The sequence below is a fragment of the Cornus florida genome, unplaced genomic scaffold, assembly GCF_030987335.1.
Source record: "Cornus florida cultivar Cherokee Brave unplaced genomic scaffold, ASM3098733v1 CherokeeBrave_3.0.0_Hap2_Chr06, whole genome shotgun sequence".
Lineage (NCBI taxonomy): Eukaryota > Viridiplantae > Streptophyta > Magnoliopsida > Cornales > Cornaceae > Cornus > Cornus florida.
The window spans coordinates 44479303-44551391 of record NW_026775576.1 but is presented as its reverse complement, the minus strand read 5'-3'; the positions used below and the strand labels follow the sequence as shown (position 1 = coordinate 44551391).

At 35.2% G+C, this 72089-nt stretch overlaps 4 protein-coding genes across 7 annotated transcripts in view; 1 reads left to right on the top strand and 3 right to left on the bottom strand.

The window, feature by feature from the left end:
* Positions 1-21670: 21670 nt before the first annotated feature.
* Positions 21671-23537, bottom strand: LOC132311405 (UPF0481 protein At3g47200-like). 2 transcript variants are annotated; one of them, XM_059809304.1, is made up of 2 exons: positions 22343-23537; positions 21671-22225 (listed from the first exon to the last, which is right to left on the bottom strand). In XM_059809304.1, exons 1-2 carry the CDS (start codon positions 23379-23381, stop codon positions 21912-21914), a joined length of 1353 nt encoding a protein of 450 aa, XP_059665287.1. In that variant the 5' UTR covers positions 23382-23537; the 3' UTR covers positions 21671-21911. The 2 variants fall into 2 exon arrangements, with proteins under 2 accessions (XP_059665287.1, XP_059665288.1); XM_059809305.1 differs by having other exon boundaries at positions 21671-22505; positions 22680-23537.
* Positions 23538-26460: 2923 nt separating this feature from the next.
* Positions 26461-33293, bottom strand: LOC132311406 (uncharacterized). 2 transcript variants are annotated; one of them, XM_059809307.1, is made up of 3 exons: positions 32876-33293; positions 26739-26966; positions 26461-26654 (listed from the first exon to the last, which is right to left on the bottom strand). In XM_059809307.1, exons 1-2 carry the CDS (start codon positions 33156-33158, stop codon positions 26758-26760), a joined length of 492 nt encoding a protein of 163 aa, XP_059665290.1. In that variant the 5' UTR covers positions 33159-33293; the 3' UTR covers positions 26461-26654; positions 26739-26757. The 2 variants fall into 2 exon arrangements, with proteins under 2 accessions (XP_059665290.1, XP_059665289.1); XM_059809306.1 differs by having other exon boundaries at positions 26461-26657; positions 32876-33288.
* Positions 33294-35888: 2595 nt separating this feature from the next.
* On the top strand, positions 35889-62021 carry LOC132311404 (uncharacterized). The gene is made up of 5 exons (XM_059809303.1): positions 35889-36104; positions 52400-52714; positions 58691-58892; positions 60174-60402; positions 61589-62021. Exons 1-5 carry the CDS (start codon positions 36006-36008, stop codon positions 61830-61832), a joined length of 1089 nt encoding a protein of 362 aa, XP_059665286.1. The 5' UTR covers positions 35889-36005; the 3' UTR covers positions 61833-62021.
* Positions 62022-63404: 1383 nt separating this feature from the next.
* Positions 63405-72089, bottom strand: part of LOC132311403 (nuclear transcription factor Y subunit A-1) — a 13192-nt gene continuing 4507 nt past the window's right edge. Inside the window, exons 3-6 of one of the 2 annotated variants that reach the window (XM_059809300.1) lie at positions 71166-71281; positions 70960-71031; positions 66015-66182; positions 63405-64265 (exon numbers count right to left, since the gene is read on the bottom strand). In XM_059809300.1, coding sequence (XP_059665283.1) covers positions 63840-64265; positions 66015-66182; positions 70960-71031; positions 71166-71281 — 782 coding nt within the window. In that variant the 3' untranslated portion in view covers positions 63405-63839. The remainder of the gene's footprint in view (positions 64266-66014; positions 66183-70959; positions 71032-71165; positions 71282-72089) is intronic. The other variant, XM_059809301.1, reaches the window with a different exon arrangement.

Sequence of the window (72089 nt, the reverse complement as noted above, 5' to 3'; positions counted from 1 at the left end):
ATCAAGATTTGAAGTTTGATGCCTAAAAGAAAGAAAAAAGAAAAGTTCAGAATTGGGAGAGAGAAGCTTACAGGAGTGAGAGATAATTGTGAGGCTTCAATGGCCTTTTGGCCTCTAAACAGTGATAATGGTGGACCCCACCAAAATTTAATTTATTTTCCTTTTTCTTTTCTTTATTAATTCCCACCAATATATATACATGCACCCAACCAAATAAAACCCACATAAAATACATCAAATAAAATACATAAAATGTAAATGGACCCAACCAAAATCCTAATGCATGACAATACCAGTAACGAGTCCCACACGGGACTGTCCGGCTCGAAAAACGAAAAAATGCGAAAATGTCTAACCTTGCATTTCCAAGAGTCCTGAACTCAATGGAATGCCCCAACCAACCATCCGACACACTCGGCACACCCCACGGTGTCTAGTACGCAAAACGAGAAATGACAAAAATATCCTCGCAGTAACAAAATTCTGGAAAAAATGAAAATTGCCGAAAATCATAAATATCACAATCTACCGTCCTTAAAGAGATTTCGTCCTCAAAATCTACCATCCTAAAAAAAAAAAGGCCCACAGTCACACACTCTCCAAGAACACCTCACAAAACCCGAGACTGTGAACTCGCTGATATTATTGTCTTTGACACTCGACGTCACCAGACAACCACGCACTACTGCCACAGAAGCCCAATGCGGTTACCCATTTCTCACCTTATCATAACACAAGACCAACTAGACCATACGCTTGACTCATAACGGACATCGATCCACTCTACACTGCCACAGAAAGCTACCAAGCCCGAAAAGAATAGTCATCATACCAACACACATGACGACATCCAAACCCAATTCATCCTCAATTGACACACTAAATTTTAGACAAAGAACCTCGTTCATCTCTTAATCAAGTTCAACTCTATCCTATACATCTTTGTCAGACCAAACACTCACTATCCAATACTTAACTACACCATCATATATCTGGACAAGCGACCACCAACCGCACCATTTGGCAATCATTACATTCAACAACCTCAAGATGATTAAACAATGAATCTCCTAACGACTACATAATCATAAGTCACCAAAATAATAAAACGTATTATCCTGTGCCCACGACACAAATTCTCAAAACAAGATCTTCAATAATCAATGATCAGATCGATGATGAGAATGGCCTGGCCAACCATTTCTTCTGAGTCAGTCCATCTTTAGCATGATGCCAGGTCAAAGGTCCATGATTGTTTTGGTTTGTCAGGAATAGTGAGAGTACGGTATCGCAGGTTGAGTTGGTGTGATAGTGTGGATTCAAGTAGTTGTCTCGGTTAATAAGGTATGTTAGATAACAATATTGTAACGACCAATATTGTAACAACCCTAAACTGATACCCTTTTTTTTAAAAAAAAAAAAAGATTTAAAAAAAAATTTGGCATGACCTCCCCTAAAAAGGGGCTTATAACCACCTGTTCAAATAAAAACGCAATGGCCCTTCTTGGCCTTTCAAGACATATCCAGCCTGTCTCAACACACAATACAAATCATATATTACAGCATCCCATTCATCCGTTCATTATACCTCGACATGGTTCATCTCATGGTGGAACATCCACATACCATTTAATCCAAATTATCATAATTATAGTCCCAAAATATATGGTTAAGATCTAAAGTACATATCTTACAACGTTTGGACAACTTATACTAAAGTTACAGTTCATAATTATAATTACAATAACAAGGGTTTACAAACCTCTATACCAAATATAACAAATTAAGGTTTTACAAAAATATGGGACTTAATACAAAAATAGCAAAAAAATCTTCTAAATCCAAATTAGGCTTGTGGTGGAACGTCATCCGTCACTTCTTTCCCGTTTCCTGAAAAAAAATTATTAAATAATAGGGTGAGCAATTTGCTCAGTAGGCGGTGCCTAAGACACACCTTTTGTGTTCCCGTGAATCCAAACAAAGAATAAAACAATAGGGGGTGGGGTCATGCTATGTCGAAAAAAATATACAACATAATAATCAATTTCAACATACACAATGAGATGCTATGAAATGCGATGCATGCCGATGTCGCTCCCCATTTTCAACATCCAAATCCATCACTTTCAAACCGTTAATGTAACCCCCTTCGGTAATTCCTCAGCGCCGAGAGAAGGATTGGCTACTGTCCCTGACTGTTAGTATCTCCGCAGCGTCATTTGGGGCCCAGATAGCTCAACAATGCTAGTTTACATTAATCTCCCTAGTTCCCCCTAGGTTACATTAACCTACCAGCCCTTTGGTGACTCCGCGACGACCGGGTTTTTCATAAAACACTTTAATCAAAGTTTATTTCTCAAAATTTCCCTTTTTCATTTTGAAACACTTTTCCCTATTTTCATACCCAATGACATGCATGAACATGACATATTTTCTCAATGTCATGACAATGAAAGACTTTTATACTCACAAATTAACATGCTTTCATTTAACAATTGCTAATAAATTACTAACACCATACGCATAAAAAGAATTTACACGTAAACATGTTTTCCACATAGTAAATTTTAACAAGTTTACAAACACACAAGCAAATAAAATCAACATTTAAGCATATTTTTCACACAAATCCACATATACACATAATCATGATTTTCATATACAAAACCAAATCATTTTAGAGGCATTCATCTCAAATCAAGCATGTTTAGCTATAATTAACAAAGAAAAATTTACAAGGGAGCAAGAATTTCATGGATTAGAAACCCCTACCTCAAGTGTAATACAAAACCCTTAAATAGGTCTCAAATTTCGAAAATACTAGAGAGCACCAAAACTGAAATTGCTGGTATGGATTCGAAGGCCTCGCCGGGGGTTTCGATTTGCAGCAAACGGCTTCTAAAAACTCCAAGTATTGAAGGAGTAATCAAGATTTGAAGTTTGATGCCTAAAATAAAGAAAAAAGAAAAGTTCAGAATTGGGAGAGAGAGGCTTACAGGAGTGAGAGATAATTGTGAGGCTTCAATGGCCTTTTGGCCTCTAAAAGGTGATAATTGTGGATCCCACCAAAATTTAATTTATTTTTTTTTTCTTTTCTTTATTAATTCCCACCAATTTATATACATGCACCCAATCAAATAAAACCCACATAAAATACATCAAATAAAATGCATAAAATGTAAATGGACCCAACCAAAATCCCAATGCATGACAATACCATTAACGGGTCCCACACGGGACCGTTCGGTTCGAAAAACGAAAAAAATGCGAAAATATTTAACCTTGCATTTCCAAGAGTCCTGAACTCAATGGAATGCCCCAACCAACCATCCAACACATCGCGGCACACCCCACGGTGTCTAGTACGCAAAACGGGAAATGACGAAAATACCCTCGCATTAACAAAATTCTGGAATAAATGAAAAATGCCGAAAATCAGAAATATCACAGAAATTGTAAATGAAAAAAAAGAAAAAAAAAAAAAAAAGAAAAAAAGTTCTTTGAAAATTGCTCTGTGAGTAGGTCCTCTCGTTTATTGAAGAAAGTGACCTAACAATTCACCTAATTTCACTTTGTTTGAAGATTTGCTCATAAAAAATAAAAAAATAAAATAAAAAAAAAAAGAGAAAAAGAAGAAGTGACTCATAAAAAAATAAATGAGATATTAAAAGATGACCTATTAATTAGGTGGTCGTTGGTGGGTTAATAATAGTGTAATTTCAGTATTTGCCCCCCACTAGTCGAACCGTAAAAAGACTTCCACTAATCAAAACGTAAATTTATTAGTAGGTGGTCGAGGGTTCTTGTCATCCTAAATAATGTCTGAAAGAAAGAAAGAGGAAGCTCCAAAGACATTTTTTATTTAAGTAATTTATTAAAAATTTTAGGAATATATTATATAAAAAAGAAGCAATTTTGTATGGTAAATTTTTTTAAAATTGAATATAATAAATTATATTATAAATAGTAAAGTATTAATAATAAATTAATCATTTTAGAAAATAGTACTTACAAATCTATTTATTTTTTCCATTTTTATGATTAATTGATACTAATAATAAAATTAAGGTAAATGGTATAATTAATATTTAGATAGAAGAAAATATAATAAAAATAATTTAATAAGAAATGAAAAATTTTCTAAGATTTGATAAAATAATCTTTTATGATGCATTTGTCCTTAATTATAATAAATTAATAGTTTCGGGGGAAGGGGGGTAATTTGTAGTTCAGGAAATTATTTGCAAAAGAACAATAGTTAAAGGGGATGTTTTGCACATTACCCTAATTTTATGATGTTACCTGGATTTAATTTGTTGAATACGAGATGATCTTACATTTTATTGATTAAGTTTTAGGTATCATGTACTTAAATACTAAACTAAAATATGAAGGGCAAAGAAAACTAACTAATGAGATCTACATATATCAAGTGATATCATGACGTGGTACAATTTATTATTTTGAGCGAAAAGTTATAAATGAAATATTTATAATAATAAAAAAATTAACCGAATTATACACTATTTATTATTAAAAAATGGATTACACAATTAATTTTTTAGAAAAGCTTTCAAACTCCACACCATCGACATATAAATTTTTACATTAAAATTCTAAAAATTTAAATATAATATAATTACATTTTTTTAAACAATTATGGTCATTAAATAATAAACTAAAAATAAGAATAAGAAAAACTAAAGAATTAGATAATGAAATATACCAATTATTTAACCTTATGGAAAAAATATATAACATTTATGAGTTATAATAGAGTCATCTCCTTTTCTTTCTTTCTTCTTTTTTTTTTTTTTTAAAAAAAAAAGAAGGTGATGTGTCAAATATAATAACTCTAAATACGAAAACATTCATAAGCTTTCTAAAAAAAAATATTATAAATATATTTTTTTAAGTGTTCGCTTAAATTATAACTTGTATCAAGTCATTTTTTTAATATGAACATTTTTCATTTGTTTATGATTTAAGTACCGTTTATTTTGTAACCAAAAAAAAAAAAAAAAGTACCATTAACTTCAAAAAAAAAAATAATGTATCATTATATTTTATTAGTTTTTAGGGAAATTAAATCTAATTAGATGGGGGACGTGCAAATTTGACATCAAAAGAAAAGATAAATTCATGCTTTAACATCATTATTTTATGGTTAGTGGCATCAAGTATAAATTTTAAAAATTCAAAGAATTTTTCTTAACCCGCAAAATGTGAGTAGTTATTGTGCAGAATAACTAATATATCATTGTTTCTAGTGGTGAAATAACATCTATATGGCCTATGTGTCTCACTGCGGTAATTGTTGTTTAGTAGTCAAGGTTTGAAAAATGCAAAATAAATTCTTTTCGACGACCCAAAAACAATAACCTATTAATTAGTGGGTGGTTGAAGGTTATTGTTTTCTATCAATGCTGTGGTCCCTTGCTAAGGGTCCTTGTGGAAAATTTTAACTTTTTGAATGAATTATTGCTGGGCAAGAAATTGACAGCACCAGGGGTATTTAGGGTTTTTTCTTTATTTTTTATCTGATGATAATGAATTTATATTTGTACATGAAATTTATTATTATTATTATTTATATATTGTATGGGAATAGTGATAGTGCCAATTGATGGTCTAATTTTTTTTTTTATTTATTTATTTATTTATTTTTTATTTTTTTATCTCATACTTTGAAAGAGAGTATATTGCTAGTCACTTTTAAACTATTTCACAATTTCTTATTTGTTTTTTATTCTTCTACCATTTAGGGAGACAAGTTCAAGGGCATAGGATTGTTTGGAGGAGCTTTGTTTAGGCTACACTACAATAAAATAAGTAGTTAGTTGAAGGTTCTTGTCATTGACTCGTTCTCTTGCTATGGTCATTGTCGAAAAGCAGAACACACATTCATTTCAATTTTATTAGTGTGTGATTTAACGGTTCTTGTCATTGAAGGTCTTTGTGGAAAAAGGGCATAGGGTTGCTGATGTATTCTTTTTGGGAATGAATCGTTGTTGGACAAGAAAATGATAGCGGGTGAGGCTATTTTTTATTTAATTTTATAACAATAAAGTGTGAAAAATTCTCCTTAGACTATTTTCATTAAATGACCATAATACCATTTCTTATTGAATTACACTTAAATTTTTTTTCTTATTAAAATAAATTATGAAAAAAAAAATCGATACTAATTTGAGACATATTCTCCATTAAATTTGTATAAATTTTCTTTTAATTTTTAAAATTAATCATTTGAATAAAAATCTAAGTAGAATTTTATTAAAACAATTCAAGTAGTATCATTGTTATATCTTTAAAAAGAAAATGATAAAAAAGAGTACTTTATAAACATGTATTTGTTGCTTTGATATTTTTCAGATAATCGCAACAAAAATTAAAAATCAAATAAAGTTCTTCGAAATTACAAACGAAAATAAATATAAAAAAATAAGTTCTTTGAAAATTGTTCTGTGAGTAGGTACTCTCGTTCATTGAAGAAAGTGACCTAACAATTCACCTAATTTCACTTAGTTTGAAGATTTGCTCATAAAAAAATAAATGAGATATTAAAAGATGACCTATTAATTAGGTGGTGGTTGGCTTGTTGGTTGGTGGGTGGGTTATAATGGTGTAATTTCTGTATTTGCCCCCACTACTAACAAACAAGAGTTCTTATTAAAAAAAAAAAAAAATAGATGATATATTAGAAGTACAGAAGGCAAAAAGAGGCTGTTCCTCCTATTGAGTAAAAAAAATTTCACTGGTCAAAATGTAAATTTATTAGTAGGTAATTGAAAGTTCTTGTCATTCTAAGGAGAGAGGAAGTTTCAAAGGCAATTTTTTATTTAAGTAATTTATTAAAATTTTTATGAATATATTATATAAAAAAGAAGCTATTTTTGTATGGTAAGAAAATTTTAAATTGAATATAATAAATTATATTATAAATAGTAAAGTTTTAAAAATAAGTTAATTATTTTAGAAAATGATACTTACAAATCTATTTATTTTTTTCCATTTTTATGATTAATTGATACTATTAATAAAATTAAGTTAAATGGTATAATTAATATTTAGATAGTAGAAAATATAATAAAAATAATTTAATAAGAAATGAAATTTTTCTTAGATTTGATAAAATAATCTTTTATGATGCGTTGTCGTTAATTGTAACAAATTAATAATTCCGGGGGAGGAGGGGTTAATTTGTAGTTCAAAAAGTTATTTGCAAAAGAACAATAGTTAAAAAGGATGTTTTGTACTTTACCTTAATTTTATGATGTTACCTTGAGTTGAAGTAATTTATACTTGTCAATAAGCTTTCTTTAACTTTAACATATATTATTCATTTCTTTTTCCTTTTTCTATATCCTCTTGATGGATATGGGGGATAGAGATGATCTTTCATCGAAACAATTTGCTGGGAAATCTTCCATGAAAGTTCACACTTTTACACTTTCTAATTTGTGAGTGCAAAATTACCCGGAGCAATTATGTTACTTCAAAGAATCTCTCCCCTTTTATTATATAAGTGATGGTAAGTGTCATATGATCATATCCAAGCAATTTCCTTGGGAAAAAAAAGTCAATGATAATGTATTCTCTGAGAAACTTCCCAACAAAAATGCCAAGTCACAAAAAGCTTCTCTTATATGTATCCGAACTTTAATTGTCATGTCAAAAAAAAAAAAAAAATCCACTTTAATTGTCTTAGTAATATCATGTTTATGTGACTATTACCAAGCACTCCTCTTCAAATAATGCCAAATATCATCAATATATATATATATATATATATATATTTTATGGGATAATGTAATTGTGTGAGTGAGTTCATGTCTCCACTAAGGCTCGAACCCTGACCTCTCTTTGAGAAATAAGAATTTGGTACCGCTAGGCCACCGCCTGTTGGTATCTCTTTATATATATATATAGTTTTTACTTATAAGGATTAATTGATATATGTTATGATTCTATCAGGTTTCAAGTTGGGCTCCAATCCTTTTTCTCGTTATATCAATAGACTCGTATGGTTGACCCATACATACGGGAATAATACAAGAATGACAATGAAACTTGTTGGAAATTAAGGAAGTTGGCGGTGACTAAGCATGAAACTTCAAACTCATGAGTAGAAAAGAAGAAAAGAAAATGACAGGTGGACCAAAACAAAATACTTGAATTAAATAATGTCTCAAAGAAGGAGAGAAGAAACTCCAAAGGTGTAAAACGAATAAAGGAGTCTCCTCCACCTAGTCCACTTAGTCAAAAGATAAATTTCTTAACGAGTGGTTGAAGGTTCTTGTTTGAATATTTGTTCCATGTAGCCCGTGAATCTCGATGTCGGAAGTGAAACAATAATGTCTCAGCCCTAGGGGTGAAAAAACATCTATCTCTGCCCTGCGTGGTGAAATAATTTTGTTAAAAGAAAACAAAATTTTTACTTCATTGTGTCTATGCCCTGAGTGGTGAAAAGCGTCTCATTGTGGTAATTATTGTTTAGTAGGCTTGGAAAACGCAAAATAAATTATTTGCTGGGACATAAAAAATAAAAAAAATTTAATAGCTACACTTACTAAGTAAAGCTCATGTTATTATAATTTAAGACAAAAATAACACAGGATATTAATTAATCAGCAAATGTGATACTATTATTTTCCAATTATATGCTCTAAGAGTAAATCAGTAGCTAAAACAAATCAAGATGTGCCCATTACGCAGCCAAAATACATTCTCGTCTCAAAGATCCTAAAACAAATCAAGCCAGAAGGAGATTAATGAGCTGACCTTCATCCTTTCTGTGAGATGTTATTTTGTAATTAACAAAATTTGATGTCAAAACGTTTCTGATTGAGTTGTAATTTTTGTTTCATTTTTGAATCTTGATGTCGAAAGCAAAACAATAATGTGCAACCAATATCAATTGGATTTTGATTCGGTTAATAAGCCCATTCTTTATTTACACTGGAGGATAGATGTACATTGAAAGAAGCTGCTGGGAATTTTTCATGAAAGTTCACACTTCTACACTTTCTAATTTGTGAGTGCAAAATTACCCGGAACAATTATGTTACTTCAAAGAATCTCTCTCCTTTTATTATATAAGTGATGGGTACGTAAGTGTCATATCCAGGCATTCCTTGGGGGAAAAATAAAGTCAATGATAATGTATCCTCTGAGAAACTTCCCAACAAAAGCGCCGAATCACAAAAAGCATCTCTTATATGCATCCGAACTTTAATTGTCATGTCAAAAAAAAACAGAAAAGAAAAAGAAAAACGCTTTAATTGTCTTAGTAATATCACGTTTGTGTGATTGTATTACCAAGCACTCCTCTTCAAATAATGCCATATATCATCAATATATTTTTTTATACATTTTATATATTTTTTTATGGGACAATGTAGTTATGTGAGTGAGTTTTTTTAACAAGGTTAAAAAAAATGTTATCATATCTTTATATTTTTGTTTTAAGTTGGGCTCCAATCTTTTTCCTCGTTATATCAATATACTTGAATATGGTTGACCCATACATACGGGAATAATACAAGAATGATGATGAAACCTGTTGGAAATTAAGGAAGTTGGTAGTGACCTGCCATGAAATTTCAAATTGTAGGAAGAAAGTCTTGGTTGTGAAAAGAAGAGAAAATTACAAATGGACCAAAACAAAATAGTTGAATTAAATAATGTCTTGAAAAAAGGAGAGAGGAAGCTTCTGACGACGGCCATTCCAATACGCCAATTTGAATGTAGTGAATGTGTGGTTCAAGAAAAACCTTTTATGTCAAATTTAAATTTATAAAAACCACTACCAACACTACTACTAACGTAGCAAGAGTGAGTAGGGATCGTCCCAAGGGATTATACGTGTTGGAATTTCAACTTCGACTCTAGCGTACCAAATGATTGCAAAAGAGAATTGGGTTGGTTGATTACTTCTAGAAAAGAATTAATTAAAATGCAATAAGATAAAGAGTAAGTAAGAAGGAAAGGTCTGGGGTGTAGAGATCACCACCAAACAATACTATTCCAAACCATAATCAAGTGACTAATGAGGGAAATGAATGTGTTGCAACAATGTTGTGTGTGTAAAAGACATTCAATTGGTAAGAGTGACTCAACAAGTGCAAATTGTCTCAATCAACATGTGTGAGGCCACAATACATCTATTGGTAGAGGAATATATTGTCTAGACATCATGTGAAGAGAACAAAATATCAAATCAAGTCATTGAACCTTTCATTAAGCTCATAGTCCAAGCAATCCATAAGGATGACTTAGTTAAACATGCATTATCTAAATATCATGTGAGAGGCCACAATTTATCTATTGGGAGAGGAATAAATTGTCTAAACACATGTGAAAGATACAACATATCATAACTAGTCATTAATCCTTCATTAAACTCACAATCCACATACAACACAATATTAGAGGAATATGCCATTTGGACTCACAAGCATGGAACATCAAACATCAAGAGTAGATTGTCCTCCCATCTAACATTATACTACCACTACACTAAATCTACACTACTAGCATGAAAATAAAGCTATCTAGACTAGGGGAGAGGCACAAGCCATCAAGAATAGGCATAAACCATCAAATGAACCAAAATAGCATTCATTAAGCATATCATCTTGATAATCTCTAGATCTATAGCATCAATACACATAGACATGCATCAAAAACACTAAATCTAGAGATAAGCACATGAATATCCCATTCTAGCATACATAGACATATGGGTAGAATAGAATAGTCAATTGGAAGTATTAAACCATACAAACCATGAGATAATCAAGATTTATATATACATGAATATCAAGATGTATCATACAACACTAATCCCTCAATAATACACAAGATTATAGTATAGAAAGCATGCTTGGGGCTAACTCTAGCCCCAAGAGGATGTCTAGCCACTCATGGTAGTGATGATCCAACCCTCAAGGGCTAACTCCATGGCTGCTCCTTGTTGGTGAAGATCTCCTCCAATGGTGCTCTAGCTTCCCTCCTTCCTCCTCTCCAAGAAGAGCCTCCAAGATGATTTTCAATGTGTGACAAGAAACTCTAGACTCCTCTCCAAAAAGTGTATCATATTCCTTATATAGGTAGGTCAAATACACCCTATGATGAGCTGTGGTCGTGCAAGGCATATTCTCCAATGATTGGGTGAAGGACGGAATAAATGAGCTGGACTTTAACTTTTTCTCGCTGGAGGAAGTTCGATCGATCGAACCTTAACTTGGATCGATCGAAGATGGGTTCGATCGATCGAGCTGCATCTTGGATCAATCGAAGTGGTCTGACTCCTCCGGATAAGGACAAGGCTGAGATATTTCGAAGATATTTATAGGGAAAAGGACAAAAGTGGTTGGTAGGTGTACAGCTGTGGATAAGATCAATCATTTGAATAGGACAAAATAGGGTTCGATCGATCGAAGGTGATGTTGGATCGATCGAACTTGGAATTTCAGCAAAGGCCAAGGTTGGATCTATCGAGAAGTACTGTGATCGATCATAGATGTTCGATCGATCGAACTCTAAGTTGGATCGATCGAACTTTTCAGCTGCACAACTTTGATTCCTTTTTGCTCCTTGCTTTCTCCACTTTGCTCCCTCCTTTGGTTTATCTCAGGATTGCTTCAATTAAGCTCTTATTTGGCTGAGTTAGCTCAATTTTGGGATTAGTGCCTGAAAATATAAATAACACGTAATAAGTCTAAAACGGCAAAGTAAGATAGATAAAGGTACTAGAATGCTTAAGCTTAACGGGTTTAAATGCGCACTTTTCAGTGCTCATCACACCCCCAAACTTAAATATTGCTAGTCCCTAGCAATGAACTAAGAAGTAAAGGAATGAAATGAACAACTAAACAAGTATAAACTGGAAAGCAAGTAAAATGATAGCGCCACTTTCGTAGGGAACACGATTGCATTTAGCATATGCAACAAGCCTTTTAAACCCCTAGGTTACCCCTAGTGGACAAGTAAAGTCTCGTGAGGGTTTCCAGAAATGGTACCCATAAACATTAAGCTCTTTCTTTTAAAAGAGGCACCAATATTGCAAACAAGCATTGGGAGAAAACTACCTCAAGTATGCAATTTTCAACCGTTTCTAAGCAATCTCCCAAAATTTCAATGTCAAGCAAGCAAGCATGGTCCTCCACACATCAAGAAAATGATCATGAAAATCGAAACAAGTCTAGAATCCATGTGAGAGGTCCGGCATCAAGTGTGTTGCTATCTTAGCCAACTAGAGAAGTAATTACATCCTTACCCTCAAACTAGCACACAAATCTAGTACCGATCATCAAGATAAGAGAGTGGACCTTTTATTAAAGCTTTATTGTTCTAGGTGCGCTTATTCTTTTCACTCTATTTTTTTTTATTTTTTTATTTTTTTTTTATTGAGGATCAAAGATGGAAGTATCGTGTAATGTGTTGATCTCTTAAGCTTTCTAGAAGATTCATGTAGCGAGCTTTAGGTCAATGACTCCCAAACCAGATGGCTTTAGGGCATTAGGTGTTAAGACACCCCTACGGACTTACAAACTCAAATCAACTAGGCTACAAATCAAGACAACAACCATCTAATCATTTCCTACTTCTCACCTTTTGGGAGAAGTCCTCACTTTTATTGCTTTTTGCAACTTCTTCTTCTTTTTTTTTTTTTCTTTTTTTTTTTTTAACCATTCAATTATTAACCTAGAGTTTGGGCCCTCCACCTTTCGGCGCGAGAAGTTCACTGCTTAATGAGGCAAGAATCCCGGCTACTCAATGAAAAGGGGTTATTATCCACCTTTATCAAGAATGAAAGCTTTCAATGCACTACTAGCCCAATTGGGATATAACCAATTCAATAATCAACAAAGCATGTACCCCACAATTGAATGCTAGCGTGCGCCGGTGCTAGTGTAGAATCCTAGAATGAATCTCAAAACAATCACAAAATCAGGATGATGTGGACCACAAATGCAAGCAAGATATCAATCTTTTGAAAAAATTACTTCTAAATGGCATCCTCAAGGCATACAAGGAGTATTGGACTCTCAAGTCAAGCAATTTTTAAATTTTAAGCAATATAGTCCTCAAAAGATCAAAATCATAGCTAGAATACTATATAGTTGATAATTAAATTTATTACCTGTGTTGTCAACTGTGGATATTGGATTACATGCACCGGTATGGGACGGTGGTATGCCTAGGTTTGGATTAGATTCAAAATACTAAAGCCTACCTACACAAAATAAGGGAATGGATATCAAAATAAATCCTACTTATAATTGAGTCAAAGAAGCTGCATAAGCTGAATGACTACTCAGATTACTCATGAGTTATGTTAAGTCAAAGAAGCTGCACAAGCTGAATGACTAACTGGACTTTTTATAGTTAAGACGGACTTTAAGTATATATATTATGGTACTGCGATCTGAGTTTGAGTCTCAGAGTCGTCGGTTAGGGAGCGTATATGCAATAGGATGCATAGCTGGATATGTGAGGTTGAGGTATACCCTGTTAGGTCTAGGTATTCATGTCCACCTTTGGATGCGTTTTTGCATGTTACCTTCTATTCAGGTTGAGACCCCCTCCGTAGTCCAGTGAGAGTCCTGTAGTGTGGATATAATTATGTATCGATCTATTAGCTATTGTTGAATGGCTTAGGGTGTATATGCGTATCGAGTTTCTGCATGGATTGTAGTAGGTTAGAACTTGTTCGTGGGCCTAACCTACTTCTATTTTTCAGGTACTCGTCAGTTCCAGACTTAGACCTGATCGTGCTGAGCAGAGACTACTACTCACTCTTTCGATGACGTAGGACTCTCTCTGTAGTATCGTTATTTTCAGTTTGGATTATTATTAGGGGTCGACTAGAGATGGATTCCCGAGTTGTTTTATCTATTGAAGGTTTTTGGATTATTGGGATTTAAGTTTTTATTTTAAGGAGTTTTACTTTAGTTTCTTCCAGCTTGTAACATTTATTCTTAATTCATTTTGTCATCTGTGTTCATTTAAAAATATTAATTGTTTGATATTCCCTCGTGTTTGGGCCTAGGCCTGATCAACCTATGTCTCAGATCCGAGGGGTATCACATTTGCCTACAACAACAGTTATCAGACGAGTATTCAGATGGCTCCATTTGAGGCATTGTATGGTAGACCTTGTAGGTCTCTAGTTTGTTGGACTGAGATGGGCGAGAAAGCCACCTTGGGACTCGACATTGTACTCGAGACCACTGAAAAGATTAAATTGATTAAATAGAGATTACTCACAGCTCAGAGCTGACAGAAGAGCTACACAGATAAGCGGAGACGGCCGTTATCTTTTAAGATAGGAGACCATATTTTTCTACGGGTTTCTCCACGAAAAGGATTGATAAGATTCGAGAAAGGTGGTAAGTTATCGGCACGATTCATCAGACCGTTTGAGATTCTAAACCGTATAGGAGAGGTTGCCTACAGACTTGCTTTGCCACCACAGATGGACAGGGTTCACAATGTTTTTCACAGTCAATGTTACGAAAGTACGAGCCAGATCCATCTCACATTTTAAGTTGGGTTGATGTGGACATTGATGAGGATGTTTCCTACAAGGAGGGACCAGTTCAGATCCTTGACACATAGCAGAAGGTGTTAAGGGGTAAGACGATACATTTAGTGAAAGTTCTTTGGAAGCACCATGGAGTCGAGGAGGCTACTTGGGAGCTTAAGCAAGAAGTTCGCTCTAAGTATCCAGAGTTGTTTTCTTCCTCGGGTATGACTTGATTTCGAGGACGAAATCCTTTTAAGTTAGGGAGATTGTGATGCTTCCAATTTTCGGCATTTTTCATTTTTTGAAAATTTTGCCGTTGTAGGGGCATTTTTGTCTTTGTCATTTTACGTACCGGACATTGCGGGCTGTGCCGATTGTGTCTGGGAGTTGTTTGGCACATTTCATTGAGTCCAGGACTCTTTGAAATGTAAGGGTGATTATTTTTCCATTTTTCAGCTTTCGCGCTGGACGGTTCCGTGTGGACCCGCTGCCGGTACGGTTGCATTCGGGGATTTTGGTTGGGATTCATTTTGCATCATATTTGATTTATTTAATGTGTTGCATATGGTTATGATTTAATGTGTGCATATATGTTGTGTGTGATGCATAATTAAAACAAAAGAAAAAGAGAAAATAAAATAATTAGGTGGGACCTACCATTATTGCACAAAAAGGGTTGGAGACCACATTTTGGTCTCAAATTTTCTCAATTCTCTCTCTCACTCCCGCATGTTCTCTCTTCCCCTCATTTCCGCTTCTTTTATTTTTCCTTTTTACTTCAATTCTTTGAAGTTAGATCTCTCTCTTAACTTTTGGTATTTTTAAGTATTGTTTGCGGCAAATTGAAGCCCACGATAAGATCTTTAAGTTGATGGGAGCCAATTTTCATTTGGCCACCATTTGGAGGATCTCTAATCCTAAAGTGTAAAATTGGGAGTTTTGCATCATTTAAGGTAGGGGTCTCTAACCCATGTTTTTCTTATCCCTTTGTGAATTATTTCTCCATATTTGTTGTAGAGCATGCTTAATTTTAAGTTAATTGCCTTGAGAATGTTATATTTGTTGTACTTGGAATCTATACTTGTATGTGCTGATGAAATTATGTGAAAAGCATGCTTAGATGTTAATTAACATGCCTACAATGCTTATTAATCTTTTTCTAGAAGTTGCTATGAAAGAGCATGTTAAATTATGTAGTGTAAATTTCTCTTATGCTCATATTATTGGTGGAATACTTGACATGCATTTCATAGCATTGGGCACGAAAGAAAAGGGAAAGTGTTTTGAAATAAAAGTGAAAGGGGATTTTGAGGAGAAATTTTGATAAAGTGTTTTGAGAAAACCCGGTCGCCGTGGATTCACCAAAGGGCCGGTGTGTTAATATAGTCTAGCAGGAACTAGGGAGATTACCCTAGCATGGTTGAGCTATCTGGGCCCAAAATAACGCTGCGGGGATACTAAAGGTCAGAGACAATAGCCAATCCTTCTCTCATGTTGTTGCATAGTCACCAAAGGGCGGGTTATATTAACAGTTTGTAAAGTGATGGATTTTCCGGAAAATGGGGAGTGACATGCATAACATTCAATTCACGGCAGGACATTTAATTATTCTGAACTTGAGATTGATATGGTATTTTTACCCTGTTTTGTATGACTCCGTCTTTATAGATCTATTCACTATTTAGATTCACGGGGCTACAAAAGATGTGTCTTAGGCACTACCTACTGAGCAATTTGCTCACCCCGTTATTTAACATTTTTCAAGGCTCGAGAAGGAAGTAGCGGATGATATTCTACCACAAGTTTGATGAAGACTTGTAATTGTATTTTGTCATTTTTTGTATATTTCTCATTCTTTTGTAAAGTCCTATGTTTTAGAAAAGTGTATTCATTTTGTAAACCATGGCTATGTAATATAATTAAGATGTTTGATGATCTTTTAGATGTAAATTTAATAGAATGTAAACACTTAATGATGAATGGGAATGGTGATCATATTCTAGTCTATTATTGAGGTTACTTAATTGTGTTTCATCATATTTTGATGCCGTGAATTCGGGAAGTGGTTGAAATACAGGTTTGGTGTGAGCTAAAGGGGTAGTAGAGTGATCATTCCAGTGAGGTACAGGGCCCAGAGACATGTTTCGGCCGGCTGATCCTCACCATCAGCTGACCGAACCCCCATCGTCAGCCAACCGAAACGCCTATAGTGAAAGTCTCATGAGCCTGTAAACTTCATCACCATTTCGGCCAACCAACCATGTAGGTCAGCCGGCCGATCATGCCTTGGCAGCCGACCGATGAAGGCCTATCAGCCGGCTGACTGTCCCTTTTGACCTAAAATGTTGACCAGCATTGTAAGCTTGTATCCTTGGGTATTCTGAGCTCCGGAGTGAGTCTTATAACAGGTTTGAACATAGGAAATAGAGTGTATGACCTAATTAACCCCGGGTTCAGGTAAGGACCCGGGTGACAGTCCGGATCCACGGATTCGGGTCGTTACATGTAACCCTATTCCTAGTATCATAGTTTGATTGTTCTTAACTTTGGGATTTTATTAATTATTTATATTAATTGCATGATTGTGAGCAATTGACTCAGTAATATTAAGCAATTGGGTTTTTAATGAATAAATTATGTTCTAATGATATTAATCTCTTTTCTTAAAATTGATCTCGTTTTAATTGAACTCAAACTTTTCTTGTTTTTTGTGATTATAAGAGTAGTAATCATGTAATGGTGCTTAATGAATTTGTACCGCCCCGCATTGAGATGACCCGGTGCATTAACCAAGAAACTTCGAACCCGACCTGAAATCCAACTTAAATGCGGAAGCGAAAACCTACATTAGCCCACATGGCTAATATGACCATGAATGGTGAGTTAATGAAGCCAAAATGATCTCACCTGTGTTCCAAGAACACAAGGAAGAAAAAAGCAAGCGAAAACAAGCAAGACCTACAATCACGAAGTCTACCTTGGTCACATGTCGGACTAACGCAAGAAAAGAGAGAAATATGGCTCCAAACTAGTCAAACGAAACTCACTTAAATCATTTTAGACATTTAAAATCATTTGGGAAATGATAAAAATCAATTTGAAAAACATTGCCGAAAGCACCCCCGACTAGCCTTGGTGTGATACCCGTATTTTTAAAAGTTTTTTTTTTATTTAAATTAATTAGTTTGTTTGTAGATTAAATATTTTGTGAGTAGATTTATTTATCTGTTAATTGTTTATGCTAAGTATTAAATTATTATTTTTTATCCGTGCATGTAAAATTGGTTGTTCTTACTGTATTATATTTTACTGTGTATTAATGTTAGTATTTACCTATATATAGATATTTATTATGTTTTTATATTATATGTTAGATATTTAGAGTTATATAAATATTTTAGATTAAAGTTCGATATTAGTATATATATAGATATTAGTTGTAAAGTTAGATATTTATGTATATATAGTTATTATATGTATATAATATTTTAAGTTAGATATGAGGATTATTTTATATTTTAAAAAATTCCTTTATTTGTCCATCGAATGAATTCCTGGATCCATTTGCTCTCTCTGTCCCTGTATCGCTCTCAGTGTCAAATGGGTAGCTAATGACCCATTAAACAAACACATCATAGATGAAGAATTTTTAAAAGTGAAGGAAAAAAAAAAAAATTAAGGCTAGTTGTTTGTTACCTCTTACCTGCCATCACTTGTTTAATAATAAATCTCAATCTCTTACTCCAGTAGTGCTATAATAACATCATTTTAATTATTTTCTGAATTTTTAAATTTATATTTGTTAAAATATCAACAAATACTGAGTTTACTGTACTTCTGTAATTAAGTTAATGTCAAAAAAAATAATTTTAAAATATTATAAAAATAGTGCTTCGAATGGGACATCTCAAAATAAAAAATTTGAAAGGAAATGATTATTTTTTTTTTTAGAGTAAATCACCTTTTGTGGTCAATGTTATTCTAATTATATATATTTAAATTGAAATTAGATATTGTATATTTTCTGTCATATAGCTCCAACCGCTCTCATTTTGAAATTAATCTCTCTCCCCCGCGGACTCAATCTTTGAAATCAACACTCTCTCTTATCATTTGTTTTTCTAATTCAGTGGATTGGTTCCTAATTCCCTAGAGGGAATCCTATGCAACCGCTCACGTGCCTCCAAACCACTGCCTTTCAAGCATTGCCCTCTACACATATTAAAAGCCATCTTTCTTCAACAACTATGGAGTTAGTGCTATAATAACGTTTTTGTTTTATATTTTTACAATTTTAAAAAAAGGAGAAATTTTCTTCAGTGAAAATAAAAACTAGAAATGATATTTATTAACACTCATTACTGCCACAAATTTAAAAACATAAAGCAATAACTTTGTTTAGTAATACAACATATTTGTTACAAAATGTACATAATATTTTTTTTATTTTTTTCATGGCAAGAATTTTAGGAGTTAATGAACACGAACTCTAGGATATAGGGAGCAACCCAATCACTCAGACACGACACTTGCTTCCATTAATATCAAAAAACTAAAAATGTATAAAATCTAATTTAAAATTATAAATTTTAAAAATACTCAATACATCATAAATACAAAATTAGATATACCAAGACAAAAACATTCCCACCAATTATGTATATAAATACATATATATGCATGATGTATACATTTATTATGTGATATATAATATATTTAGCATATGATAATTTATTATGAATAAAAAATATTAAATAATATATCTTATATGTAATAAAATGTATATTGTGTTATAATATTGTAAATTAATTATAATTTAATATTTACATATAATATAAATAGATATGATATATAATAATATAAAATATCTATTGCTTAATAATTTAATAACATTATATTCTATATCAAAAATTATTTTGTCACAAAAAATAATTTACATTATTATTTAATATATTATATATTAAAATATATTTTTATCAAATAAAAAATAATATACAATATTTTATATATTTTATATTTAAAATATATATTTTTATTAACATTTAATATACAACTTAGTACATAACACAAATAATATGAATTTTATTTGAAATGAATATTACCTGTATAGTAACATTAGTGAAAACGTTTCTGCACTACAATGCCGAAAATATAAGAAATTTCATTTTAATGTTTTCTCTTTTTATCACAAAAATTGAAAACGTTTTCTATTATAGAAAAACAAAAATATTTTATTGAACACGATTTTTGTTTTCGTTTTGACTTTTTAGAGGTTAACAACAGAAAATAAGAAACGTTTCTCGTTACTAAACGCAGCCTAAAACGCTTTGTTTTCATATGTCACTTCATTATACTAACGTCATTTTAATTTTTTTTTGAGCGACAGAGATTAATTTCAAAATGAGAGCAGTTGGAGCTATGAGAGAGAATATACAATATCTAATTTAAATTTAACCGAAGATATCTACCGAAAAAAACACCGAACTTAACGTGGCTATAACCACGTCAGACAATTTCATTACCCGTAAGACGCTAACTCCTTTTTCTCTCTCTTCCTCTTCGTTTCTCTCTTTTTCTCTCTCTTCCTCTTCGTTTCTCTCTCCTGTTCTTTATCAATTCTTCTTTATCTATCCTCTTTCTCGAAATCTAGTGGTCAAATTTCTCCAGATTAATTCTAGCTTGAGACTAGTCCAAACGTTTGGATGGAACTTATACACATATCAATTTTTCTGTTTGATTTTCATGAATACAAAATTTAAAGGACCGAAACAATAGTTGTAGTTTTTTGTTTTTGTACCTTCTGTATTAGCAAAACATGAAAATTTTAATTTTTTTTTTATCTTCAATTTTGCAAAATCAAAAGGAGAGACACAAAACCAGAATCAATTGAGATAAGATTGAATAGAGAAGAAAAACCCATAATTAGAAGAAGCGAAGAGAGAGAAACAAAGAGGTATTTCACGCGTTTATACTTTTAAGAAAATAACCTGACGTGGCCAAGCCACATTAAGTTCGACCTTTCATTCAGTTCTCATATCATTTTCCTATTTGAAATCAACACTCTCTCTCTATTATTTATCCGTCAGTTTTTCTTCTTTGGTGACTACCAACCAATTTCTCTAGAAATATAAACTTTCTGCTCTCATTTTGAAATGAATCTCTGTCGCTCGCGGACTCAATCTTTGAAATCAACTCTGTCTCTCTCTCGATATTATTTATCATCAGTTTTTCTTCTTTGGTGACTACCAACCAATTTCTCTAGGAATATAAATTTTCTCAGTTTTCTTTTTAATCAAACCACCTTGTGTTTAATTTCATTCCAATTTAATTTGGGTTTTATTTTTAGGGTATACCTAGTTCTTTAGGGTTTATTTTAATTTTATTCTACCTTTTTTTATATATTTTTGAATTTATTTTTATACTATTTTTTAAAAAAAGTTTATAAATGATTAACTAAGAGATAAGAGGGTATGGAGTGATGGACTTTGCTAACAACCGCGTTTCTTATTGGCTGAGAAAGCCGACTTCTTCTCTTTTATAAATTGTTACAAACATGCAATGATTGTATCACCATGTTAAATTAATACCAATAAAATCCCCAAAACCATGTTGCCTCTTTTTGTGTTCTGCTTTTTCCTCAATAAAATCCACCCAACCTGAATTTATATTTTAAATTTTACAAATCCTAAAAATTTTATTTCAATTTCAAAACATCATATAAATTTAATAACAAATTCAACACAATAAATCTGACCATTTACTGTGCAATTTTTTCCCCCTAAATATGAAAACTTTTTATTAAACAAAAAACAATAAAGTACATCAAGGCAAGAATAACGTAATTATCGGGTCAGTGGCCTTGCGGTATCAGCCTCTTATTTTTCAAATGGAGGTCAAGAAATCAAGTTTCAAAAGAGAGTGTGTGTGAATACCAAATATGAAAAATAATAATAATAAAAGAGCAAAGGGGCAAAAGACACCTATTATCTTAAATGTCAATGATTTCTCAAGTCTCACCTTGCAGTGGATCTGAAATAGTTGCAGATGCAAGTAAAATATTACAATTTTGAACAAATTCAATCTGCGAGTTTGTAATAAGATTGACTTCATAAGATTAATATTGGGAAAGATATGAAACACTAATGATAATGATAATCATACAATAAAGATAGAGATTTGAATGACAAGCATAAAGATGACAGTACATAAATGACTTACACGCATTCTCACAAGTGCTAATACAATTCTAATTAACGGTACATTTCAGATTAGTAATACAAATCCAGATGAATTAATTAACAAGATGGAGTTGTAGGAACAAAGAAATAGTAGACATACATACACACTGATACACATGAAATACTTACCTTGCATGCTAGTTGCCATAATAAGAAAGGACGGTGTAGATGGAGGACAAAAGTGTGATGAGATTCAGGATAATGACAGCAGCTACTGCCATTTGTGTGTTTACATTAGCAAGAGCTAGTCGCCAAGGTGTGCAAAAATCCATCACCTGCATCCACATATCCTTATAAAGAAGTCTTTGATTTCTTACAATGATTTCATCGCTGGTAATATCCTTGAAGAGTTCTGACACCGCTTCACTGAAACCTAACTGGTTACGTATGACTCCGGCTTCTTCAAGCAATTTAACATCTTCTGCAGAGTCCAAGAGGATGCTCATGGTGACTGCATGCGATGTGAAGTAGTTGTCAATACCGGGACAACAATGCTCGAAAGCAATGAGGTTTCTCAATAATGATTCAGTAGATTCATTGATAGAGAAACGTGGGATTTTGAAATGACCTCTTCTCCACAAACAAAAGCAAGGACGATCCGCGCTAAATTTCAAATCAAATAGGCTTTCTCTTCTGAAACGTGGCCCAAACTTGACTCCTACACTCTGGAGTTTTGTTGCACTGTATTTGAATGTCGGTTTCTCTTTGTGTTGGTACCATATCGGTGCCTTCTGCAAAGGAGATAGGTAACAAATGTGTAAAAAATGGAGTATATGACGAGGGGAAATGTTTTCCAGGTTTTCTATTTCACCACCAATATTTTCTAGTCCCATCATATCTCCAAAGAATGAAAGGACACATCTACGGAGGGAGACTTGGCGGCGCCCTATAGTAGTACTACTTACCTGGATAGGTTCCACTGTCAGCCTGAACAATTCTTCAAGAACGAAGAAGGGGATCTGGTTCTCGAGCAATAGCAGGTCACGTCTGACCTGATCGTACTTCAAATGGTTCTCCAAAATTGGATCAGACATCTCTACGTATTTCTTGTAAAGAAGTTCAATTATGAAGCAACCATCAATCATGATGCATCTTACATAAATCAAGTGCTCAATCAAAGGAATTTGGTAACGTGAAATGTGATAGGAAGAAAGATCGTTGGCAAGAAAATTGAATGTTTGTGACAAAATCTCGAGTAAATTTTGTGAGCCAATGTTCTTACCGTACTCAGCTATTTTGGGACAGAGGGAGTAACATTCCTTAACACGGGAACTCAATGTCGTCATAGCTTTTGCTACCGTTTTCACAAGTGTTCCATTTCGCTCAAGTAGCTGACACATATACCTCATTTTCACCGCCTCCATCTCCTTTACATCTTCTTTTCTCCCCAATCTGTGAAGAGGCCCAATAGACACGCAGCTTGGACGATAGGCGTCTCTGTTTTGTTCACGAAGCACACCCGGGACTTCATACATGCCATGGACCCTTGGAGCGGGCAGTTCGCCTGCAGCCATCGGAGGAGACTGTGTGTTGCATGATCTTGTTTCATCTATATCTCTCTCATGAATATTCAATATCCTCTCAAATAGCCACTCTGTAGACCCCATACCTCTGTGTAGGTTTCTGCTCTGTGTTTGTCTTTTCAATTGTGAGGAATTGTGGGTTGGTTTGAGCAAGCAAGCCAATACCACTGCACTGCAATGGATCTAAGCGGACTTATATGCGTTGTTTTTATGTGAGTACCAAACAAAACAAAAGGCTTGGTGGTTTCGTCTTAGATTCCATCACTTATTTAATAATAATAATAATAACAATAAATCCCAACCACACTACCATTATCTAACTTTGATTGTTTGCTAACTTTGCTGTGAAATCTCACTCCAATTGGTTCGTACCTAATCCGCTTGAGGGAATCCTATGCAACCCTTCCTTCCTGGGCTCAAAACCATCGCCTTTTTTATATTTAGGATACATCTAGGTTTTCTTTATTTATTTATTTAATTCATTTTTTATTATTATTTTGGGATTTATTGTTTCTACTATTCAAAAATTTGTGTGTACATCCCACTGAATTGATCAACCAACACTCTGTCTTCATTAATGCAACATTGTACGTGTTCATGGTCTATGCAACACTTCAATCTTACATCAGTTTATTATGTTTGTTACTATCTGTTTGTTGATATTGCAAAAATAGGTTTGTGTATGGGATTCTCTTTTTTTTTTCTTTTTTTTTTTTTTTTTTTTAGTATTAAAACACTTGTAGTTATTAGTTATTACTCCCTCTATCCTAATTTTTGGGAATCTAATTTTTTAAGAAGATGATTTTTAGTTTTTTTTTTATTATATTGATAGTAAATAAATTACCAAATTTACTAATATTAATATTTTTTTTTTTCTTAAATGACAAAAATTTTATATATATCAAGTTAAAAGTAGAGTTACACATGAGGAGAACCCTCAAAATATCTCACAAATAGAGGGATTCAGCCAGAAAACCCTAGAAAACAAAGAGATTCAAGACACTGTAATATCCTGAAGACATACCCCCAAGACATCCATAACATCCCAAATAATACATTTAACCAAAATCATATAGCCTTTAGGACCCTCATCATGTAAACGACGATTTCTTTCATTCCAAAGGAAATACAAAGTGACAGAAAACACCATCCTAAGCATCTTGTTTATGAAAGAGTTAAATTCATAGTGATGTGATGATTTATTTTTTATAAATTCAATGCAAGAAGGGTAAAATGACATTGTTATAGAAATAAATAAATAAAAATAGTACATTGACTTTTCAAATGCACAGTAGGGGGAGGGAAGCTAGAATAAATATATATTTTTTCTTTTATAGATAAAAAATGAGGAGGCAAGGATAAGAAAATAGATGAGTAATCCTCCTGCTTCAATACAATGAATTATTATTATTATTTTTTTTTTTTTTTTTTGAAAATCAAGCAAATTGTATAAATAGTGTAAACATATACGGTATAGATTGGGCTGCAAAAGCAAAAGCCTTAGACAAACAAGAAAAGAAAGATCAAGGTCCGGATGCAGGAGGCCCAAGAGCAGTTAAAATAAAAGAAGATCCAGGCCCAAAGACAAGGCCCAAGTGGCCACACAACAAACAATTCAACAAATTTGAAATAATCCAATGAAAAATATAATAATAATTCTTCTTTCTTCATTCGGATCACATTCATATTTTCCATGATAATTAACAGAGATGCTGCACTACCATTTTATTTTAAAAAAAGGGTTTGAAATGACATTTTTACTCCTATATTTTAATCTAAAATATCATAGATTCAAAAGATTAAAATACCCATTTTTATTACTAACCATTTAATATAGGACGGTCAAAATCCATGACTCTAATTATCGTACTAAATTATAGTTATTGATTGTGAATTTTTTTATAGAAAAAGTAAAACTGATTTTCATAATAATAAAATATAAATATATACAATAATATATATTCGTATAGAAATATATATACAATAATAATAATAATAAATTAAATAAAACTAATACAATTTCATTTAGCAATAGCACCAGCCATCATGTAACTAATACACACTAGAACTTGGATCTTGAATTTTGAGGTACTTAATAAGCATCGACTCTGATACATACAAAATTTTCCTTGATGGTTGAACTAGTCAGTCCATTCTTCAGCAGAATGCAGCTCAAGGACAAGGACCTTCTTCCACTGCGTAAGTAAATTATGCATTGATTTAAAAAGAAAAAAAGGCCATTCATTTTCAGTTTTTCAAGATCACGACTTGAATCAGAGACCTTGCCATCCATTAAATCATCACACCTATGGTCCAACCAATCGATAGAGAATTGATAAACATCCTTCAGTTCTTGTGCACCCCGTAATTTCTAACATCTCTTTTTCAAAAATTGAACATAAAACTTTGATATCATCAGCGTCCTCAATAAAAGATGCCCTTATCTAAGGTGTGAACAAACCCCATAACATCTATGTCAGGCTTTTGGTCGAAGACTCGATACATTCAAAATGACTGGCTTTCTAATGAAACCCCCTACAAGGATAATGGATCGATCTTTCATATAGACGATAATCTTTTGATTGAACCATCCTTCACCTGATGTTGTTACAGATACAGTTCATATGTCTCTGATTCCTAGTGAATTTAACAATACAGGGTTCGCTTGGTTCCATTTCCTGAGCACAATGTTCAATCCTACCTATAACTGAAAAACAGGAATAAGCTTAAAAAAAATTATACAAGAACAGATAGTCTAACGGAGAGGGGAGCACGGGTTTAGCTTATGATATGTTATTTCTGGAATCAAATTGAGCACCATGATCCACCTACTAAACACAACTAGTTATTTGTGGCATCACATTATTGAGGTCCATAATATCTACCAAACAACAGATTCATTATTACAAGAAAAGGGCACACCGTGCGTGAACAAGTGCACTCGTAGACTACTTACAATATGCATCCAATAGTGGTGCTGCTGCGGGTTTCATATGAACAGAGTCACTCGTCTTCAGTATTTCAAATAAACCAGATAACTATTCGGAAGCAAGAACATTTCAACGGAATTTGCATAATCAAGAATAAAAACAAAAACTGAGATGAAGAATAAAAGCAGCCACGGAACATTAACTAAATCAAAACACATAAAAACAAAGCAACCTAAAACAAAAACAATCGAAAAACACTAATTTTCAGAACTACATAAAATATCCAATGACGTCACTGCCAATGGCACTACAACAATTATACAGTTTAGGCTTTTGATAAAGTCTACAAACCTCATCCTTCTCAAAATAATTTTGGATTTTCCTTTGAAGTGACAAGCAATGAAATGACTTTTACTGCTGTGTAAAACTTCTAGCAAATGAAATAAAAGTTAGTACTTGATTAAGATCTACTTACAAGTAACTACAACTTCTGGTCTGTATGAGAACTTACGATATCGGTGGCAACTGCTTCAAATTGTTGCTTTTGGAGCTTCTGTTACAGCAGTTGTATCCGGAAATGGTTCATCTGGGCCATCTATGGACGGTTTTATTACGGTAATAAATAGTACATTGTAAAAGATTGTGAACATAAGGAGAACAAAAGCGAAATATGCAAAAAATGATCCTGAAAAATCTGGAGCTTCTCTCATTTCAGGCCTTGAACGATTCAATTCTGAAGCTGCAATTGTTAAAAAAATCATATCAGATTAGAAATAAGGTGTCTTAAACAGCTTCAAACATATCTAATTCAACCTCTTCTCCAATGAAATGAATGATTCTTATGTTGCGTTTGGAAACACTGAATTGATGTCTTGGATTTGGGATTGGAGGAAATTTAGTTCAAAGTTTTAACTAAATTTCCTTTGATCCCAAATCCAAACCACCAATTCGGTGCTCCCAAGCATAAAATTACTAAATTTCATAATAAACTTCGCAAGCATTAGGATGCCTCAGAGAAATTGAGGGGCGACTTGGTTTTTAACATAAGATACAAAGAGACAAATCTATCCTCAACAAGGCACCATTTCAAAAGCCGATCCTCTGTCACAAATGACGATATAAAATAGAGTGAGTTTTAGGACTTCATGAAAAATGATTCCATGATGATTTATTTTCATAATTGCATGTTGGCTTTCTTTGTGGGTCTATGTTACATGGACTCTGGTACGCGTGTCAGATGTGGGTAAATATCCACACGACGGATATGTCAAATCTCCAAACAAAAAGACATAAGGACACTGCTTAATATTTATATATTTTATATTTTATTTTATTTTCTAAGTAAAATAATTTCTTTATGTGACATATTGTGCAATATTGGCATTTCACTCATTTTGAAGCAATAATATAATAAAATTAAATTAGGGTTTAATTCAGTTACACCCCTTGTGGTTTGTCCAATCTTCAAGGAGACCCCTCACATTTGCAAAAATTCAGTTAGACCCCCTACTTGTTCTGACACGCATCAATCTCCCCCCTCGGTCAACGGTCAAAGTTGGTCAGAGATGCTTTTTGCCGACATCAACAAAAAATTAAATTTTTAATGCCCAAATTGCCCCTCAACGGTTATGTTTGGTTATAGACTATATACCACCTTTGAATCAAGTTGTACTAATAAATTACTCCCTCTGTCCCATTATAAATGTCCACATTCAAAATTCACACATTTTAAGACACTAGCTTTTATTACATTGGTTTCCAAATTTATGCCTTTTAAATTGTATTCTTTGATGGGGTCCACCATTTTGACACTTCAATGTGTTTTATCTTTTAGGGGTAAATTGGGAATGTTAATAAAAATAGTGCATTGATTTTTAAAATGGGACAACAAAAAATAGAAAAATGGACTACTAATATAGGACAAAGGGAGTAAAAAATTAAATTTTAAAGCCCAAATTTTAAGATTTTGTTTGTAATTTCAAAAGGGAGGATCCTGTAATTTCTTCTCATGAAGTAGAAGATTTTGTTTGTTTAAATGCTAAACACAAGATCAGAGTATCCAAAAGCTACAATGAATAAGATTTTGCAAACTTACTAAAATAAAAATATCAAAAAAGAGAAAATTAATTCATATTAGGGCTGATAAGATTAGGGCTTTTAATTTTAGATTCAAATAGAGATAGAAAATAGAGATAAGATTAGGGCTTTTAATTAGGGTTTATATGCGCAAGGCAAATACAAAATCAGAGAAAGCCATAATCAGCAGTCGATATGTGCTGAAGAGCCAACTCCATGGTTCCCACTTTTGGACTTTGTCACTCTACGGATTTTATCTTCTTGGATTTTGATTTAAATTTGATCATTCTACTCTGGTGGCTTGTGGGTTTGGAGCTTCAACTCAACTCGTGCCGTATGCAATTTGTCCAAGTTCAATTTCTATTTTTTGATGCCCATCCCACCGAAAACCGAGACCGCAACTGGGCTCTGGCTCCAGCGACGACCAATCGATGAGATTGGACTCTGTCGACAGTGAGCAGCGATGCCCCTCCCACCGAAAACCTAGAAATTTTGCAACTCTCTCTTGGGCTCTGGCTCCAGCGACGACCAATCGATGAGATTGGACTTTGTCAACAGTGACAACCAAACGATGAGATTAGGCTAGCCGAGAAACCCTAACTGTTAACATAATTAAATTATATTATAGCCGTTGTTTAGATTGCTACCATAATTACATTATATAGCCGTTGTAATAGGGATTTACTAGACGTTTGATGTTAGCCTATTTAATCCTGCTTGGTATCATTATTAAATTCAATATATTCTTTCATATTATATCTGTGTGTGTCTCTCTCTCTCTCTCTCTATCTCTGATAATCAACATGCTATCAGAGCCACTGTCGGAGATGAGGCGGCTCCTCATCTCCGGCGGCGGTCCAAAGTCCTCAATCAAACCCATCAAACCAAGCTACTGCTGCTTAGTAGCTACCACTACTGCTCCTCTCTCTCTCATTAGTACACAGTAGCTTCTGTTCCCTTTACTTTCTTCATACCCAACTCTTAGTTTTCCTCCAAATTCTCAATCTCCATCCACAGTGGGTACGTCCGACTCAGGCGTCCGGCCATGCCCAGATAGTACACCGGTCCCTCCAATTCCGGCCTTCGGCTATACCCACCAGGACCACCAAACTCACCTCCACCACGGTAGGCCCAATTCCGCCGTCTTCTAAGCTCACCACACCGTTATGGAGCTCGCCGCCATCACCACCGTTTCGAACCACCGTCTGTAGCTACGGTTTCGATCCTTGTTTGTCGCCAGTGACTCCTTCATCATCGTTCAGTCACGCCGCCGGCATCCTTGCTCACCACCGCCGGTCAGAGTCATCCACGGTCGAACCATCCGCCACTTCACCGCCGAGCTTCTCTATGCTTACTGGTCCATTGTGTAATTTAGTCCTCGTAGATTCTGTCACACCCATTTGTGTGCTCCCCGGATATACCAATCCGATTGGCTCCATCACGCTGCCGTCTCCATCGCCGGTCGCAGATCATCCACAGCCACAGCCCGCTGTTGTCGTTCCATCTCAACTGACCTCATCGTTCCGAGCGAAGCCGCAAGCTCACCACCGCAAGTCATTCACGGCCGAGTCAGCCAACTTCTCAACAGCCGTACCGAGCCCATTACCGTCCTGCCGGCCGCCATCATCCGAATCCGCAAGTTCACGGCCGAACTTGTCGCCGCTGCCGCCACTTCACCGCCGGGCATAACCATCATAAGCACTGCCGATACAGTTCCAAGCTTCTCCAATCGCTGGCTCCGGCGTCCTCGCAGTCACCGCCGGTATACAACGTCATCACCTCTCCGAGCTCAACCCCAGTCATTACCGCTGCTACTATGTAGACCCATCTCTCGCCGGTATCATAGTCACCATTAGTTTCCGAAGGTCCCGTGCTCGCCGTCGTCCGAGAAGTTGCCGGTTGTTTCTTCATCGCTCTATGGTGCCCGCTCCGCTCCATCCTTTCTCTCTCATCAAATCTCCTCTGCATTTTAGAGAGAGAAACAGTCTGTAACCCCAGAGGATAAAAGTATCTAGAGAGAGAAACAGTCTCCTCCATAATTCTGCTTTTCTTCTCTTTCTAGAGAGAGAAATTGAAGACAAACAGAATCTCATCCTTCCTCTTTCATTTTGCTAAACCCAGTAATCAAAAGTCAAAAGTGTGCTAGCCCACAAAGTGAGAGTGATAAAGGTATCCCTCCACACCACACTCACCGACAACATCATTAAAAATATATATATATATATATATATATATATATATATGAGTGATAAAGGTATCCCTCCACACCACACCCATATATATATATATATATATATATATATTCTTTGTTGGGCCGGTCCCAAACTTCATTTATTCAGCTTAAGGCCCAAATTAGTTTTGGTCAAATTCATTTCAATTTTGGCCCAGTTTCAGATTCAAGTTCTTGATCTGGCTCTCTTATGCACTTCCAAGCGCCCTATCTTCGACATTTATATCATGCGCTTTCAAGCGCTCTATCATGTGCTTCCAAGCACTCAATGCATCTCTCAAGTGGTAATTCCACTTTCAACGTGCTCCTAAGCACCTCAAGTGGTAATTTCACTCTCATCATGCTTTTAAGCACTCTCAACGTGTCGAATCTTCATAGTTTCGTCACCTCACGTGGTAATTCCACTCTATGATTTCATTCTATTATTCGCTTTCAAGAGCTCATGGCTACCACACCTGCCAAAAAGTGGTCCTTATGCGTCTGTGCCCCTATCAAGCGGTAATCCCGCTCTGTCATGCGCATTCGTACGTCTCTCAAGTGATGATTCCACTCTAATATTTGCTTTCAAGAGCTCTCTCAAGGCTACCACACTTGTCGTAAGTGGTCTATCATGTGCTTTTAAGCACCTCAACATATCGGATTTTCACAACTCCGGTACCGCATAACCACGTTCCATCAGTGGACTTCATGCGCTTCACGTGCCTTATCTTGAAATTCACATGTAATGTGTCGGATCCTTACGAATCCGCCCCCTGTCTTTGATCCGCTCCAGATTTTCTCTCCAAACTCAAGTTGGTTTCTGCTCTACTGCCTTGAGTTTGAGAGGGGATGTTAACATAATTAAATTATACTATAGCCATTGTTTAGATTACTACCATAATTACATCATATAGCCATTATAATAGGGATTTACTAGCCGTTTGATGTTAGCCTATTTATACCTGCTTTGTATCATTATCATTACATGAATTCAATATATTCTTTTATATTATATATCTCTCTCTCTCTCTCTCTCTATCTCTGATAATCAACACTAACAATCCGCGATGTCGACCACCCACAGAGCCAGACAAGGCCAGTGCTTCCACCGCCAATTGCTCCCCTCATCCATTTGACCTCTCCATCTTCTTCATCATCTAGGTATAGCTCATCCCCCTTTTGTCGACTCATCTTGTTACATCCCAGCATTTGAATCTTGTCCACCTCCATACCACTTTCATGCATTTCTCAACAAAACAAAACCAAGAAAAATACCCAGTTTTTAGAGAGAGAAAGTGGTTGGCTTGAAAGATGTTATATCATTTACTGCTGTTTGGTTCAACAAATAAAACTAACCTTGGTGGGAGTTATAAAAAACCTTGTCTGGTTAAGTGTCTATAGGAAAACGACAAAAGGGTAAATTAGTCATTACATTCATTTATTTGTTTTTGTCAACCGACAATGTCTGACAGGGGGTCTGACTGAATTTTTGCAAATGTGAGAGGGTCTCCTTGAAGTTGGACAAATTACAGGGGGTGTAACTAAATTAAACCCATTAAATTATTGTACATGGTTTTTAGTTGCATGTCCAACCAAAAATGTCGGACACATAGTACAAAATCATGTCGAAGCAATGTGTATCGGACATGAGTACTTCACCTGCTGTTGAAGAGTCCATGTAACATAGTTAGAGATTGAGGGAGAGGAATTAACTTGAATATTATCAAAAGCAACTAAAAGACACAAGAAGAATGTGTTACTCAAACAGGTCAAGAGTGATTGCTAGGGGTGACAAAACTTGATACGACCCATTAACACGACTAAAACCCAACACAAAATTAGCATGTTCGGGTTGACCTTAGTCTGGTTTAGGGCATCTTTCGAAGTACCAAACAAACTACAGGGTTATATCACTCTACACAGAATTTTGCTTTAATACTTTTCCTTACAAATGTACCCTTTAATTCATTATTCTACCACACTTCAGAGTTCTCAATAATAGCTTCTTCTTTTATACAGCTTCAAAGCTCATTACTTGCTTGAACATACACTGCTTAATTATACCATATTAACAAAAATAAGCAAAATTTTAATTTCACTTCCAAGTAAACTCCATAAACCAATAGTGTGTGTGCACATATATTCATAATTCATTGGCAAATTAAGCAAAATTATGTAGTGGGTTTTATCAAATAAGTATCATTATAGTAATTATGCATACATATATAACAAATTTCTCCACAAATAAGCAAAATTATTAGGAGGACTACAACACACAACTTATACTACAATTTTTTCCCTTTATCTAATTCAATAAGCCAACAATATAAATATAGATATAGAGAGAGAGATGGAGAGATTACCCTTTATTTTTGGAGGTTTGATTTGTTTCTCTGAGAGAGATTGAAGCTGTTGATCGAGCTTCCGTAGGGCTTCTCGGGCCTGATCAGGGTCAACCTCAAACTCAGAATCTCTATCCACCGCTCGATGTAAATAAAAGTTGGATCCCCTTCTCTTGAGACCACCATCACAACCGTCGAATTGAAACCGTGCAGATATTGGTACCCTACGCTTGTTGAAGAGAGAGAAAGTATGAACTGATACTAGGGATGTCTGGAGAGAGAGGGAGTGCTGAAGATGAAGCATTTGAACAGCCACTCCAAAGTTCAGTATAGTAGATAGATAGACTTATAATATAAATATATATATATACACAGTTAGTAATTTAGGGGTTTGAATTTGATCGAATTCAATTTAATTTTACGTGAGTGGAGTTAAATCTCATCACATGACGCTATGACTACGCTATATAATAAGGTTCACCACAACACAACACTAATGTAAATTGAATTTAGTAACTAACGAATTTGAATTCAATCCTTAAATCATTATTTTATAGAGAGATGGTATTCACGCTTCAACAAACTCCTCTGGGTTTCAGCTATTTCTTTTAGCAAATGAAATGACTAAACTGCCCGGTGACGGACCCACAAAATTTTGTGAGAGGGGAAACTTTTAATTTTTGGAGGCAAACTTATACAGTGGGTCTATCTTTATAATTTCAATTAGATTTTTTCATAAATTTTTAAAAATGTAAAGTATAAAATGCAAAAAAAAAAAATTAGTGGGGCCGAATTGTAATTCTAGAGGGGGGATTTTCATAAATTCTTAAAAATTTAAAGTAAAAATAAATAAATAAATAAATGCAGTGGGAGATAAATTGTAATTTTAGTGAAACTATATGCATAAATTTTTTAAAAATTAAGATATAAAATAAAAATATAAATAGTCCACTGGGGATGCCCTGGTACCACATTGGGTCCTTGCCTGAAGCTGTCTTTTTTTTGATTCAATTACTCTCTCTAGCTTTGTTGATCCTTTTCCTTCTCTTACATCATGAGATCTTCAAATACTAGTTTTCCGTTGCATATAAAAATTCAAATAACAACTCAAAACAAATCATCAAATACTCTATATCATTCTTTTATTTTATAAACCTTCACCCCGTAAATTTACAAACTCTTAATTTGTATATGGATTGAATGGTAGATGATCGCTGATAGTGACTTCGATTGCACAGTTGAGTGATGCTTCAATCATGAATTTTGATTGAACTGTTAATTCTGCTTGCTATAAGCAAATACTATTCTTGGAGCTGATATGCAATGAGTATTTGTAATTGTATTTATTCTCAATTCATCGTATATTATATTTTATAGATTAGAAAGATTGCTTCATCTGTATGTGAATTATGTATTTATCTGAGTGAAAATTTAATTGAAAGTGTTTGCTTGTGTGAGAAAATTTAATTCAATTAAAAACTAAATAGATAAAAACACCCTTGTAAACACAAATAAAATTGCATGGTGGTTATTTCATTAGTAATAAAATAATTAAGGTTGGAGTGTTAGAGGAGTTTGTTGGAGTGTCAATATCACCTCTCATTCTTTATTATTATAATATAAATATATATACACAGAGAAATATCTTGTGTACATTTATAAATAAGAAATTTATCCACAATGACATTGTTTTAAAAAAAAAAAAAAATTTATTTACACTTGAATATATCAAAAGTCATTAATTCAAATATTAAATTAATCATTCTTAAATATCCATTTTATAACAAATTCTCTTAACATTAATGATTAATAAAATCGAAGGTGAATATATTTATATAATCATAATTTGTCATTTGGCATTGATTACACTTTTAAATCATATTAGCACTAAAAAATAACCAAGTTGTTCATAAGGAATGTAAGAACAACGTTGTTTAAAATTCGTATTGTGGAAAAGTTTTGTGGTCTAGTATCTTCATTACTTTCTAAAGTGATAGTGAGGGTTCGAAATGTAAAAAGGATAAAGTGGATGTGTAAATAGCCTGTGTTTTTGTCAAAAAAAAAAAAAAAAAAAAAAGAAGAAGAAGAAGAAAAATCATCTTTGAACTCATTCGTTAAATAAACGAAAACATTGTTAGGCTAAACTTGTGTAGTTTTGCGAACTTTAAATTTGTGTAGACTCACGTGTGTTCGTGAACAAGTAAATAATTATAGATTTGTGTGTTTTATGATTATAAACTCTTAAATAGATGCTTGTGTAGACTTATAAAAATAAGTCAAAGAAGCCAGGATAGTTTATAACTTTTATATTTAAAATTAGATTATTTATATTGTCATCAATCATAGATTTATTATATGAGATCATATTATTGCAATAAGATTATATTACACATAGTTCAGTTGATTTTTGTCATACATTTGAACGGTATAAGAAGTGATCCTAACAATTTATTTTCTTTTAATGTTTATTTGTTAATAGGTTATTAAAATTTAAGATAACTCTAAAAACTCATTAAATGATAGAGGCTGGACGAAACGTAATGAATTTTTTTTGGAATTTTGTCTAAGCGTGGGCTAAGGTGTTAGAATCTTTGAGTTTGGCGTGGGCTAAACCCGCCCAAGTCCCACCCTTGATATCTGTAGCCCTTCTATGATATGAGTGCAATTTTTTTTTTTAATATAAAATATAAAAATATGATAAGTATGTTGTTCTACCAACTAATCCTACTATCATTTTTAGTTCAGATAAATATAAATGTAGTTGGATAAATCTTGTTGGAATTTAAAATTAAACCATTCAGGCCTATTTGAAGTAGGGCTTAGGATATCATTAATTGTATTATCATTTTTAATCGTATAAATATAGTTGGATATGTTTTGGAATTTAAAATTAAACCATTAAGACCTATTTGAAGAGGGCCTTAGAATATCATTTTCCTTTAAAATTTGGCAACCGACCACAAATGGGAAATGGGTTACCGTTTTTCTAAATATGGGGCTACCAAATAGTACTATCATTTATTTATCCATCGCTATACAGACGTTATACATGTAGAGAGAGAGGGGGAGGGAAGAAGGAGAGGGAGAGAGGGAAGAAGGGCCCCTAAACTGAAAAACAGAACGGAATTTAGAGAGGAGAGAGAAGAGAGAAATGAAGAAATCAGGAGCAGAGAAGAAGAGGGTCCGTCGGTCATTAGGAGCGACACAAAATGGTGGCAACAGAGATCCCAACAGCGACACTCCTCCTAGGGTTAGGGTTTGCTTATCTCTTTCTCATTTCGCATCTCTTTATTTCGTTCTTTTCATTTTTAAGGTCTTTGATTATCATTTTATTAAATAAATTTTATAGCATTATAGAAGATCTATGTCGCGGCCTTAGAACAACCATTATTTATTAGGAATTGTTTTACTGATATTTGGGATCATTTTGAATTTATTTTATTTATATATTTCACAGAGTTGTTTTGTGTTTTGTGGTGGCAATTGTCTTGCCTTGTTTAACCATCGGAACAGATATAGTTGCAAACAACAGATTAGATTAGAACGCCGATGAGTTTTATTTTTCAGAGATTTTGGTGAAAATAACTTTACCTCTTGATTATAGTCCAAGGAACTGAAATGTGCATTTCTATGTAGACGTCTTCTGAATGCATATATATATATATATATTGCAATTTTAAGCTCTTAAATGGTCTACACAGCAGTGGGAGATTCTGAATTACATAATTTAGCTAAAGGTTTGGAATTCTATTTTTTATGGGTCTTTTGCAATGATGCAATTCTCCCGTGATCCTTTCTGGTATAGTTTATTATGAGGAATTTATGCTGGTGCATCTCACTGTGTGGAGAGGATAGGAAAGCCATTAAATACTTTTGTTTTGGAAACCCCCAAGCCCCAAATGATTGGTCGTTGGAGTTTGATTGAAGCATTAGGTTGAAGAGGAATTAAGAGGATTAAATGTCACAGAGACCTTATCATGGCAGATTGAGGTTGATTGGATTTATTTTTCAAGGCGGCACAAGGAACTACTAATGGACTGTAGCCTTAGCTGGAGGATGGCTTTGCTTTGTCTCATATAACATATATGGAAGTTGAGGAATAGGATCATTAATATTTTTGAAACTTCAAGAATAGAAATTTATCTGTTTATTATTTATCAAAAAAAAAAAATTATCTGTTTGTGGCTTGTTTTTCATTGCAATACTTAAAATAATTTAGGGAAAAATGAAAAACCTCCTTCAATCAGCAAATTTTGAAGATAATCCCAATGAATTATTTTTCTAGCAAAAAAAAAAAAAAAAAAAAAAAAAAAAAAACCTAAATTTGCTCAAAGGGTTGCAATTACCTGTGGATGTGAGTTTGTCTTTGAAAAAGAACCTAACGTAGTCACTTGCGTAACATGATTAATATATATGTTACTATGACCATTATACCCTTCTCTCTTTTCAATCCATTTTTAATGACCCAACATAAAGAAAATACCCCATCATTTATTTTTTTTATTTTTTAATGATAAGCGAAAATACCCCATCATTATACTTTGCTCTGAAGTGAAAAACGAAATTTACCCATATTTATGAACCTAAAAGGACTTTTTTACTTGTAGAAGTCATCTTTCAGCTTGCATGATCAGTGACAACGACTTCACTAGAAACCATCACACTTTCACATCCGTCTCCTTCCTATCTAAACCACAGCTGTTGAATCATCATTCTCACCCTCCTGATCCCTCCTTTCCAAACCCCACCCTTAACCTTCAGCTGTTGACAAATCAGCAGTAACAACGGTCCAACTAGCACTGAACCTGACCAAACTTAGTACCTCCATATATTCTAGATCTATAGCCCTAGATCCATCAGAGACATTAATTCCTGATACTGTTGCCCTCTTTGTCCTCTCCACCTTCGCCTTTAGCATCTTCATCTCTGGTAGTTGAAACCCTAATTTTTTTTGCGAGTGTAGTTGAAACCCTAATTTATCAAATGTATCTTCATCTACAACTACAACTCCACTTCTTGTGTAAGAAAACGTCCTCAGTTTTGTCCCCTTTTGATTATCCTTTTTGTGTTTTTTTTTTCCTGCTGCACTCTTCACCTTTGAGGGTATTGACGAATGATCATTTGGTGGTGGCAAATGTTAATCAATTGGAGGTGGAGATTGATGGTGCACTCAGGTGGTGGATATAATTATGTACATGGAAGTCATGTTGGTAGGCTGGAGTTCACGGTTGGTGGTGGGTCTAATGATGGTGAAACTCTATGTAATAGTTATGACAAATGGTTGTGACATATGTTGATGGATTTCTTTCAAAAATGTATTCAATGCTGGAGGAGGGTGTTAAGTTATGGATCAGCTGTCGCTTCAGGTCATCAATAATTTTTTTTTTTTTTTTTTCCTTTCTCTACAATTATTTGCTCCTGCTCCCTAATTTTGCAACCCTTTCTCTTTTAGATATCTAAAGATTCTATGTAACTTTGTAATTTTGAAATTAAATAAATCATTGGTGATTTAATATGAAGCACGAATACTTCTACAAGGGGAACGAATCCATTTCATCTTTATAGCTGATAATTAGGGCTGGGCAAAAAATCCGCGAATCCGTGGATCCGATCTGATCCGTACGGATCGGATCGGATTGCTAAACCCACGGATCGGTGGTAGATTAAAAAAATGTGAATCCGTAGTTCACGGATCGGATTACGGATTACCCTGTCAAAAATCCGATCCGATCCGTGAATCCGATCCGTAGCTAATCCGTGGTCAATCCGTATATATATATATATATATATATATATATATATATATATTATATTAATATTATACAATATAATTATTTATTTATTATTTATTACTTTGGGAGTTGACCAGTAGACCACTGACAGTTTTGTAGAGCAAAGAGAAATCAGAAAAATAATTTATTAAACCCACATAGCTATTAGCTTCATCTTTTCAATGTTAGAATACTTGGGGTAGTTGGATCTGAAATAAGCATCTGGAGACCATAGTGTTGCTTGGAATTGAACAAGTCCTCTCTCGAGAGGGAGATCAGTGATCACAACAAACCAAGGTCGCATGGCCAGTGAAGAGTCAGTGGAATCGGTTTGAATTTCTTTCGGATTTAGCGTTCGGTTGCGACCGAAGAAATCAGAGACTACCAACAGCTGATTGTTCTTGTTCTCGTTGATGATGAATCGATGAGATCGAGAGTGATTTGAAGAAGAAAATCAACATGATGGAAATGTCTGGGTCTCATTTGTTGATGATGATAATGATGAGAGAGAGTCGAAGAAGAAAGAATGACCTATTCCTTGGTCATGGGTGGCTCTTTGTATGGATCTGCGCATATAAACATGTCCAACCCCGGAAAATCTTTCTTGCTTGTGAGTGCTCTGTCAAGGTTTTCCGGGAACTCCTGACGGTGGATTGGACGCATGCGAAAAGATTGTGTAACCACATGAACCCTAAGAGGAGATCGAAGAAGGAAATGGATATGGAGATGAAGGATGAGATCCGCGGATTGTATCCGATCCGATCCGTTATTTCACGGATTCGATCAGATCCGATCCGTGGGCTAGCGGATTGGTGGCGGATTCAAAATCTCGCAATCCATTGCGAGCGGATCGGATTAGGATTTATGCCTAATCCAATCCGATCTGATCCGTGGCCATCCCTACTGATAATGACACTACTTAGATACTCATCGATATGTGTCTATTGCTTTCTAAACTTATCCGTAATTTAGAAATGAATTTTTTATTTTTTATTTTGTTTGAACATGTATTTGCTGCTTCTTAGTGCCGCATATTCAATACTCTTGTGATACTTCGTGGCACATGTTTAACAAATCTTAAACATTAAATTGTATCTTTTTTCAAGTATGATATATTAATATTGTTAATTAAAAAATATATATATTATCTTACTTCCCAAAGGGAGGTTAGGGGTTCAAGTCTTATAAGAAACGTGTGTGTGAGTACCAACTAGGAAAAACAAAATATTGTTGATTTAAAAAAAAAAATAAAAGATTGAAGAGAGATATTAAGATTGACACAACACAAGAATATACGTGGTTTGGCTACTAAGGCCTACATCCACAGGATATAATGTCCAAAGGGCTACATCACTTTTTATTATCTTCTTTCTTGGTTTTGTTTACAATGACCACCTCTATTTATAGGTGAAAGAATACAAGTGATAAATATGAAAAATATGTTGATGGAGGATTCTAAAAATCAATCCCATAAATCACTCCTATTAATATTCTGTCAAGGCTTAAATGACTCCCAATTCTACCACCAATGGTACGCAAGAATGGAATGGTTATTCCTATTCCATTGTTTGGTTGCAGTTATGGAATGATGTAGGAATGACATGATCATTCCTACTCTCGTATTTGGTTTGATTAGTTTAAAAGTTAGAATGAAATGAGTTTTAAATTAATTGTTTCCAAATTACCCTCTCAATAATAGAGTGTCATATATATATATATATAATTAAAAAATAATAATATTTATAATATGATATATTATAATATATGTCTTTATATAGATATCTAAAATATCATGCACTATAAATAATATATATAATTAATTGTGAATATATATTATATTTTATTATGAGTTATTCTATATCTTTATTATATAATATATGTATATTCCCAATAATATTTCAAATATTTATATATTATTAATTTTATCGAATTATTATATACTTTTATATGATATTTATTTTGTATAAAATATGTATTTATTTTAATAAATTTTTATATAATGTATTAAATTTATAGAATCTGTTAATATTTAATATAGTATATATCATATAATAATAATATGTATTATTTGTAATTTTTATCATAATTATATATTCCTTTTGTCTGGAAAAAAATGTCCATCTTTCCTTTTTGGGCTGTCCAAAATAATTGTGCACTTTCCTTTTTCAAACAATATATTTCACATCTTTCCATATATGTCCTTAGAGTTTAAATTTTCAAACTTGAATATTCAAAACTTAAAAGGGCAAGTTAGTAACTTTCCAGAGAGACAATGCATGTCCCCTTAACAATTTCTACTCCCCAACAGAGGTTTTTTTTTTTTTGGGGACAGAGAGAGTAGTAATAATAAATATTTTTTAATGTATAATATATTAGATAATTTATAATATATATGATAATTTACTAAAATATTATACAATAGATATTTTATAATATTATATACTGTATTTATGTATGTTATATGTAAATAGCATACTAATAATTAATTTAATAATTTATTTATAATATATTATATATTTGGTGGAGTGACCCCCTTTTGTATTTGGTGGAGTCTCTGGAAAGAACGCAATCGAAAATCTTTTGATGGGGCTCTCTTTTTAGTTAGGGAATGGGGAGAGATTGTTTTTCTTTGGATGAGATTATGGACTTTTTGGGGTCGTTGGGTCCATAGGTCTTCTTTTTCCTTTATTTCGATTTTTGTACAGCTCTTGGGACGCGTTCCCCTTTTGAACGCTTTCTGATACTTTTTTGCTTATCAATATATATATATATATATATATATATATATATATATATATATTATACTTTATTACATATAAGATCTATTTGATTTCTTATAATATACTATATGTTAAATTTCTATATATGACACTAATATTAATACACATGTTTGGTGAGGGTGTTTTTGTAGTAGTATATGTTGTTTTGATTCTCTAATGGAATTGAATGCTCATTCCTTAGCTCTTGGATAAGGATGGTCATTCCCACAAAATCATTCCAACATTTTGTGGGAATGACCACTCTAAGGGAATGGCCATTCTTATTTTGTTGTGACCTACCAAACATGATGTAGAACAACTGGCTCACGAGTATATGAGTACACAGGATCACCGTAAGTCAAAGAGGCTGAAAAGGTAAGGAGAGATATACAAGTATGGAAAAAATGAATGAGGAAAAGTCATTAATAGAAAAAGGAAAAGTTAAAAATAAACAACAAAATTGGTGGTGGAGTTGACAATAGATGGCATCATGATTGGTGTAGTTGCGATCATAGATAACTTGATTGAAGAATTATTCTCCATTGCAAGATTTATGAAGGATTTTGCTCCACCGAAATCTTAACATATATCTCTTTGGATTCCCCTTTAGTGATATTACGGAGTACTTTAATGAGTGTAATTAGTGTCCTTTATTTTAATGAGTGGTGCGGTTTTTGATTTGCCTATATAACGCAAGAGATGTAAGTTTGTAGGTAGACAATTATCAATACAATCTCAAGTTTTCTCTCTTTTGAGTGTGTTCCTTGTAAATTCAGGGGTTTTAACTCTGTTCTTTATCGTTTCCGTTACGTTAGTGTCTCCCCTGTGTAAAAAGAACTCGTCCCCGAGTTACCCGAACATGGGGGATAATACTCATGTATGTCGGCCACATTGAAGGTAGAAGAAATGGCCATGTCAGCGCGTAAATCAATTACGTAGGTGTTGTCATTGATTTTCTTTAGAATCTGGTATGAACCATATTTCTTGGCTTTTAGCTTGTTGTATGTTCCCACTAGAAACCTCTCATTTCATAGATACATCATAACCAGGTCCCTTTCTACAAATACTCTCTTCCTTCGTCTCTTATCAGCTGCAGCCTTGTATTTGGCGTAAGTTTCCTTTAGATGCTTCTTGAATCTCCTAAATGGTCTTAACGTGCCCAGCCATTTTCTCTGCAACTACACTATTCCCGGTAACTTTGGTAAGGATGCCAAATCCAAAGCAACGTTTAGAGGAGGACAATACATAACTGCAAATGGGGATTTGCCAGTGGACCATTTAACCATGCAATTGTAAGCAAATTCTGCTTGGGCAAGAGCGAGATCCCACTGCTTTGGTTTCTCTCCTGAAATACAACGAATCAGACTTCCACGGGTCCTGTTTACCACCTCCATTTGGCCATCAATCTAGGGGTGACAGGTGCTATTGACATTAAGGGAGATATCAAATCTCTTCCATGAAGTCCGCCAAAAGTGAGACAAGAACTTGGTGTCACGATCTGAGGTAATTGACTGTGGCACCCCATGTAAACAAACTACCTCCTTAAAGAACAAATTGGTCATCTGGACTGCATCGTTCGACTTCTTGTATGCAATAGAATGGGCCATCTTGGAAAATCGATCGACCACCACAAAAACAGAGTTTGCTCCTCGTTGCATCCTCGACAACCTTAGAACAAAATCCATGGATAAGTCCTATTGATCATCTGGAATAGACAACGATGTGTAAATGCTAGTATTTATGAGATTGACCTTTATTAGTTTGGCAGATCGAGCACCACCGCACATGGTTCTCCACATCACGCTTGAGCTGCGGCGAATAATATTGTTCTTCCACTAGCTCTCGCGTCTTATCATGCCCTAAATGTCCTCCTAATCCTCCTCCATGCAATTCATGAACCACTTGCTCTCGCAAAGAACTCCGTGGAATACACAATTGATTGCCATTAAAGAGAAACCCTTCATGAATGTGCAACCCTTAAGATTGGCTCGGTTTACAATTCCTAGGCTTGGCCAAAATCTTCGTCGCCTCATATAACTCTTTCAAGCAATAGAATCTTGTGATTTCGGCCCTTATAGTCACTAAGCAAGCTGCCCTCCGACTTAGTGCATTTGCAACTTTGTTCTGCTGATTAGTGTTTTAGCGAGAACGTGACTTGCTGGATATAAGCCACCCATCGCGCATACATCCGATTAACATTGTTTTGATTGTTAATGGATTTTAGTTGCTGTGTGTAAACAACACCAACTCTCGCTGGATAAGATAATGCTCCCGCGTAATCAAAGCTTGCACCACCACATAGAATTCAAACTAATAGGTAGTCCACTTCACTTAGCTTCTTATTGTAAAACGCTATAGGGCTTCCTTCTTGTGAGAGAACTGCTCCGATTCCCATGATTGAGGCATCACAATCCACTTGGAATAGCTTCTCAAAATCTGGAAGGACTGAGATTGGGGTTGTTAGTTTGTCCTTGATCAAGGCAAAACTCATGTCCCGTTTGAATTTTCCTTTCTTCATGCATTATGTGATGGGAGCCACAATGCTACTAAAGTTTTTGATGAACCTTCGGTAGAACGTGGCTAAGCCATGGAAATTGCGTACTTGTCCCACATTCTTCGGCTAGGCCACTCTCAAATGATCCTTAGGGCCTCACCTTCTCCTTATCTACCCAAATGCCATCACTACAAACTACACTTATTTAGATTAATGAACAACTTATTCTCCAGCAAAGCTGTTAATACCTCTCTTTAAGTGTAGAAGGTGTTTTGCTTCTGTCTTACTATAAACCAAAATATCGTCGAAATAAACAAACTACAAATCAACTAATAAATGGTTTGAGTACCTGATTAATCAACCACATGAAAGTACTTGGCGCGTTGGAAAATCTGAACAGCATAACTAACCACTCGTACATTCCTTTGTTTGTCTTGAATGCCGTTTTCCACACATTCCCGGGGCAGATTTTGATCTGATGGTATTCGCTCCTAAGTTCCACTTTGGTGAAGACTTTCGATCCCGCCAACATATGCAGTATATCATCCAACCGTGTAATGGGAAATTTGACAGTGCTTCTGGTGATTGCGCGTAAGCCAGTCAATGGAGCGGATTCTGATCTGGATCTGATCCGATTAGTCGATTATGGATTGAACAAAAAATTCGATAACCCGATTATGATCCAAATCCAATAATCCGTTAGCTTAACAAATCGGATATAATTATTTATCAATAATTTTACATATATATATATATATCAATACTCCCATTAGAATTGTATTAGAGGTAACCCAAAAAAAAAAAAAAAAAAAAATCATAATGTTATATATGCAATAGTGTGGTGTTTTCATCCACATGCTAATAAATCTTTTAATATACATACTAATAATATCACACTCTTTATTCATTAACAAAGAGTAAATAAATTTTATTTTTCTTTTCCTTTCATAGTAGAGTAAATACATTTTTTTTCTTTTCCCTTCATATTTTACTTATCTTTTGTTTTATATTTTTTTCTTATAATCATTGTTTTTTTTTTTTATTCTCTTTTGACATTAATTTATATTTTTTTCTTTTTATATAAAAAACCTACATTTTTATCGGATTGAATATCCTTTTATTAACAAATCGGATTGGATTAATTACAAAATATCCGTCGGCTTATCGGATCAGATCGGATCGACTAAAATGCTTATCGGATTATATCGGATCGACTAAAATGATTATCGGATTCGGATCGGATCAGGCATGATCCGGTCCGAATCCAATCCGTTTACAAGTCTAATTATGCGACTATGACATTCTCCAACTGCCATCTTTCTTTGGTACTACTACTGTACTAGTAAGGTCGGAACAACGCATAGGCTCATGCTCTTCCGAATCAACCCTTTCTGCAATAACTCTTCCACTTGCTCTTGTAAGATCTGACTATCGTTGGGACTCATCATGTAATGTGGTAAATTTAGAGGTTCACCCTGGAAACCAAGTCAATGTGGTGTTGAATGTCCTTCTTGGGTGGGAGACTATCAGGCAACTCACTAAACTCCTGTAGTAATGGCTACACTGATGCTGGTACTGTAAAAAGAGATTATTCAACCACTTCCCCCTTCCACATAACAACAAAGATTTCAGGGGTTGTTTTTACTTCGCCTAGAAATTCTTATCTGTTGATCAACATAACTGAATTTCCTCTAGAAGAGGTAGTCTTGAAAAATTCTAGCGGACCAAGAACAATCTTCTGACCATTCTTGTATAGAATATACACGTTGTCTCTAACACAGTGAGTGGCATCGACGTCAGATTGCCATGGTCGGCCCTAGATCATATGGCATGCATCCATGTCGACTGAACATCACAACGCACCTACTCTGCATACACTTCCTAATTGAGAATGGAACAATGCAAGTTTTAGTTACTCGCGTTTCTCAGACTTTTTTGATCCATTCAATTTTGTATGGATGGGGATGTTTCTCTGTTTTAAGCCCTAATTTTCGAACCATTGTTGAGGAAACAATGTTCTCACTACTGTTGCTATCAATAATAACGTCACATACCTTGTGGTTGACAATGCAACGTGTATGAAACACGTTATGACGCTACGGATGCTCCTCCTCCTTTGGCGTGAAAATCAACCTCCTCACGACTAAAGAACGGGACAACTCGCCATTGTCTCCTTGAATCACCTCTTCTTCTTCAAAGGCGGGGTCTAACTCACATTCCTCACACTCGTCTTCCCCATGCTCGACCAAATTTACTATTGGTCGCTTGGGGCAATTGTTGGATTTATGGCCAGGTTCCATACCTAAAACACTCGTCCATACTTGGGTATGCATAGGGATTTTCTCTCACAACAGGGGCTTCCCTTTCAGCAGGGCCTATAGGTGCCGTGGTTTTGACCTTTGATGTACCATTTTGAATGCCTCGCCATGTTGTTAGAACAAAGGTTATCGCGGTCTGTTTACCTGTGTCATGTGTAGGACGTGGGGTATTATCCGAACCACGGGACCGATTCTGTGACTTTTTTAATTACGATTATGCTCTCCCACCACTTTCTCTTCAATATCCCATCTTAACCCGCCTTTAAAATGGGTTACCATACTAAATTTGGGTTCCACCAGGTTGTTATGAGATGACAACCGAGAGAACTCTTCAGCATGTTAAGCAATCATTATGCTTCCCTACGTGCAGGACTGATATTGCTCATAAAGAACCTGCTCGTAATTATGGGGCAAAAATCAGGCTTTCATCAACTTCTTCATCTTGACCTATGTATGGCGTGCGCGGGTCCCAACATGTTGATGCGCCATCCCTTGACTTATCGGCCACTAGTTTGACTTGCTTCTATTCTTAGATTCTTATGTTGTCAATGAAACAGTCAACTTTAGTAATTCAATCCAAGAATTCTTCAATACGAAGATGACCTTGAAAAGCGGGTAGGTCAATCTTAATATGAAAATCCTTGAATCATCAAAATCCCATTGACCTCGATTATCTCCAAACGCCTGTACAACTCGGTTTTTACAGAAATCAACTTTTTCCTTATAGGCTGGTTGCCTAATCGGTGGGTTTGGGTTGTGATTACCAGGCCGGCTGGAGCCTTAGGCGAGTTAGGCAGTTGCCTAAGGCCCCAGCCAATAAGAAGGCCTCATAAATTTTCATTTCTATATGTATTATAACTTTCTTAAAATAATTATTTCCTCTAATTATTAAACATAAAGGAATAGTGAGATTTGATATTGGGCCTTAAAGATTTTTCTCCTTTCTCACCTTTCCCTTTTTTTTTTTTTTTTTTTTTTTTTAAGGGGCCTCCCACATTTTTTTCTTTATATATTTTATTTTCTTCTATTATTAAACCTCAACCAATTGAGAAATATAATAGTGTGCCTAAAATATTTCTATTCTCATATTACGTTTTTTTCTTTCTTCTCTCTCTCTCAACCTCATTACATCAGCTTCACACACACACACACACATATATTATATATGTACATATTTCTCCTCGTTATCATTACACCAACCGTAAATATTAAATTTATATTTAACCATGGTGGAAATTGGTGAAACTTTCTATATTTTTTTAAGACTCCTATTAACTTTTATCTCCTCTTTTTTTTTTTTTTTTTTGGTTTTTATTTCTCACATTTTTTTGTTCCTGTCATTTTAACTTTTTTTTTTTTTTTCATCTTCTCCACTCTTAAAATTCACAATATCACTATCTCGCTCCGTCATAAGATTTTGAATACACTTTCATTCTTCAAGAATTTGTGCATTGGACCAAATTTTTCGAAATCCGTTTGTATTGTTCTATAACTTAAATTAGTTTATAGTTTTATTAATTTTTGTTATCATAAATTATATATTTGGTTTGTGAGTTGTCATCATTTATATTTGTATTGTTGAATTTATCTACTAGAAAACACAGAACCAATTGACTAATGATGGAACTAAAGATTGAAAAAAATTTAGTGCTAAGTTTAAAAATCACAAAACAAATATTGAGCATATTACCAGCATGAACATATGAGTAGATTATACTAAAAGGTCACTTTATTTTTTTTTTGCCTAAGGCCACAAATTATATTGAGCCGCCCTTGGCGATTACCAGCAAGATGTCCGTGAAAACCGTCGTTGGGCAGCCTATTGTTCTCGCGGTTAAGTTCTACCGTTGTCAATCTCGCCAATAGTTGACGCATAGTTTCATGCGTATCAAGCAAGGTTTGATTAACGTTTGTTTGGACCTCAATAAACTCAGCCCTCAAAAGCTACTCCATCACGATCACTGTCGTTGGAGGGGTTTCTTCCATCTCGTGAATCGGCCATCGAAACAAAGGCGAATGTTGGATTCGGAACCTTGCTCTGATACCAAATAACGTAATGGAAACTATAAAGAACAGAGTTAAAACCATTGAATTCACAAGGAACACACTTAAAAGAGATTGTATTGATAGTTGTCTAGCTACAAACTTTCATCTCTTGCCTTTATATAAAACACTTATTACATTCATTAAAGCACTCCGTAAAATACTACTAAAGAGGAATCTAAAGAGGTATCTGTTGAAATTTTGGTGGAGCGGAGTCCTCCATAAATCTTGCAATGGAGAATAATTCTTCACAAGCTGTCTATTGTTGGCAACTACACCAATCATGTTGCCGCCTATTGTCAACTCCACCACCAATCTTCTTGTTTATTTTCAACTTTTCCTTTTTTCTGTTGTTGACTTTTCCTTATTTATTTTTTTCTGTACTTGTATATCTCTCCTTACCTTTTCAGCCTCCCTGGTTTGCAGTGATCTTGTGTGCTCATATACTCGTGAGCCAGTTGTTCTACATCAAGACATGAGAAAGGAAATGAGAAGTTGGAATGGACATTCCATTCCATTCCGTTCCAGCGTAACAAGGGCAGCCTCATTTGACAGATATTTGCAACATAATAGAACTCGGTACAAAAAATCAAAACCAAATATTGAGAGGGAGCAAGACACCCTAACAAGAAGTCATTGGCGACATTAGTTAGTCGATGCAGTTGACCATGGCGGTCTTGTCCATACATTGGTGTATATCATAATGGTTGTAACTGAATGAACAGTAAAATAGTTAAGCCATTTTAATTGTAGCGGGTCATATATAGAGTTTCCTTTTCTTTATTTATAAAATTCTAGACACGTGACACCTTCTATTGGATGTATTTGGATTATAAAATAACTAACCCGTTTCTAGGGTAGATAGAGGAGTTCATGCCCCGCTTTCTTTGCTCCACTGGCACCAAAGATCATGAATTTGAGATAAAAAGAATGATTGGCTGGTGGGCTGTTAAGCCCGTCACTTAAAGGTAGATAGTTGAAAGTTGAGTAGCTACAACCGTTGCTACCAGATAAGTAAACACTACCTGCCTATGCTGGATGGCATTGGACACAATCTATCTTCAGGCCTTGGAGCAGCATATATTGAGATAGGATTGAATGCTATGGCCCTAGAAAGGCTGTTGCATTGGGATATCATCAGGAATGGATTCAATCTTTGGATTTTCCTTACTTCCTAGATCCATTGGGCAAGTGGAATACATTCAGAATAGCTTCCTATCCCTTGCTGGGCTTTGATGTTTGAAATTTGGTTGTACTCCCCAATTGATAGATTCAGTAAAAAGAAGAATGCCTTCAGGCAAAGGATTGTACCTGGCAATGAAAATTCTTATCCGCTCACACTATATTTTGATTTAGGGACTTTTAGGAAAAATGTCAGTTTATGGGTATTTTGTAATTTCATCCTATTTCTGTTGGTGACGACGTGGGTATGGCTAATATTTGATAGTTTATGGTCTTTCCTTGCTAGTATATATATATATATATATATATTTGATAAGTAAGATATTGTGAAAACCGCTCAAAAAGGGGAGCGAACCCAAAAGATTACAACAGACACCCATGGTGACATTAAAGTTTTACGCTAAGATCCACTGTAGATTTATAATTTCACCCATTAACACACCACCCACCCAACCCCCCAAAAAATAATAATAATAATAATTTGACATTATATAGTGTTTGAGAGACCAAAAAGGAGATTCCTCTCCCTCAAAAGATCTCCTATTTCTCTCGTGCCACAATCCCCACAATAAACAAAGGGGAGCGACCCTCCAAGCATCTTTGACTCGACTCTCCACTATACATCCCCTCCAAGTCTCTAACTGTTAGCAGATATGATAGCCACAATTTATGGAATGGCATACCGTATTAGCAGAGATTTGATTGTGCTATAGAATATGCTGTGATTTGATTTAGATTTGATTTAGTTTCCTTTTTTGTAATACGAGCATGTGCTCTTTTTATCTATAAATACTAGAGTTGTGAATGAGTGATTAACTTATTCAAACCTTCTACATATTTCTCTTCTCTTTTTTCTATATTGTATTTCTACTTGGTATCAAAGTCATGGTGGTCCGATTGCAATAAGGGCATTGCGAGTTCGGCACCACCCATTCGGGAATGGTCCAAGGTGACATTGCCCATCCAGGGGGTATCGGGTAGGCAGGTTAGTCCGACCTCAATGATGGTGTTGCGAGTTTGGCACCACCCATTCAGAAATGGTATGAGGAGACATAGTTGTTTCTTTTTATGGTCTAAGGAGACGTTGATTCTTTCATCTACATTGTTTAAACATTTGTATGAAGGGGAATGGTCTGAGGAGACATTGTTGATTCTTCCATTTACATGTTTTAAACATGTGTATCGAGGGAAATGGTTTGAGAAGACATTGTTGGTTGTTTACGGTTTGAGGAGACATGATTGGTTGTTTACGGTCCGAGGAGACATTGTTAATTGTTTATGGTTTAAGGAGACATTTTTGATTTGTTGATCGGCACTTCATCTGAAAGAAAATCATCGCTAGTCAAATTTGCACTCCATTTGTCACAAGCTCTCGGCAGCTTACAGACATTCTTACAAAGGGCGTCATCAAGATTTTGTTTGAGAATGCATTGTCCAAGTTGGGTATTTCAAATATCCCCGCACCAACTTAAGGGGGAGTGTTAACAGATATAATAGCCACGATTTATGAAATGACTTACCGTAGATATGATGTGATTTGATTTAGATTTGATTTAATTTCTTTTCTTGTAATACGAGTATGTGCTCTTTTTATCTATAAATACTAGAGTTAACTTATTCAAACCTTCTACATATTTCTCTTCTCTTTCTTCTATATTGTATTTCTACTTTAACATGTCCACTGTGGATCGAGAAAACATCCAATCCATACCAAAAGCAACCAAGATTATAGACCAATCTCTTGCTACTGGACAATGAAAGAGAAGATGGTTCACAAATTCTCTTGTCTTCTTACACATGCAACACCAGTTCACCACAATCTAACGTCTCCTTCTAAGATTATCAAGGGTAAGAATGCTTCCAAGAGCGGCTGTCCAAGCAAAAATGGCCACCTTCAAGGAGGCCTTCATCCTCCAAATCGCCTTCCAAGGGGAGGAAGAACTTGGGGATTCAATCAGGCTCTGGTAAAAGGACCTAACCTCAAAGACCCCTCTCGGGGAACCCACCCAAACAAACTTATCCATACCCTCACCCTCCACCACCCGACAATAGATTAAAGCTAAGAACTCCGTGACATCCGGAAGCTCCCAATCATGAAATACTCTATGAAACTGCACGTCCCAGGTCAACCTCCCATCATCATTCATTAAGACGATAACAGTAAGCAACTAGGGCGTGTTTGTTTGCAGAGATCCTGAAGAGCCCAGGAAACCTACGAGCCAACACAATGTCCCCACACCAGCAATCCTTTCAAAACCTGACGTGTCTCCCATTCTGAAATCTGAACCGAATGCGTTTGGAAGAGTTCAAGGTTTTTGCTTTTTTGCCAATTATTTATTTGTTTTCTAATGTGATCATTACAATAAGGGGGTCATTGCTTGGTGCACTAGTAAATGCTTGGATTACTAGTAAATGCTTGGATTGTCAAGCGTGAGAATATGTGTTCGCCTCTTGAGAGCAGCCACTTTGTGCAAAGAATGACAAAGGTCATTTATGTATCCAACCTACCTACTCCTTTCAATACCCTCGCCTAATGTGGACCACACTGGGTTTTAATCGTTCTATTTGATTATTATCGCTATTATAAGAAAATTATTAACCAAATGGCAATCCACACACAGAGAGAGAGAGAGAGAGAGAGAGAGAGAGCCACAAGTCTATTGCCACAACATTAAGTACATATTTTTCTCAGTTGGGGTCAAATGTGCAGTTTTGCTATTATAATATATCTTTTATTAGTTCATTTTTAGCTAGCCTGCCATTCTTGTCCTACAGTATTACAAACTATGTATATGTTTTCTTTTCTTGCTAATTGTTCTTGTTCTCTTACCCTTATGTTTTATGGTAATCTGTATCATGTTAATGCGCTTAACTGACTCATTGCCTTTTCTGATGATCGTATGAATTTATTTGTGTTATCCTGTATTCTTCTATTTTATGGATTTATATGGTTTTCTTTTTATTTTCTATATTTTCAGAAACAAGCTGCCAAGAAGGATGTATTTCAGTTGTTTGCTGAGAAAGTGAGAGACCATAAAGATTTGGGATCTAGGTGGGCTGTTTTACAGGAGACACGTGTGGAATATTTCAGAGGAAAGGATTTTGTTAGCTTCTTGAGAGATCATCCAGAACTCAAAGACATACTAGAATCGGATAAAGATCTAGAAATAGAAGATATTGCCAATGTTCTACTGGGAAAGAATCTTTTAGTGCGTTGTGATCGTGTGGTAAAAACTGTTCGTCCTGGGAAGAAAAAATTGTCTACTTGGCCAGCACATTTAGAGATATTTCCTGTAAGTACTTATTTAACTATAGACCAAGTACACTAGTACAAAGAATGTTTTAGTTTTAATGGTTCGTGTAATTGACTTATTGCTCCTTCAGTAAGGGTTTTGAGCTACATGGACATCTGGTTTTGCCGCTCATGTTTGTTGAAGTGCCTTTGATAACACTATCTTCTTTTTCTTTTTCTTTTTCTTTTTTTTTTTTTTTTTTGTATCTATTTATTTTATCCCAAGAAGTAAGAGAAATATAATATATTAATCAAAGGCACCAAAAGGGTTGCACCCATATACACAATATGACACTGGAGCAAACATAAAGTGCTCCATTCATAAAGATAAATCACCTACACTTATCAAAAAAAAAAAAAAGATAAATCACTTACAAAATTTACAGAAGAGTGTAAATTATGGGAAAACTTCCTTGTAATCCAAGACTGTAACATGTTTAGGAGCATAATTTTAAAAGCATGTGCCAGCATATACTTCTCTTTGGAAGTCCTGCTATTCCCATCTTTTCATACCACATTGCAGCCAAGCATTTTCATGCAAAATCCCGTTTCATCATTCCATCATATCTAAGGATCCGAAGTGATTCTTCACCCAAATAATTCAAGAGAGAAAGGAGAGCAACACGCTCCAAAGATCTACAATTGTCAGCTGTTTCCTCCACACCATTATACATACAAGACGGTTAGAAAGCATCTACTCTCCTTAAATTGTTGATGGTTGGTATTGCTCCTAGGGCTGCTTTTTAAGAGAAGAAGGAAACCTTTGAAGGCATGCCGCTCGCCAAATGCTCTTTGTTCAAGGCCAAACAATGCCAAACTTCTCCACTGCTGAATCCTGCACTGCCTTGTCCTTGAATGAAATAAGAGAAAGGATGACAATGAGGGCAAACGGTGTACCCCGATTTCCTTGCCAACCGGTCGACATCCATTACATCCTTCACTGGAATCAGCTCATCATTCTAATTACTCCAGTGTCATCTGCAAACGTGGAGACACTGAAATAGGGCTCCCTCCAAGAGCTCCCACCTCAAAAACACACACGCTCACTTTGTCCCTTTGAGGACTCAAACCCTCACCATCCACTTTGGGAGGGAGAGGAGATACCACTAGGCCACAAGACCCTTGGTCCTATAAGTTTTTTTTCTTCGCGCACTTTTTTTTTTTTTTGTGTTGAAAAGTACCCATTGTTCTTGTGTAGTTGTTCTCTCTCCCCCCCTCTCTTATTCTTCATGCAAGAGAGTGAAGTTTGACCTTGTGCCTTTTTGAAGTTTGAGGGAGAAACTGGAGGCTTTTTAAAGGTGCACAACTGCATTGGGTACCAGTGACTCGGCCAAGTTGGACCTATTATCCGGAGTTGTGGCCGATTCTCACTGATTTTCTCTGAGTTTGTTATGAGTTTCGCGTCACAATGATAAATCGGGGAGACTCGGGCTTGGTCTTGTCTGAATCCGTTACGACTCCGCCGATTCCACGAAGCATGACTTTTAGCCAGCCTTGATACCCCACTACCGGTTTGTCCTAATCTTTACTTTCCTCTCTGGTTGGTCCTAAGCAACCACCTGTGTGATCACAAATATATTCTTTACTTCTCCCCCTTTGCCGGCCCGATCTGGCCTAGCAGAGACCTGTTAGGAAAGTATTTCGGTTGACATGTGCCTCACTAATCCCATTTTTGTATTTTAAACTAGCCTTATTATAGGGTTGTTTCTGTTGTGTTTCCCTGCCTAACGCCCTACTATGTGTCCTTCCTCTCACTGACCCAACTTGGTTCCTCCCACTTGTTAGTTGCTATAGCTCTGTGCACCCCATATGCCATTTCATATCTTCTGTTCTCTGTCCTTAAATTTCTGGTGTAACTAGGGCTGTAAAAGAGCCAAGCTGAGCTGAGTAGTGGGTTGTTCGAGCTCAGCTCAATCATTTTACGATAGTGTTTGAGCTCAGCTCGAGCTTGAGCCGAGCTTCTGCATTACCGTCCGAGTTCGGCTCGGACATAAGTGAGCAAACTCGAGCTCTGCTCCCCTAGCTCGTTTGATATAACAAACCAAGCTCGAGCTCAAGCTCATTGTCAAGCTTGTTTGAAAACTGTTCGTCATAACATGAGAAGCCACAGGTTGCTGGAGTTGCTGAGATGTGAGAGAGCAAAAGAATCAGAACCCAAACAAAACTAGTTTGAAACCCTATTGACCAGGGACGTTCAAAATAAAACCCCCGTTCAGTTGATTTGAATAAAAAAAATTAAAAGAAAAATTAAAGTCCTAATAGTTGAGATACTTTGTATATATTTGAATAAAAAAAATTAAAGTCCTAAATAGTAGAGATACTTTTTAGATATATAGAAAAATTAAAGTCCTAAATAGTAGAGATACTTTTTAGATATATATATATATATATATATCTAAAAAGTATCTCTACTATTTAGGACTTTAATTTTTCTATATATCTAAAAAGTATCTCTACTATTTAGGACTTTAATTTTTTTTATTCAAATATATACAAAGTATCTCTACTATTTAGGACTTTAATTTTTCTTTTAATTTTTTTTATTCAAATTATTTTTTCTTTATGTATATCTAAAAAGTATCTCTACTATTTAGGACTTTAATTTTTCTTTTAATTTTTTTTATTCAAATATATATAAAGTATCTCTACGATTTAGGAATTTAATTTTTCTTTTAATTTTTTTTATTCAAATCAACTATGAAGAGGGAAGAGAGTGTATAATCAGTCTAAGAATTGCCGGAAAAGCTCGGAATTCGGCTCATTTTCGGCGACTATGAGATAGAATAAACTGCAACCCCCCGAAGAAAAATGCTAGAACCAATTGCTTCATTTGATGAAGAGAACATCACCAAAAGGAAGAAATTGGAAGAAAGAGAGAAAGCTGTAGAGACAGAAAATGGGAGCTTTTAAAAGAGAAAAAAGAGAGAAACTCCCTGGCATCCAGAGGAGTATGGACCATGATGAGTAGTCTGTAGAATCGCCGGCGTCATTGTGGATTTCGTAGACCACAATCACTGAACTTCAAAGTGGAAGGAAAAACTTGAGAACGAAGGTGTATGTAAGAACAAGCTCACATACAGAGGTGTAGTCTGTATGTGAGAATAGAGGTGTAGTCTGTAGAATCGCCAGCATCAAAATTGTTTGGTGGTGTATGTGAGAACAAAGCAGGGAAATCATTAGAAATCTATAGACTCTAGTCTAATCTCAAAGAGCAGAAGCGTATATTGGAAGCCACTTAAAAAAAATTAACAATTCATTAGTGTTAGTATTTTGAATTTTTTATTTAACTCTCCATATATGTATGTATATTATACACTCTATATTTCATATATATATATTCATTTGGTGTTAGTTCACGAACAAAGGAGCCGAGCTCATAGGTGCTTGAAATTGGCTTGTTTATTAAACGAGCTTGAGAAAACTGTTTGAGCTCAATTAGTTTATTAAAGAAACAAACACGAACCAAGCTCTTAGCGAGCTGAGTTTGAATTGTTCGTCGAAAGCTTGGTTCATTTACAGTCCTGGGTGTAGCCCTGCTTTTTGCCACCATCAAAGGAGATCCCTCCACCCAAATTGTTGCTTGTACCCTCCGTGAACCAACCGTTTTCTGAATCTTTTATGGAATCCATTATCCATCATATTCTGACTGCTTGAACAACAACCTAGACAATCAGAATGTCTTTGATTCGCAATATCTTCATCAATATCAAGAAAACCCTCATACCATTTCCCTATATTATTGAACATTTCCATGTCCCAGAAGTGAATTGGAAGTCCAAGTACACTGACCAAAACTCTCTTTTGGTTGATTTTCATGCTTAAAGCAGCCCACCAATTTAGGTTAATTGTCCTCTCCTTAAAAATCCAATTACGTTGTATCTACACACTTTTGCCTCATCTTGTGATGGAAAAGCATAGTTAAATAAACACCTTGTCAAGGCTTATTCGAAGCACCTCATCCTATTACAAGCCAGGCTCCTTTTGTTAGGGCCCTCAAACGTGCTTTTTAATAGGCTCTATGCTAAAGAAAGTGCATCTTTACTTTTAGTCACTCAACCATATATTTTTCTTTTCTTTCTTTCAGTGATTGGTGATTGACATTTTCTATATCCTCCTATTCGTTAAATCATATCGTTTAGTCCTATCAGATATTTAGTTTTTTGAATACGTGAGTGAAACGTATCTAGTGCTTTATTCTGAATATTTCTGATAATATAGTATATGTTTAAAATTTATACGACTGTGCTCTTTGATTTAGATGATGTAGGCTTGGTTGGTAAATTATCATTAAGGCATTTATAGTGCATTTGATCATGGGCATTGTACAAGATTGTAGGAACACTAATCGGAGTGGTGTCAGTTTTAAGACAGCTTGTGGGGGTGTATATTGGTTGGTATGTATATGTTTTATACCCTGAACAGCGTAAAAGTTCTCGAGAAAGCAGGCATAAGACAATTCTGACCAGAGTTTATGGCCAAATTATCCATTTTATGGTGTTTCAACTGTTCAGAAACTGTAACGCTATAGATAAAAGTATTAGTCAAGTAACTCAGAGGCTCATATACCCGTTATAAGCAATAGTAGCTTTGATGGATCCTTGGAATCTTCTCCACTCCTGATTCAACTAAACAAATGAAGTGTGTATCAGATTTGTGGTGGTGATCAAATTTCTCATAATGTAGTTACAGTTTTAATAAATTTAATAGTGGATTTGTTCCTTATAATCAGATTTTAGTTTATTAAAATCTCATAGTTATGATTTGGACCTATCATGTAGTTCTTAAGTTTCTTTTATTATTTTTACATTATTCTTTGTATGCATCACTACAAGCTACTACATAGTGGTACCGCTACCACGTGGATTGGGCATGGGCTGCATGGTTAACACCTGGACCAATAGTAGATTTCAATTTAGATTGAAGTTGTGAAGGATTTGAATCATTGGGTAATAACTACCTTACTGTGAATTTCAATGTAAACTTGATGCCTCCTTGGTACTATAAATTATACTGACTTTTTTTTCTCGTTTTTCTTTTGTCTCTCGGATTCATCAAATTTTAACTTTTATGAGTCATGGGTGGTTGTATGGTATTTCTTGCCCTTAGTGTATGGACATTAACTACTGAAGAGGGACGTCATTGTTACCACTACCATTATCACAAGGATCAAAACTACAAGTGTTGTCCTGTTAGTTTATAAGAGTGCTAAGAGCCCAAGCCCTTGTGCCTTGTGTACTAGGTAATTTTAACATGGTTCTATTTTTGGGCAAAACATTTTGGATAAGTTAACAATTAATTTTCAATGAAGGAGATATGGAGCCTTCCCATCCAATAAACAGATTCAGGATTTTGTCATCACAAGTGTTTGTTTTCTTGGATTTTTTTTTAAAAATTATATGTATATATATATATATATATATATGTATGTATACACACATATTTGTTTTTTTGAAACGTTTCAAATAATCTAACGTTTATCTTTGTGTGCCTCCTATAATGCCATTACATAGTGCTAGACCGGTGGGGTGCTAGAAAAGGGTAGACTGTAAATAGACTTAACATTTTATATTATTTTTCACGAAGTGGCTGCTGTCAGACTTGAACCCATGCCTTCATGTTTGTCAGTCTGAGCTTTTACCCTAGCAAGCATTGACCCTTTGTGCTTTCAATAATGAAAGGATTCTATGTCACTATGCATTTTGATTTCTTGATAAATATAATCTCTCCTTTTCTTAGTCAGAAAGGGTAAATGTGTATATATTGTATTTACTCAGAATGGCTGAACCATGCATCCGGATTGTTATCTACATTTTGAGTTTTACTGATGGCTCACTTATGTCTAGTTTCTTTGAGGGGTTTTGAGGTTGCCCATCGTAGCAGTCTTATCTATCTTTGGTCTAATAAGTCAAGGACATCATTGCTTAATTGTTTGTGCAGGTCAATTATAAACATTGTATATGTTGACTGTGTTTTGCAGGGTCAAGTTTTTTCTGAAAATGATGCCTTCTTTGCTTGGACATTTGAAAAGCGACATCCACTCTGGCAAACACTTCTCTCATTTTTCTGGCCTGTGTTGACACTTGCAATCTGCTTGTTTCCTGTATATCCCCATCGATGCAAGCTACTCATACTCTATTCGTGCGCAGGGGTCCTCCTACTTATACTCTCTCTGCTTTTTGGTAAGTTTTCTAGTGCTTATGTTTCTCTTTTAGTTTTATAGCACTTATCTTTCTTTTATCCTGTATCCATTGTATATTGTTGTTACCTGGTCAAGACATACACTCATCTTTCTTAAATCAATGTGTTAGAATTTATTTTAGGATGGTTGCCATGTGAGGAACATCATATGCAAGTTGAACACTGGCACCAATGGCATTGTTCCTTGAGCCTTTGCAGTTATATATACTGCGGCCCATATTCGAATCCAAATATAATGGATCCTAAGAGTATCTGTGTTTGGATCTGATGAAATATTAAAAAATACTTCAATCCAAATGGGAGACAATTATATGAAATTAGTGTGTGTTTTTTATTTTATTTTATTTATTTATATATATATATAAAAATCAATATTACATTTTTATAATACTTTTTAAGAGTATTAAACTATCTTTGTAGAAATATATCAGAAAGTTACCATATAAATAAAATTTAATCAGACTCTAATCTTAATCGGATCAAATCTACATAGATTCAATATAAAGATGATTTCTCGAGTCATTTCAATTCAAACCCTTCGATTAAAATCAATATGATTCAGAGTTTATTTGGGTTGCAATTGGGTGTTGTTTTGATACACTGAAATCCCCAATTATGCTGACATGTCATGTGGTTATTGGTACTGATGAGGACTATAGATGAATGTACCCCTACAACATGCTTTCTATGTTCAGCATCATCAATATATTATATATTTAGTACCCCCTACAACATACTTTCTGTGTTCAGCATCATCAATATTATATATATATATATTATCAGTTTCAGGAACAACTACTCAGTGGTTCAGACACTTCCTTTTAGAGAAAATGGATCTTTAGCTAAAATTTTTACTCTTGCATCAATTAAACTAAAAGTATGTTTTCAATTTTTTAAAGAATCATGTACATATGCCTCCTTACTTGGCTGTTCTCTTAATTTCCTGGTCATGGAAGAACCTAGCTGAGCCGGATCAAAGGTCCTAACCGAGCCCTGTTGACCTTCTTGGGCTCTGGCCCATCGCCCCTTGCAGCAAGTGCAACCTGTACATTTGTGCTTTTTCGTATTGTTTTTTTAGAGGCTATCTAGCTTACCAGCTCTTTTGGCTCATAGGTTGTATTGAATTTGCTGCCTGTATCTTGGGTTTATTGAGAATGTGCTTTATTGTTATTGCTGCTTGTATTTTGGGTTTACTGAGAATGTGATTGATTGTTATTGCTTCTTGCATTTTGGGTTTCCTGAGAATATGTATTTACTTGCAGTGAGGGCTGCAATCTTTGGTGTTATGTGGACAATTGTTGGAAAGCGTGTTTGGTTTTTCCCTAACATCCTTGCAGAGGAAGCAACTCTCCGAGAATTATTCCGTTTTTGGCCCAAGAAAGATGAGGAGGAGCGGCCAAAATGGACAGCAAGGCTTTTCTATGCATTAGTTGCTGTGCTGGTCATATTACTTCTGAGGCAACATGCCCCTGATGAGGCTGCTAGAGCCAGGTCATTTCTATGTTTCATCCTTTTTAAACCTGATTAACAAGAAAGTAAAAAGCTAATTTCTCTATTCTATTTGCACAAGGGCGAAATCTCTTGATTAAAATGGATAATACTATGATTTGGGAAACTTACAACTTGACTAAGTTTAAAAGTTCCCGTGTCTTTGTAATTAGCATGCTAATATAGGGTTGGTCAGTCCTAAGAATATACTTTCCTGAAAATATTGGGAAGTAGCCTTGCTTGAAAAGTTTATAGCATATCTGACTGGTGTTGCAGAATTCTTCAACAGTTGGAATCATTTGATTATGGTGGTTTCTCATCTAGTAGCTGTTGGTCTTGCTTTTCTATTCAAAGCAAGATCTCTTAATGGTTGACGACCTCCCCCTCCTCTGCAAACCCAGTCTGATACAAGTTGGCCCAAGGCAAAAATTAGGAAGCCTTTTAATATTTTATATGTTAACCGATTAATGTTTAATAGAATAAGAAAAGATCATAACATGTGAGAAGGAAGTCTTGAAGGATACAAAAAAAGTACAGAAAAGAAAATTAATTGAAGCTGAATACTTCAAACTTCAAATTCCATTGAACTATCATACTTATCAAAAAAAATAAAAAATTCTATTGAACTCTCTCATATTTCAATGTAATCTAAACATTGAATAGAATGTATACTTTAAATTTTTTCGGGTAAGACACATCACCTTCTCCTTGGGAAGTGAACGTGATACCGTTCACGCTAAAGCTTGGTGATTAAATTAAATATACTTGTGTGCAAATATCAAGACTTGTTGAGAGTTTAAAGCTACAAAGGGTTCCACATAAGAGATGTATAATGGGGACTTTTTAACACGTGGGGCCTTAGGCAATTGCCTTAATTTCCTAGTTTAGAGCTAATCCTGCTTTCTGGGGTGGTCACCTTTATATTTATCAAAGAACATTCAAGCTGGTAGAGATTATGATGCACTACAGAATTTCATTAATGCAAAATAATAGTTTAGAAGGTGGATTTGTGTCGGGAACTCACCCGTACAGTGTGAGGTTGTTTTTGAAGCCAATGCATGTTTTAAACGTGCAATTGATGCCATTGAATGTACAGATAAGCCCAAAGGCATGCCTTTATCCACTAGAACTGTCTGCCTAGAATATTTGCGATGCATGGATATAAAGTAGGATGTCTTCTTTTTTGCAGGTATCAGAAGCGGGTTTCCAACATTATTGATGATGTTCTCGAGTGGTCTCCAAGTTTAGCTCTGTCTGGGATGATGGAGAAGCAGCAACCCGTGGTTAATGCCACCGAACCCAACAATTTTACTGATGGGGACACAAGAAGATCAGAAAAGGTGGCTCCCTCGGATAACATGGATGAAGAAACCTTGTCAGAGCAACATGACGAAGAAATTTTCGAGAACATGGATACTGATCATGATCATTAACATCGTACTCATATATGATTTTAGAACAAGAAATCCCAAACAAATGATAGATTACAGTTTTTTCTTCTTTTTTTTTTACCTTTTCTATAATTATAATTATTATTTTGTTTTTGAATATCTGAGTGTATAAGTTTAAATATGACAATAAATTATTTCTCAAGTCCGCTTCCTTGAACGGATCCGTGGAAATGATGGTTGCTACCTCTAGGGACCTTTAGCTGACGATGATTGGCATGCTTTATGCTTTGTCTATCCCTATTTTGTTGGAATGCTCAAGTAATATATTCTTCAGGTGCCCTTTCATTAGGTGAAGAGGTTCAGGAACCTCGGCTTTTGAGGTGGTTTAGCCGAACAGGTGAAGAGTAACGACATACGTGTTGGAAATATCAGGTGAGCTGCTGTTTCAGCAGAAGATCAGGCTTGTTGATTGCGACCCCTAAGCATCCAATAATGTTTCGATGATTTGATCATGTCACATCTAAGCTCATTTTGATTGTTCCATAGCAACAGAACAGCCAGGCCAACCGGGGTGAGTACAGGTGTTGGAAGCAGATTTTCACTCTACTTTTAGCCGGACACATCTTATTGAAGTCCCGAATTGACTTGAGAAGATGTGCATCAATTGGAAACTCAATGAATTGAGTATTTGGTGAAAAATGAGGTTTCAGTTTTGTGGTTAGCATTCTGTTTTCTGTGATTAACATTATTAGTACTCTAATCATGCTACAAAGTTTGGTTGCTGTCTAGGCCACTTTCGGCCTTGAACGTCCTGCTCTTAGGGGATGCACTCAGCGTCGAGGAACATGTACTAGGGTGTATGTGCGACTCGTCAGGGTGTGTGCGTGACTTGTCAGGTCAGCCTAAAATTTCAATCCTTCGGGGCTGCCCTCAGCGTCGACTCGTGAGGGTGTGTGCGCGACTTGTTAGGTCAGCCTAAAATTTCAATCCAACGCACGCCCAGGTGTACTCTTCTCAGACCAAATTAGGCTGGTTTAATTTTTCTTTTCCTATACTTGTGTGCGCGTGTAAATTATTCTGCACCCATTTTATTTTTTCTCAGCCAACACCGAGGATTTTCAGTCTCTGCTCTAGCAGCTGAGGTATCCCGACCATGATATATTTTTTGGAACCCGACCATGATTCATCAACCTCATTTTACTCATTTTACTAGATGATTTGGGTCTATGAGACTCGATACTTCAATCTTCCATTTGTAAGGAGGAAAATAATACTTGGGCTAAGCCTTAGTTTGCATGCCTATAAAGTACAAAATATATATTAAAAACTTCTGATAACTATAACTATTTATACTTTTCAACGTTTATTATCATTTAAATATATTCATTTCTTCTACTTCACATGTAATCAATGGTTATTAAGTATAGATTACCCTAAGAAATGAGAGTTATGTACTTGTTAAGTATAAACTTTGTATAACATAAGATTCTCTGGACTTGCTAGTTTAAATTTTATTACTTGTGACGTGTCATTACAATACTTGTATTATGTCAGGTAAGAAGAAAAATATATACAATTTAGATTTTATAGTAATTGTATTGGACAAAAAAAGAATTGATAGAAATCAAACAAATTCATAATCCATCCAACATTTCAAACACTACATTAAGTCACAACCTTAAATCCTATTGGTAAGATGATACACAATAAAAGACGATCAAGCATTTGTCAACTTTACATGGTTCCTAAAATCTCCCCAAACTCTTCTAAATCTACATGGGTTTCTTCATTCTATGTACAAAACATGTAAAAGAAGAAATGTGAAAGTTTATAGAAGCAACAAGGACCTATTTGATCATCTCTCATCTCTTCTACCCCACCAACCAGAAGCAAAAGAAACAAAGCCAAGAATGATTTGCCGCCTAGCCTTTAAAAAGCCAAGAATGGTTTTGACATAGGAAAACGAAAGCTCACTAGTGATGTCACCCTTTAGATGAGATAGAGACAATCCTCCTCCTTGGAACCATCACCACCACATGCTAGAGCTCACTAGATGGCAAGGGCCTTCTGCGAAGCCTTGCGAGATGGGATGCTTCCCCATTGCTGGCCCGAAGACTCTCCTTCCCCTCCTCCCCCTCCTCCTCCCTTGGCCAAGCGCGAATTATATGTACGGAAGCTGCTGTGGATCTGGTGGTACTGGCCATTGTCATTGATGTATCTGCGTGCTTCGGAACTTCCATGCTCGTTGGGTCGTCTTGCTTCTTGATGATTACTCAAGGTTTCAGCGGAGTCACAGGGCATAGGTTCGGAACCTGAGGAACTGGCAGACTGTGACGAGATGACTGAACCTGAACCTGTTCCCTTTTCTTTTGCTTTGCGCTTAGACGCCTCAGTTTCAGTCTTCTTTGCAAAACGGCCTCCAGAACCCCTGGCCCTTCTCATAGCATGCTGGTGCCGGGATTCATGAAGATATGGCTGTAGGATAAGGAAGAAAACAAGGCAAATAATAAAACAATGATATATCAGAGTGACAACAGGTATTGTAATACTCAAACCAAGCATGCCACAAAGATTAATACATATAATCCATTCCTCTCTTGGGTTTTCAAGTGAGGAAAAGTGGAGTCACTGGAATTTAAAATAAAATCAAGTTAATATAGTTTATTGAGATCTCTAGGTTTTATTTTTGATTACCCAGTCAACGGAGAATAAAAGAAAAACTAGTCAGAGGACCTCCATCCTTGAGAACATTAAACCCCATTCTAGACACAGTAAAGAACCAACAGCAGATGCAGAAAAAGATAGGATATTAAAAAGAAATTCCAATCTAAAATTTCTTCTGTTACTAGGTTTTGAAGTTCTTAAAGAGTATAGTTACTTTTAGTTGCTCTTAAAGAGTAGAGACTATAACCAGTGTAGGTTTTGGTCTATATCTCGTCCACTTCAACACAAAAGCTTCGCATTGGTGGAAACTGAAAAGACAATGACAAATAAAGGCAGTGCAGGTTGAAGGAAGCGATTTAATGAGGAAAGGCAATTTGCAGACTAGGAGCTAGTGGAGGTCTCCCCCAAGAATCCTAGTAGTCACCCGACGCTTTATATATTTATATGTATATATATTAGGAAGTGTACACATACACATAGGTACAAAAGCTTTTGGATGTGGATGCAGTGAGGAAACAATTGAGTCAGATGGGTCTCAAATACAGGGTTTTCTTGTTCTTTTTTGTTTCTTTTTTAATCCTAGAATGGCATAACTTCATCAGAAGTGAGATTTAAAAAAGCACAACTTACCAAACAACAATGCTTAGTTAATGGATAAAATAGTAATTTATCATGCAAGTAACAGCAAATTAGCGGCTTGCTCTGATTTGCAATTTTTTTATGGTTCAAGCCTCAAGGGGTTCTTCACCACGATAGGGGGCAAAAGTTGGGAAACATTATAGTTTTCAATTTCATTTAATAATTTAATATTATGTAGTCTTAATACAAAAGTTACAAATATGTGTTTAGTAGACACTTCAGCGGCGAGCCATGCCTGTTTTAGTACGTGTTAAGTGGTGTCGAAAAAGTGTCGGAGACCTATCTAGGCATGTCCAAGATGGACATGGCTCCCTGCAGAACATGGTTCCCTGCAGAAGTGTCTACATAGCCCAGCCAGCTTATTAAGTATCATATTTATCCGATATATAGCATCGCTCAAAATCAGTTGCACAATGATCTTCCCCAATTTGAACATTAGTTATCCATAGTTTTGCTATTTTTGTCAGTTACTACCATTTATGTGATTGAAAAATTTTAATAATTAACTTAATGTAGGATCCTATAAGATACTCAATTTCCCTACTTGTTCCAGACCAAGTAACATCTTAGAAGCATGCCTAGATGCGCATACGTAAACCTAACATCCAATACCATCATCAGCATATAAATCACTTTTGTGATAGCAATGACATTCATTAAATGCTATTTCAAACACTATTGGTGGCAAAGTATATTCAGCTTCTCCTCAACTTTTGTCACTAATATTAAAAGCTGCAAACCCCAAGGGAGCGGTCAAGTACCCAACCTAACAAGGTTGAGGTCCTCAGGTTTGAACATCCCCCGCACCCAATTGAGGCCAACCTCACAAGGGTTCCCCTGGATTAATGAACAAGTAGAGACCAAGCTAAGAAACACGCCAAAAATTCTGAACATTAGAAGAAAGCATATTTGGACATCTACCTTCCGAACTTTTATCAGCTTCTTTTCAAGCTCAGCTTTGGCACGTGACTGTCTTCGCCTCAGAATCCCATGGTATTGCTTGGCATTCACATAAACTGGCTCTTGTGTCATTTCAAGGGGCAAAGGCATTCTAGCGTGATGCATATCAAACAAATGAGGATGAACCTGCTAAATTTATTATTTTGTCAAATACAAATATCTCAAGTTGTGATTCATTCGTAAAGAAGAATAAACCATTATAGATGCCAAGAGTTATTATTCTACATTCTCAAACCAACCAAATTTAACAACAATAATACGTCCAAGAAAACTGACATCATAAAATCAAAATCATATCAAAATGAGAAGTACGCCTAGCAGAGATTCCAAAACCATCTAAAGATAAAAACAATGATGCATCAAGAAAGCAGATGGTATACAACTGAAAATCATATGAAAAGGAGAAAGTATAAGTAGCATGAATAATATCAGTCCATAAAAAAAGAGGGATACCCAAACAACAAAAGTCATAAATAAAAAACAAAGACACCACAAAGAAAAAGAACTAAGGTGGAAAGCTTCCCATAAGTCATCTAAAGTGATCTCCTTCCTCTATCAAAGAATTACATATAAATTCTGCACATGGATGACCGCAGAAAATATGCAGCTAACCCCAACCTTCAAGCCATTTGTCACAAGTGATTATAAAGAAAGAGTTTCCTAGATAGGTAAATTCTCAATAATAAGGTCATGGCTTCCATGTTCATTGCATCTCCCACCACAAAGTATCAACATTTTCTAATTGCCTTAAAAAAGAATATTACTGAAAGCAAGAAGCATTGCTCCATCACCTAAGAAATAAGTAAAATTCTTCATGTCACTGTGCCTCCCCCACTGTAAGGCATTGAGGATTGTAGTCTTCATTGTTGAATATTTAGCTCCTACTTAACTTGTTTATTGGGACTAAACATTCATTAGAAATTTGAATTTGCCTCATTTCAGCCCAACTATTAACTATATATGAGTTCAACCTAAAATGATATCCATAAGTACTAGAAGAGGAAACTGAATATCAGACTTCCAAAAAAAAAAACAATAGAATAGACCACCATTAAGTTATGTGTCATATTAAGCAAATAATTTGTATGTGCATTCTCTTGAGACAAGCTTCGAGCTCGTTAAGTAATCTTCAGAGTTACCTAGTGAAAATTTCAGATTGATGATTTATTGATGGCTCTGTTTAGTTACTAGGAATTTCAAATAGGAAAACAGCTCCCAAGAAGGCCGAATTAAATATGGGAAAGATACAGAAATAAGGGAATTTGCTTTGCCCAATAACCATTCTGCTTGCAGAAATTTTCGCCACAAAAAATGACTAAGTTTTGATGAAAATGGAGGAAGGATTTCTTGTAAGAACAGTTGTTGGTTGGTTGGGAACACACTTTCCATCAACAAGTAAAAGCAAGATAAGTTGTGGTTTTATTCCTTAGTGTTTAAGTTTTATCATCCATCAAATGGTGTCTGAAGCTCTAAAAAAAATAAATCAAGGAAGGGTTCAAGGTCTTCACATGGTCGGTTTGGAATCCCAAAAAATAATTAAGATGCAGGAAGTGAAAGAGGTAAGTGTCTTCACAGCCCTCCTGAGACCAAATTCATGACAAATTCTCCATGATATATGAAACAAGATTATAGGAAAATAGAAAACTGTTGAGCAGGGATGTAAGAAGGTTGAACTCATCCGAGCATTAAACTGTTCGAGCTCAGTTCATTTAGAAAACTTAGTTTGCACCTGAACTAGACAAACTATCCAGTCTCTCTTCTTTTTTTAATAAGATTGTAAAAGAGCGCTCAAACGGGGAACGCGGCACACAAAAACAAATAAGGACCAAATAGGGACCCTAATCTCTCAAACTGTCCAAAAACTGAACTCTCCCCCCCATCGATTTACAATTCCTCCCATAAACCCAACAAAATATTGAACAAATGATAAAGAATTTCAGTTCCCCAATAGTAGTCTCCTCGCCATCAAAGGATCTGTTGCTCCTTTCCTTCCACAGAAACCACCACACGCATAAAGGCGCCGCCCTCCAAAAGTCATGGGCTTGGGAACCCACTGTACACCCTCTCCAAACCACAATCAAACTGAGAGAGTACCGAGGCATAACCCATGAACTCCAGACAAAGCAAAAATCAACCATCAGCTATCCATAGCCACAGGGCAATGCAATAGAAGATGATCAACCGACTCTTCATTCCTCTATCCAGTTTTACACTCTGTAAGCAAAGTTGGTCAAAATTCAAATCTCTTGTATGCTTTAATCAACTTGGGTATGCCCCTTTATTCATTTTAGTGAATTTTCAACCCCTTTTTTTACAAAATTATAATAATAATAATGAAATAAATAAAAAATAATTGGTTAGGCTTACAAGAAAATATTTATTTCCCCACCCACCGGAGCAAGGAAAGTGCACCAATTTTCTTGAAAGTTTAGGAGTTACATTACCAAGGCTCTTGAAAAACTGATAAATGGGATTTTAATCCAAGTAGCACACACGACGGAACAGAAACACAATACAACAGGGATCCGATGACACGTCAAATCCTAAAAGATTAGGAAATGAACAAGGCATGGACACGGTTATATATATACTGACAATTACAAAATTTTAATTAACTTTCATAATTTAGAAGATGAAAGTATGTGAATATTTAAGAGAGAATTATATTACATATGCTACCGCTCTCCTACTTTGTCATTACAATCATATTTTTGCCCCTTAAAAATTGTTTATTGCATACTTAACTTGTATTGACATATGCATAATGTCAAGAAAATGTTGGACACAGGTGTCTTCATATTGTTTCCAAGATTTTTGGGCATGCCTACTCTTAGATATGTTTATATTATATAGGACTTGTGTTGGAGTGTATGCGATGTGTTGGCTTAGCGTCCAAGATCTCTACCAAGTGTCCAATTGTGTCGGTTAATTGCAAAAAAATGAAACTATTATAGACATAACGCCATATCTGTAAAATGTACGACACATGTCTGGGAAAGTCCATGAAGTGCTGGTGTCTAACACGTGTCTGAATACTAGACCTTCTTAGAAGTGTCAATGCTACAAATATCTTAACCCAAGACAACTTAATACGAATGATTTCTCTCTCAGCTTACATACAGATGACGACAGCGATGATACATTAGTATCCAAAAAAACAGACGACAACAGCGATCATCCATTTGCATCCAAAAATGCCATTGCCACAGGGTTACTACCAAAACAAATGCCTTAATTACAGCAAGGACCCTTGTAAAATACTCCACCTTCAATTCACTTGTCACAAAACTAATAACTAAGTGATGATGCATACTATCTTGTTAGCAAGAAAACTGACATTACTTTGGCAATGACCTGTGCGCGGGGGTAATAAAAATCAACAAATTTATGATTAAATTTCACAACCAAGCTCTCTTGGGAAGGTTTTTTTCAAATTTTATATATAAGTAAATAATGTATTAAAGAGCATTCAAAAGGGAAACGCATTCCACGAGCTACAAAAGTCCACAAAAGCTAAAGCCTCAAAGAACCCAAAAGATCAACAAACTCCTCTATGGATTTACAATTCCTCCCTAGAACCCAACAAAAAAGGGTACGAATAATGGAGAATTTCAAAGACCCAATAGGATTTGGTCAACTTTAATCACAGCTTGGGGAATCCGAGTGTCAATTGATTGTCTCAATTATGGGGTAATCCTAGAGTCAAATATTGATTACCTCAATTATGGGGTGATTACTTTTATTATGTTAGAGTCAAGTATTGATTGCCTCAATTAGGGGTAATCGAAGGGTCATAAGATGCTATAAAAGGGGTAGAATGTAATCTTGGTGAATCAATCATTGAATGAATAAAAATATCCTTTGTGTTTCTTTATGAGTGATTCACAAATTCTGAGGGTACGAGGCCTTCTCTAGGTGTGATACCTAGGCCCTGTTGGAGTGATTCCAATTGGCTTTTTTCTATTATTTTCAATCTTACTTCTCTACTATCTACTCTTGAACCATAGCCTTGTTTATCTGAATTTCCAGCCACAACTCTTATTTATTTCAGCTATTCGAGGCTGATCTTTTGTCCTACATCAGTTTTCCTTTCCTTCAAAATATCTCCTATTTCTCTCTATAGCCAAATGCGCCACCAAACGCATAAAGGTGTAACCCTCCAAAAATCACGGACTTGAGCCCCCACTGTACAACCTTTCCAAGCCTCAATCAAACATTTGGAAGACCTCGGCATAACCCACTGATACCCGAACAACCCCAGCATCAAAATCCAACAATCCCGCGCCATTGGGCAATGCAAAAGAAGGATCAACTGTTTCCTCGTCATTCTTGCACATAAAGCACCACTTAACCACAATCTGTCTCCTTCTCCTTAGGTTATCTTGAGTCAAAATCTTCCCTAAGATGGATGTCCATGCAAAAAATGCCACTTTACTTTGGGAAGATTTTAGAACAGTCAACTAGGTTGACCGGGTTTTAATTTTTCCCCTGTGCAAAAACTCACTAAATACCTATTTTTAAAGGACTAACAACTCATTAAATACCTATTTTTAGAGTACTAAGTACCCGTTCAAGTTCTAACAGCTGCCAAAATTTCATTTTTGTTGAACTGCCATATCATATGAATCGGGGACCTCGGGGTGTCTACATAAAACCAATGTTATTTGATCTTCCTGACAAGACACCTATATGTCTATTGCCATAAGTTGGATGAAAAAAGTTATAATTGCCAACAAATAAGACACATACATGAGGCGGATAATTCACTAGGTTGAATTAAATTCCAAGAGAAGATACACTTCTCTTTTAAACAAATATGGCCACGAATAATAAAGAAGAGGACAGGTGAAAGAGAACGGACAGCAGGTTGCTAATCATGTGTGCCCAAGAGATAATGTACACATACCAAAGGCTGAGGCCCATAAGCCGCCATCATTCCTCCATAGTATGGATCTGAATATGGATTTGACGCGCAAGCCTGCAAAAGAAAATAGCAAATCTATAAATTCTGTTGCGTGCATGTTCTCTAATTTTGGACTTTGACAAATGCGAACATCGAGAAGTAAAGCAATTATCAACACAATTTCGCTCAAAATTGGAAAAAGCACTAACAATTGAGTGGCCAACAAGTTCAAGCTGTGGAGGCAGTGTGACGCTTTCATCATTCCTTGGAGGTATGGTTGATGTGACGTGCTGTAAATTCCGGTGCTCTTGTCCGTAAGTTCCATCTATACTTGAAGTAGGAGCTTCATGAGTATTAGGATAGAAGAAATACTATCATCCCAAGCAAGGCAAAACATTGATTGAAAAATTGAAATATGTAAATTTTAATTACAAGATAAACTAAAATGAAAAAATAATTGGCTTTTCTAGAAAAAAAATTCCCCCTAAGGAAGTTATTTGTGGCACTTAGATGAAGGAAAAAAGAAATATTTGTGGCCTAGTAGCTTTGCTGATACTGTTAAGTCACATTTGAATTACGTGTGAAACTTGAGTCGTCCTAATTGTCTTTACATTCTAAATGAATGGGGTAACAAGTTACAGCTACCATCATGACATTAGTATAACAAGTAATAATAATAATAATAATAATAATAATAATAATAATAATAATAATATATATAGGGAGAGAGAGAGAGAGAGAGAGAGAGAGAGAGAGAGAGAGATCCTTTATATCATGGAATTCTAAATATAATCCAGGACCATCAATTTCAATGGATCAAGTTCTTCAATGGCTCCATTTAAGATGTTGAAATTATATCCTCGAAATATATATGGGAGGATAACAGAATCAGTCAATTTCCATGGGACGTCCAATTGTGCCCTTAATCGATAATAGGAGAGTGACTCCCAGGAAATTAGTTGTAGGGAACTTCCATGGCAGCACCCTTGGTAAATATTATGCATGAAAAAAGAACCAGCTGTTTGATGAATTTATTCAAGTGCTGCACAAAAAATACAAGCGGATCCTCCTTCAAGTGGGTTCAATAGCACAAATTTAATTATTATTAACAACTTATACTAACCTAAAGCGAT

Bases quoted from the DNA above. Each gene is read 5' to 3' on its own strand.
- LOC132311405 (XM_059809304.1), bottom strand. From the start codon at position 23,381: ATGGGGTCTACAGAGTGGCTATTTGAGAGGATATTGAATATTCATGAG. The intron at 22,226-22,342 runs GTCATTTCAAAA...CATCGCATGCAG, and splicing joins CTTTTGTTTGTGGAGAAGAG to TCACCATGAGCATCCTCTTG.
- LOC132311406 (XM_059809307.1), bottom strand. From the start codon at position 33,158: ATGCTTCATCTTCAGCACTCCCTCTCTCTCCAGACATCCCTAGTATCA. The intron at 26,967-32,875 runs GTAATCTCTCCA...TAACAATTGCAG, and splicing joins CAAACCTCCAAAAATAAAGG to CTTCAGAATTGAATCGTTCA.
- LOC132311404 (XM_059809303.1), top strand. From the start codon at position 36,006: ATGAAGAAATCAGGAGCAGAGAAGAAGAGGGTCCGTCGGTCATTAGGA. The intron at 52,715-58,690 runs GTAAGTACTTAT...TGTGTTTTGCAG, and splicing joins CACATTTAGAGATATTTCCT to GGTCAAGTTTTTTCTGAAAA. The intron at 60,403-61,588 runs GTCATTTCTATG...TCTTTTTTGCAG, and splicing joins GATGAGGCTGCTAGAGCCAG to GTATCAGAAGCGGGTTTCCA.